Source organism: Medicago truncatula, chromosome 7 (genome assembly GCF_003473485.1).
Source record: "Medicago truncatula cultivar Jemalong A17 chromosome 7, MtrunA17r5.0-ANR, whole genome shotgun sequence".
NCBI classification, from domain to species: Eukaryota; Viridiplantae; Streptophyta; class Magnoliopsida; order Fabales; family Fabaceae; genus Medicago; species Medicago truncatula.
Genome location: NC_053048.1, coordinates 13984079 through 14056167, shown reverse-complemented (window position 1 = coordinate 14056167; position 72089 = coordinate 13984079). Strand labels below are relative to the sequence as shown.

The 72089-nt window shown below is 33.0% G+C and overlaps 7 protein-coding genes and 2 long non-coding RNA genes across 11 annotated transcripts; 5 read left to right on the top strand and 4 right to left on the bottom strand.

Moving 5' to 3' along the window:
- Positions 1-13036: 13036 nt before the first annotated feature.
- Positions 13037-15138, bottom strand: LOC112416591 (uncharacterized). The gene is made up of 3 exons (XM_024770842.1): positions 14067-15138; positions 13776-13972; positions 13037-13144 (listed from the first exon to the last, which is right to left on the bottom strand). The coding sequence occupies exons 1-3, from the start codon at positions 15136-15138 to the stop codon at positions 13037-13039; spliced, it is 1377 nt and encodes a 458-aa protein (XP_024626610.1).
- Positions 15139-31039: 15901 nt separating this feature from the next.
- Positions 31040-37823, top strand: LOC11427023 (glucose-6-phosphate 1-dehydrogenase, cytoplasmic isoform). 3 transcript variants are annotated; one of them, XM_003622375.4, is made up of 16 exons: positions 31040-31198; positions 31533-31726; positions 32531-32616; positions 32834-32900; positions 33008-33194; positions 33781-33938; positions 34025-34093; positions 34263-34321; positions 34545-34581; positions 34893-34964; positions 35257-35404; positions 35749-35844; positions 36315-36385; positions 36681-36796; positions 37290-37335; positions 37423-37823. In XM_003622375.4, exons 2-16 carry the CDS (start codon positions 31559-31561, stop codon positions 37588-37590), a joined length of 1548 nt encoding a protein of 515 aa, XP_003622423.1. In that variant the 5' UTR covers positions 31040-31198; positions 31533-31558; the 3' UTR covers positions 37591-37823. The 3 variants fall into 3 exon arrangements, with proteins under 3 accessions (XP_003622423.1, XP_039683535.1, XP_024626300.1); XM_039827601.1 differs by having other exon boundaries at positions 31041-31190; positions 31530-31726; XM_024770532.2 differs by having other exon boundaries at positions 31044-31198; positions 31530-31726.
- A 4153-nt stretch (positions 37824-41976) lies between these two features.
- On the top strand, positions 41977-45287 carry LOC11438958 (pentatricopeptide repeat-containing protein At1g11290, chloroplastic). Its single transcript, XM_003622374.3, has one exon. The coding sequence runs from the start codon at positions 41977-41979 to the stop codon at positions 44833-44835; it is 2859 nt and encodes a 952-aa protein (XP_003622422.1). The 3' UTR covers positions 44836-45287.
- Positions 44892-46827, top strand: LOC120576972 (glucose-6-phosphate 1-dehydrogenase, cytoplasmic isoform). The gene is made up of 3 exons (XM_039827852.1): positions 44892-44918; positions 45659-45798; positions 46635-46827. Exons 1-3 carry the CDS (start codon positions 44892-44894, stop codon positions 46825-46827), a joined length of 360 nt encoding a protein of 119 aa, XP_039683786.1.
- Position 46828: 1 nt separating this feature from the next.
- LOC11438957 (uncharacterized) lies at positions 46829-49869 on the top strand. The gene is made up of 3 exons (XR_003006502.2): positions 46829-47351; positions 47757-47853; positions 48697-49869. It is a non-coding gene; the product is annotated as an uncharacterized lncRNA (long non-coding RNA).
- A 3203-nt stretch (positions 49870-53072) lies between these two features.
- On the bottom strand, positions 53073-54158 carry LOC112416590 (uncharacterized). Its single transcript, XM_024770841.1, has 2 exons — positions 54111-54158; positions 53073-53783 (listed from the first exon to the last, which is right to left on the bottom strand). Exons 1-2 carry the CDS (start codon positions 54156-54158, stop codon positions 53073-53075), a joined length of 759 nt encoding a protein of 252 aa, XP_024626609.1.
- A 1337-nt stretch (positions 54159-55495) lies between these two features.
- Positions 55496-56089, top strand: LOC112416589 (uncharacterized). The gene has a single exon (XM_024770840.1). It carries the CDS (start codon positions 55496-55498, stop codon positions 56087-56089), a length of 594 nt encoding a protein of 197 aa, XP_024626608.1.
- A 578-nt stretch (positions 56090-56667) lies between these two features.
- Positions 56668-57599, bottom strand: LOC11438415 (uncharacterized). Its single transcript, XR_005643083.1, has 2 exons — positions 57452-57599; positions 56668-56960 (listed from the first exon to the last, which is right to left on the bottom strand). It is a non-coding gene; the product is annotated as an uncharacterized lncRNA (long non-coding RNA).
- A 14-nt stretch (positions 57600-57613) lies between these two features.
- LOC112416107 (uncharacterized) lies at positions 57614-58344 on the bottom strand (the record flags this gene model as incomplete). Its single annotated transcript, XM_024770839.2, has 2 exons — positions 57614-57688; positions 57979-58344. Coding segments are annotated over 2 exons (441 nt in total), but the record flags the coding sequence as incomplete, so codon positions are not given.
- Positions 58345-72089: the final 13745 nt, after the last annotated feature.

The following is a 72089-nucleotide window of genomic DNA, read 5'->3' as shown; positions in this document are numbered from 1 at the left end:
CATCAATCAATCATTATGGCAGAAGTCGCCATTTCTTCAAACCACCAGCAGAAATCGTCATCAATCAAAGCACAGACAGAAGTTGCCAACATTTAAATCATTATGGCAGAAGACGCCATTTCATCTAACCACTTGGCAGAAGTTGTCATTTGTAAATCAGTACAAAGTGATTCTTCCAAACGACCCACTTGAGCGGTGATGCCTTTGTCTTTTTCATTTCAATTTTTTGTTTTTTTTTTTTTTAGTCCCTAACTTTTGCCTGGACCGCCCTTTCGGGTTTTCAATCCACCGGGAATATATTCTTTTCTTTTTGTATGCCCCCTAATTTTTGCCTGGACCGCCCTTTCGGGTTTTCAGTCCACCAGGACGCTCATTTTTGGCTTAAGCCGCCCTTTCGGGTTTTCGACTTAGCGAGCTTTTTTTTTTTTTTTTTTTTTGTATATATATATATTTTTTGACAGAGGTCATCTCACAACTTTTGGTCATGCTTACCTTGTAGAGTTTAACTGTACTTGAGACGGATGTTGATGTATGTTTCACCTACCCATAAGTTCAAAGAAGATGTACCTGTTGTTTATGCTTTTCAGAAGACATGAAAAAAGTTTTTAAAAGATTTGGTGGCCTGCCAAAGGCGTGGCTCCACGGATTTTAAAAAGTTTGGAAAACGGTAATTTATATGGAAAAGATACATTGAACACAATAACTATTGTTTCCTCTACCAACTTTGATTCCACCGTTCTGAGTCTTTGATTTGCCGGCGCTTCAGATCGGAAGTCCTTTAACAGCTAAGATACCCCAGATGAATCATATCTGATTTAGTGCAATTACCTTGCAATGAGCCGGAGGTCTTTTGACAGCTGAAATGCCCCAAGTGAGTCATGTCCGACCAGATGCAGTTACTTTGTCGTGATCCATAACTTTTGCATAGATCGCCCTTGCGGGTTTCAATCTATCAGGATAATCATTTTTTTTTTTATAAATGTCTCTAACTTTTGCATGGATCGCCCTTTCGGGTTTTCAGTCCATCGAGACGCTCTTTTTTGCCTAAGCCGCTTTTTCAGGTTTGCGACTTATCGAGCTTTTTCATTTTAACAAAGTATTTCTTGACTGCATCGGTATTCACAGGACATACAAGTTTACCGCCATTCTTTGTAATTTGGCATCCATCTGCCCCTAGAATTTGGTAGCATATTTTTTAGTACAAAGCCACTTTCTTGACAATCACGGGGACGAGCCTTCTTTGTTGAATACTTGCTTTATCCTTTTGATATAACTGTCCACGACATACGGCAATAACACTTTTAAATTCAATCAAGTTTAGCTTTCATTGGAACTTCCGTTGACAGGACTTTGACCTCCATGTGGGGCACTGCTTTATATTGCATACTAAGGGATGGCGGGGGGGCTGCCCCTGTTATAGTGTGCATGAAGTACAATATCCCTGCAAGACAGATGATGACATCTCGTGCCAGTCTTTGTACATGAAAGTCCTCTTCAGGACAATCTTTCTTGATATTTGCAGCTTCGACGGCCAAGATGCCCTAGTAGGCGAGAAATCTCAGTGGAAGTTTCTTCATCATCCTCTTCTTAAGCCTCAGATACAAAGAACTCAAGGTCGAGAGAGAGTACATGGTTAAAGTGTTCAACGAGTTTATTAATGCATGATTTGATTATTGATATGTACATTATGATTATGCAGATATGTGGAAATGATTAAAGAAAAAGAATTTTTTTTTGGTTTTTGTATTACCATTTTTCCAGAAAAAGCACAAAATAAAAACAAGGTCGGGATCGAGACGACCTTTCATTAATGATGAAAATACATAAAGCAAAAAGCCCTAAACAAATTCACTCTCGCCTCGGGTGGGACGGAAGGATTTTTTATTTTTTTTTATTTTTTTTGAAAAACATAAAGCAACAAACAAACATATTAATTGAACAAATGAGTAGTAGAAATAAACATCAGCAAAGACCCAATTGTAGCTAAACATTCCATGTATCAACATTAGGCTTCAAGATCCAATAGCGGATTAACTTGCATGTCTGCGTTCAATCTTAGAAGTGTAAGACCTTATCTTGGATCAACTTCTGAACTTCATTCCTAAAAGCAAAACAGCGCTCAATATCATGACGAGGTGCCCCTTGATGGAAGACACAAGAGAGGTCGGGCATATACCCAGCTGACAATTTCTTAGGCATACGAGGAGGTGGTCTGGTCTGGACAAGCTTCCTCCTAAGCAAATCGGGAAGCAACACTGCATATTTCATGGGAATCAGATCAAATTGTGGTTGTCCCGAAGCTTGTTGTCAAGACTGTTGTTGATATTGCTGAAACTGGGCCTGATAACCCGGATTTCGGATAACATTCATGATGGGCATAACAGCGACAACAGAGTGGGAAGTCAGTTGTTGTTGTTGAAGTAGCACTTTTATATCTGGGTCATCGAAGGACCAGACGTTATTATCAATCAACTTCTGAACTTCTTCCTTCAAAGGATAGCACTGCTCAATGTCATGACCAGGTGCCCCTCGATGGAATACACAGTTGAGGTCAGGGCGATACCAAGGTGGCAGCGGATTCGGCACCCGAGGAGGTGGCAGGGTTTGAACAAGGTTCTTCTTAAGTAAAATGGGAAGCAAATCCGCATATTTCACAGGAATTGGGTCACACTGCGATGTTTTTCGGACCTGATTTTGAGGAATAAGCGGTTGAGAACCCTGTTGTCGAGGTCGTTCCATGCATATTGGATGACATAGTGGCTGAGGTCTTTGCTGAAGCCTTTGCCGAACAAGCGGTGGATCCTTTCTGGCCATCAATGAAGATATTAGGCTAGTTAACTTCTCTACCTCAGCCCGAAGTGTTGTTACCTCTCCACGCAGCTCATGGACCTCTTGCTCAAGCCGATCCATTTTTCCTGTTTGCACGAGTGTCTGCATATGCGAGCCGAACTTGGATGAAGACATTGAACGACTTTACTGATGGATTAACCTTTTGCTAGTAGAAACAAAATATGAAACACATACTAGAAACTATGAATGCAAAATGATGCATGATATGCTTATGCAAAAATAGTTTTGTTTTTTTTTTTTTTGAAGGACTTATCAAAGTGAATTGTAAACATTGTAGAGGAACATGGCTTCATTTTGAACATTGTAAAGACGTTGCAAACGGTTCCTTTTTCAAAAGGTAAGAACGAAATCAAGGAAAGAGTACAAAAGCTAAAGCTTAGTTAAAATTTTTGAAGTTGTATCTCTTTGTGTTCATTCTTACAAAGTCCATATCCATAATGTTTGCAAAAAACTTGTCTAAGTCCTTCAATTTTTGATGGAAAAAGTTGTTTATGAATGAATGCATGTATGCATGGTTATTATAAAGTACATAGAATACATGATGAGGTTAAGTCCACAATGTTGGAGTCAAGGATAACAACGCCACTTGGTAAAGACTATGGTTTCAAATTGTACCTGTATCACGGGTTCTACCAAGTTCCCAAAGTCCTCGACCACCTCCGAATATTTATCGGGTGACGGGAGTACTCCCATTCCAATTATATTCGTCGGAAAGTCTCGTTTGAGTGTAGTATCGCGTATCAACTAATTCAAGAGTACTCTCGATTAGCCACCGCACTACGTCCTAAAAGGCCAAGATGGGTTAAAGGTGACTAAAGGTCCTCAACTTCAAAGGTCACTTGAAAATAACATGCCAAACACGAGTACTCACGTTAACAACATATACTTCCAAGATCCCTCCGTTGAGTGAGGTTATCACATGTGTCAATACCGAAGAGTACTCTTGGCAAGGAACTATGATTATACCACCGTCCTATCTTAAGTTCACTCAAGCCCGGGTGTAGGACTTATCTCACCACTCACGTAACAAGGTATGTAAGCAAATATTTACAAAGCATAAACAAATAGTACAGCACAACATAAATAAAGTAAGGTGGGTTTAACCCGCGTAGGATCTAAGTCTCCAGTGAAGTCGCCATTTCTGTGCTCGTGATTTTCGGATATCAAACCATTAATTGATTTAAATCGTCAATCTTTGAACTCTCGATTTTTATTCGTGGGAAGGGAAAAAATGAGTAAAAACCCTTATCGAGACTTTGGATTCGGGGGTTGGTTATGCAAAGGGAAGGTGCTAGCACCCTAAGCATCTACGGTATTCCGTAGGAACCTCTTACCTAAATTATCTTGTGCTAAATTCATTGCTTATTTGAAAATTATTACCTAAAAATCTAAGTGAAAGAATGGAGGGAGAAGAAGTATGTTTTTGGTTATTTTATTTGATTTGGAAGGATAAAAATCCTATGCCTACATACCCTTTAAGAAAAGGGATCAAAACCAATGTAGTTCACCTCAAAAATTTCTTTGGTGGGTTAGGTTGATTTTAAGATTTTTGAAAATGGGTTTTAAGAAAAGAAAGAGGCCTCAAGGCATGAGAGAAAAAATAAGGTGAGGTTGTTCACATTTTAATTACAAGAAAATCAAGTCTAATATGAATATTAATTCAATTAAGCATTTGATTAAGAAAATAAAAAGGAAAGACACTTGGGTTACAAACCAAGGTTTATTAAGAAAATATTTTTGGAGTTTTGCATGTTTTTGTTGTTTTTGAATAATAAATGAAAATTCAACTAACGGAGCAATAAAAATAAAAGCGCGTGGATTTTTGTAGTGCCGTTGGATCACCACAAAATCCCTAATCTAATTTTTTTGCATTTTTTGGATATATCTAAGGCGGTAAGGAAATAAAAGGACACACATACCCACACACTTTTCTCATTTATATTTACATTGGACCTAAATACATTCTAATTGATGGAAAATAAATAACAATAATTAAAGTGCTAAATAGAAATAAAATCAAATGTAAAAATGCTAAAAAGAAATAAAAATGCAAGAAAATAAAAGAAATGGACTACCGAAAGGATAAAATTCCGAAGGGACTTTTCCAAAGGGACTTATTCCGAAGGGACTTATTCCGAAGGGACAGAAAAAAAGGGAGAAGAAAAGAATAGCTCGTTAACACAAGCTAAATAGGGAGAAGAGAGAAAAGTTCTTTGACAACTCAAGAGAACTTTTTGGTGTGTGTAATTGTGTGGTATGAGGGCTCTATTTATAGGTGAGGAGGTTGATGAAAAAAGGAAAAATGGTTTAATGGAAATGATGGACAATTATGGTGAATTTTGAAAAAGGAATGTTAAAGTTGACACTTGACTTGAAATTTTTTTTAGACCTTGTACATTTTATTTTGGACCTATTGACACTTTATTTTTTTTTGACACTAATTAATTAAAAAGAAATAAAATAAATCTAATACGAAATAAAATAAAACAAATTAAACTAAATCATGTAAAGAAAAATAAAATTAAAAGATCGAAAATAAAAATTATTAAATATAAAAAAAGTAACTAATCTTAAAATTAAAATTAATAAAAGAAAATAAAAAGAGAAAAGAGGGTCCGACTCGGAATAAAAAATGAGGTACTTCAAAGTAACCTCTTTGTCAAAATTTCGTCTGAAACGACGAAAATTCCCGACTTTAAAAATACGAATAAAATGGGTAAGAATAGAGGAAAGTGGTCAAAATTTAGGGTATGACAGTGAATAATTGAGACGTTGTTGACTTGCATTTTATATTATTATGTCATGTTGTTTTTGTATACTACCGTGTTGTTGTTGTTATTTAACTAAGCTGCATGAGTCGGTCTAAATTGATTAAGATGATGAAGTTCCAAATTATTGGATTATACAAGAGTTGTCGATTTAAGATGTTTAAGAAGTCGAGTCCATGCATTAGCATTCTTGGTTGGAGGCTTGATGCTCTGGAGTATATTAATACTTAAATAGCGATAGGGGCTTGATGCTCTGGAGTATATTAATATTCAAATAGCGATAGGGGCTTGATGCTCCGTATTGGTAACACATGCATATAAGAGGTCTAAGTTGTATAGTCAAGTTGGAGTCGCATTTGTCGAGTCAAAGATGTTTAAGTTGCCAAGTTGTTGAAGCTGTGATTCTTTATATGAACTATTAAAGATGTGATAAAAGATATATTATTGTCTATGATGAATATTATGATCATTTTAGGTTGTTAAATATAATTATTGAATTATATGCTTAATATTATTGTTTTGTGAAATCTCACCCCTTCTGCTTGGAAATGTTGCTCTTCGTATGAGTAACTTGCAGGTGATCGAGTTTAAGTTGCTATTAGATTGCTGTCGTGAGTGGATTATCTCTCATGTGTGTCTTAGGTGCTCTGATACGTAATGGGATGGGAACTTTGTTATTGCTTTTCTATTCCTTACGTATTGTTTTTGAAGATTTATGACTATGTTTTTAGATTGGATTTTTATGAGACATTTATGAAGAGGCCTTCGTGCCAAAGTATGTTTAGTTATTGAATAAATTCCGTTGCGAAGTATTAAGATTTTGTTATTGAATTTTAAAGGATAAATAGTTATTATTCAGTTTATGATTTTAAGAAAATAATATGACATTCCGTTTATGTGAATACTCTGATTATTTTTATGAAATTTTTATGTTGGGAAAACGGGGTGTTACAGTGAGTATACCTCAAAAATGTTTGAAAAGTTTTGTGAAGATAATAGTATTGTGCATGAAGTCACTGCTCCTTACACTCCACAACATAATGGTTTGGCTGAGAGAAGAAATAAAAGTCTGCTTGACATGACTAGAAGTATGCTAAAGTTGAAGAAGATGCCTAATACATTTTGGGGAGAAGCAGTAAGAACTACAACATACATCTTAAATAGATGCCCCACTAAGAAACTTAATCAAATACCTGAAGAAATTTGGTTAGGTTGCAAGCAGTCAGATAAACACGTAAGAGTTTTTGGCCATTATGCTATATGCATATCCCTGATGCAAAGAGAAGAAAGTTGGGGGACAAGAGTGAGCCTATGATACTGGTTGGTTATCATGAAACAGGTGCATACAGGTTATATCATCCTCTAAATTATTCAATAGTGATTAGTAGAGATGTTAAAATCTGTGAGAATGAAGCATGGGATTGGAATCAAAAATAGAAGAGTTCTAGTTACACAGTTCCCACAATAATTGAAGAAGATGATCAAGTTGAACAAGTTCAACTTCACACCGAAGTTCAACCTGAAGTACATGTTGAAGAGAATCAAGCCATTAGAACTTCAGCTTGACATAGATTTGCTTCCACTAGATTAGCTGGACATGAAGTTACTCCAGATAATTTAGTTAATGAAGAAGGGGAATTTGTTCACTTTGCACTATTAGCAGATGCAAAACCAATCAATTATGTAGTAGCATTGAATGAAGATGTCTGGAAGAATTCTATGATTGAAGAGTTGAATTCAATCAAGAGAAATAACACATGGGAACTGACTGAACTGCCTGCTAGCAAGAAACCAATAGATGTGAAATGGATTTTCAAGTTGAAACTGAAGCCAAATGGTGAAGTAGCCAAACACAAAGCAAGATTAGTGGCTTGGGGATTCATGCAGAAGGCTAGTATGGATTACTTTGAAGTTTATGCTCTAGTAACAAGATTAGAGGTTGTGAGATTGATAGTTGTTATAACTTGTGGAAGGAACTAACCAATGCATCATTTAGATGTAAAATCTACTTTTCTAAATGGTCCTTTAGATGAAGAAGTGTATGTGACACAGCCATCAGATTTCAAAATTGAAGGGAAGGAGAATATGGTGTATAGATCACACAAGACACTATATGGATTGAAGCAGGCACCAAGAGCTTGGAACAAAAGAATTGACAATTTTCTTGTCCAACAAGAATTTGTCAAATGCAAGTCTGAATATGGTGTATATGTGAAGAAAGGAATTGAAGGTAATCAACTACTCATCTGTTTATATGTTGATGACTTGATAGTGACTCGTAGTGATGTGAATGAGATAGAAGCATTCAAAACTCAGATGATGAATGAGTTTGAAATGTCAGATTTAGGAAACTTGACATATTTTCTAGGCATGGAATTTACTGAAGTTACAGAGGGAATGGTAATGCATCAAATGAAGTATGCATCTGACATATTGAAGAGGTTCAATATGATGAACTGCAATCCATCATCATCACCTGCAGAGACAAATGTGAAACCGGTGATAAATGAAGAGGAAGAACCTGTGGATCTTACATTGTTCAAAGAAATTGTGGGTTCACTGAGGTATCTATGAAATAGTAGGCCTGATATTGCATATGCAGTTGGTATAATCAGTAGATTAATGAGTGAACCAAGAGTATCTCATCTGCTAGTAGCCAAAAGAGTGATGAGATATATCAAAGGAACACTACATTATGGCATCTTATTTCCTAAATGTTTGAATGAAAATTCTATGGAACTAATATCATATTATGATGTTGATTGGTGTGTAGATAAGCAGGATAGGAAGAGCACACTCAGGTTACCTATTCAAGTTCCTGAATGCCCCAATTTCATGGTGTGCTAAGAAGAAACCAGTTGTGGCATTGTCAACCTGTGAGTCTGAGTATATTGCAGGGTGTATGGCAGCATGTCAGACAATATGGCTTGAAAATATACTCAAGAAGATGGAGATAGAAGTTAGTATACCTATTGCATTGTTCATAGATAACAAATCTACAATAAGCTTAGCAAGAAATCCAGTTTTGCATGGAAGAAGCAAACACATAGAGGCTAAGTTTCATTTTTTGAGGGAGCAAGTAAACAAAGGTGCATTGTAGATTGTCCATTGCTCCACTGAGCTGCAACTTGCAGACATATTCACTAAGCATTAAAGGTTGACGGGTTCATCAAGCTCAGAAGTTTGATTGGCATGAAGGAAGTGGAAACTTGAATTAAGGGAGGATGTTAGTCTAGTTGTTAATTCAAGTTTACCTTAGTGATAATCATGTTTAGTTGGTTAATCACATTTTCATTTTGTTTGTTCTGAAGTTTGTTACAAGTTTGTTAGAGTGTATCTAATAATAGTTAGGGTCTGTTACATTGCTTGTGCTTCAAGCTACCTAACTAGATAGTGTATATTGTAAGTTCAGATTGTAACCAAAGAGGGGGGTGAATTAGGTTTTTAGGAATATTGGTTAATTTTTGCAAGTTTAGCGTTCTTGATAATTTTTTCGGAAACTTAATATGAAGGTATGAATGCGGAAAAATAAAAGAGTAAGGGAAGAAGAAAAGACACAAGAGAATTATAGTGGTTCCCCTCTAAACCTCAAGGCCAGTCCACTCCCTTCACACCCACAATGGAATTCACTATGTTAGAATATTTGTTACAAGCAATCTCACCCCAAGACCTCCTAACAATCTTTCTAACATAAACACAAGAAAGAAACCATCTCTCTTGATTACAACACAAACACCAAACACTTTTGGTGGACTTTGAATCTTCCCGAATCAAAGAACCTTTTACAAGATAGCACCCCCACTATCTTAAACAATAATTCTAACCAACAATGGCAAGAAACTTTATAACAAAGTAGTTGTAGAATAACAAATGTATGGCTGTATATCTTTATCAATATCACTCTAACAAATGGACTTAGTGTTCAGAAAACTTTCTAATAAATGTTAAAGTGTAGGCAAATTTTTCCAAACAATTTGAATGAAAGTTTGAAAGCAAGTGATATTGAAAATGTCAATTGAGACAATGAAAGTTGTTGTGTATATTTGTTTTGATTCTCAATTGAATTTATAGAGGCTAAAATAATGTAAACAATACACTTTTTCCAAAAAGAGTTACCAATGAATAGACAAATATTTAAAATGATACCTATTCATAAAAATAAGTTATGAAATGCATTTTAGAAAAATAGCTATTTAACACAAATGATCAATTATTATTAGAAATTTGAAAACATGTTGATTTTAATTTGCATCATAATTAGTTTTACTAAAATAAACTATAATGCATGTGTTTGCAATTCATGCGTGCCATGATTTCAAAGACCAAATGCATGTCAAAAATATTTTATTAAATATGCTATTTTCCAAAAGCAATTATGGTTTTCATGCAAAATCACATTATATGAAAATAACTGCAAGTGTGTGATTTATTTTTAAGAAATTTTTAGACATTATTTCATATGGGGACTTAGAAAAATGTTTGTAATTATTTTTTAAGCATTCTAAGTTGTTCTATAAGTTAAGAATGATAAATCAAAGATAAGAACCATACTTCCAAAACCCAGCTAAGTCTAAGAAGGAAATCTTCTTCACAATCTCTCCCTTTTTGATGATGACAAACTTTATCCTTTTGACAATGTTTGCTGAACGAAAACTCCCCCTTTGTTTTGCAATTGGATAACCCGAAACTATTTAAGCACAAAACACAAACATACACTTATACACTTTCTCCCCCTTTTGACATCATCAAAAGAAGAAAAAGGGTAAATTCCAAAGGGTCGTAATATAAGTGAAAAAAAATCAATTTTATGTAAAAAATAACTTATCTTTTTCACAATGAGTATTCAATCTTTCACATTATTTTGTACATATGATATGAAATCAATAATGATAAATTTAATAATTTATTATAGAGAGTAACAATATCATTAAAGTATTATTAATGATATAAATGACAATTCACATACACCATATAAAATAAAACTAACACTTGATTATTGATAACACAAAATGGGTTAAACTCGTGAAACTAATGAACAACTTTTAGAAATTCAATAGAGTCTTGTTCTTAATTACCACTTTCCTTTATGAATCACATCAAAACAACATGCATATTTTTACCAAAACATATAGAAATTCAACTAGAAAATGACTAGATTTTAATCAATTCATGTTCCTGTAATTTTCTCTAGTCGATCAAGTTCAAGACTTGGTTTGGTCTTCTTATCATTAAAATATGCAAATGGACACTACCATGATTAGAAATAACATGAGATCAATCATCACAACAAAAGAGAGCAATATTTTTTTAATCAATTTCAACCCCTGTACATGTGTAGCGTGACACTACAAGGCCAATCTTCTCTCTTTAAAAAAAAAATTCTTCTTCTAATGTGCGTATGAATTCATTTATAGTTCTCTAAAATAAAATCTAGAAAATTGAAGTAACAACAATTAAGATGACAAAAATATAAGTCATTTACATGAATCATGTCACAATTTATAAATTTATAAACAGAATATCAAGTATATCATATTAAAACTGTGGCCGCATACAATAAAACAATATATATCTCTTTGTTACACACTTCAATTTCTGATGAAACACTTTCATACAGCTAAGGATCAGTTTGATCATATCAAACCATATTCTCAATATAAATTATGTAACTGAGACAAGAATTTAATAGAAAGTAGAAAGTAAGAATAGATCAATGAAACTTTAATGAAATTTTTATTAAGAAAATTTTGATAAAGAATGTTGCGGAATAATTATTCTCTCTAATACCATATTACATATTTTGATAGAACTCATAGTAGAGAGAAAAGTATAGAAAGAAGATCAAATAATATAAAGTTTAGTCAGAACATAAGTAAAATTTGTCAATAATTATTTCATTAAGGGATCAAATTTGAAAGTTTTCGATCATTTTGATCTTAAGTAAAGTTGATCAACCACCGACAATCACTTGGTTTGATATGTTTTTCTAATTTCAGTTTGAAAATATTTTTACAAATACAAAAACTATGTAAACTAACTCCAAATTGCTTGGTCTACTGATAAAATGATAGACGGGATTAGACCCATTAATACTTTGAAGGAAGATAAATGTAAATGTCTTTGCAAACGCTCTTTGAGTCTGAATATAAAAAAATTCATCTATGTTATTTGATTATGAATGATTAAAAGTCCGTTAGGTTACCTAAAAAAATGTTTGTATATGTTAATAATAAGTTAAATAAATCACATCTTTCAATAAGTAATTCACTACAAGAAATATTGGATTTTACTAGGGAAATATTCCTCGGAAAACACATTTTTTTTGTAGGAAAACACGGATTTCCGAGAAATTACCGAGGAAACAAGTTGTAGGAAATTTTAGATCTATTCCTACGAGATTTCCGAGGAACTTCTGAGGAAATACTTTTTTCGACAGAATTACCGAGGAAAGTTTGGTAGGAAAACATTTTTCAGGCTGCCACCACTGACACACGCTTTCCGACGAAAATTTCGTAGGAAACAATAATAATTAAAAATTGCAGACTGACATACGCTTTCCTACGAAACTTTCCTAGGAAACAATTATATTTAAAAAATAGAAATTAGATCCAAATTTTGATTTCGAAAAAGGCGCCAAATAATTCAAATGAGGTGCCAAAATATTTAGCGCCAAAATTTCATAAAAAATCAAATTTAAAAAAAAACGAAAATAAAAAAAGTGCGCCAAAATTTGAAAATAACCCAATTTTTTTGATAATTTGTTTCCTACAAAACATGTCATGTTGATAAATAATTACATAAAACAAAATTCATAAATGCAAGTTAAATTTTCTTTGACAGTAACCACCTAAAACACCCCAAAAGTGCCCAAAACCAGTCCCTAACCAAAAAACAGCAACTGAAACTTGCTAAAAACAACATTGAAATACACAACAAGAATATAAATTACTCGTTATGATCATCATCTCTCTCCTCGTCCTCGTCCTCATCATCATCATCATCATCATCATCATCATCATCATCATTGTCGTCGTCATGTGTTCGGTCTTCTTGAACCGACGGTGATGATTGACTCGATGGCAACGATGATTCCAATGTTTTCCTACTCTTCATGCCACCCATCCTTTTTGTAACCATCCTTTTGAGTTTTCTCATTTCCCCGGCCTGTTTGGCCAGCAATTCCCTTAACTCATTCTCCGATTCTTCTTTCTTTGCCAATGCCTCCTTTTGAGATTGCAACTCCTGGTTCATTCGTTGTATCATTGCTTGCATCTCAAGAGGCAGCTCTCTAGAACGAGATGATGACTCTGGTGGAGGAGGAACATAAAACAAATCTCCATGTACCACATTGCCAGCTAACGGCCCAAGACCGTACATTCTACCCTTCCTTCCTTTTCCTCCATCTGGTCTTCCTTTTTCTACAGCCTTTGCCCATAATTGAAGTTTAATGGGAAGGGAATTTCTGGATATGATGGAATCTCAAGATTCTCCTCCAAAAACTCTCCTGCTTCCGTGCGATAAGCTACCTATAAAGTAAACGAATATATAATAAAGTCAAAACCGAAAAAAAACAAACACACAGCAGCAACAAGCTATCAACACCAAAACAGAAAAGCCACATACAGAAAATTGATCACCTAAAAAAAACACTCCCTAACCACTGTCAGTAATAGAACAGCATGCCAAAGGCTCCAATCCAAAAAGTAAATCAAAGAAAAACATTCCAAAAATCTAAGATAATGAGACCTACATATACAATAAAGCAGCCAACCTAAGAAATCTACTAACACACGCCTCTCTATCAGCCAAAGCCTTTGAAACGAAACCGCCAAACAAACACCACCCGATAGAACATCAAGGACAAGAACAACAGGAAAAAAGCTGTGCAAAAAGTCCAACAGCACCCTGTGCCAAACAGGTTGGAGCAAACCTAACACCAAAAATGCTAGAACAGAACCAGTGATGCAGCCACCACAACCACAAAAAGAACAACAATATTTCTATCCATATATTTTCCAGCAATACAAGCTCCTACGAAAAGTCCATCTTTTTCTGTTTTTCCTTTAGTAAAAACGGACGATGACAGTCAAACCACGAATGCTTTCTTCCGTGATGCAACCATATGGCCTTTGTTTGTTCCATGCAATGTGGACAAACCAATCTTCCATGAGTTGACCATCCAGACAACATTCCATATGCAGGAAAGTCGTTAATAGTCCACATCAGAGCTGCCCTCATTCTAAAATTTTTCTTCCTTGCAATATCATATGTCAATACACCGTTCCACAATCTATTCAAATCATCAATTAAGGGTTGTAGATACACATCTATACCATCTAAGGGGCTCGTAGGTCCTGATACAATACAACTCAAACAAATAAGGCTTTGACATGCACATATCAGGAGGAAGATTATACGGGGTAAGAAGAATTGGCCAACAAGAATAACGCGTTGCTGATGCATGGATATATGGAATAAATCCATCAGAGCATAATCCAAGCCTCACATTACGTGGATCTTCTGCAAAATCACGATGTACTTGATCAAAGTGCTTCCATGCCACCCCGTCACAAGGATGTCGCACCACACCTGAATTAGTTTTATTGTAATAATGCCATGTCATTTTATTGGCAGTGTGAGTTAATGCAAACAATCTCTGCAATCTTGGTATTATTGGCAGATAAAACATTGACTTGATTGAGACTCGTTTCTTCTTCTGAGAACCGACATCATCACATACTTCATACCTCGGTGCATTGCAAAATTTACACGCCACCAACGCCCCATCATTTTTACCAAATTCGTTGTCATAAAACATGCACCCATTAACGCAACAATCAATAGTTTTAACTTCCAATCCCAACTTCTCCACCAACTTTTGACCCTCATAAAAACTCAAGGGCAAATTGTCCTTTACAGGAGTTGCGTCCCTCATGATATCTGTATAACACTCTGAGCCTTCTTCGGCTACACTCCAATCTGACGCGGCAGCTAAAAGCCTCACACTCATGGATAACTTAGAATCAGACGACCCTTCAAACAACGGCTTGTTTACTTCTTGCATCATCTTGTAAAACGTCAACGCTTTTTCATTCGGGATTGTTTCCTCTTCACCACCCTCGTTGTAAGACAGGTTCACCCCAAGAGCATCACCGACCATATCTTCCATCACGCCAAAGTTTTCACACTCCATACGCGCCTCACTGCTTGAAGCGTGCATATTAACATCAGACTCAGTATTATTTGTCGGCTCTTGTTCACCGTGATAAATCCACACATAATAATTCTCCATAAAACCAAGGTCCTTTAAATGGTTTAGAACATCTTTTGGGCTCCGAATCAACCTACACGTACATTTAACACACGGACATCTTATCCCTCCCTCCAATTGAAAGGCATCTTGCGCCATGGCGTAAGCAACAAAATCAGGAACTCCATCCACAAAAGCCGCCTTAAGTTTCCTTTTCCCCGGATATTTTCTATCGTACATCCAACTATGATGGAAAATATGTTGATCCATTTTTCGCGTCGTTGCAGTTGACTCAAATTAATTCCATTTTTTATACGTAAATATTTTTTTAATATAAATAACAATTTTTTTCTAATCACCTAAATATTTAGAAATTTGTACAAAATAAAGATGCTATCGCATAAAAATTATATAATATTTTATATTTTATGACTAAAATATATAACATTTTCTAATCTATATCACATTTTCTAAAATTTGTATGAAATAAACATTGCGTGCATATACGAATTACGAACCACAAATAAATGTTAAACGCGGACGCCATAATTGATTCCCACAAAATAATTCACATATGTCATATTAATTAAATTCATAATTTTTTTTTACTAATTTACATTATTTTTCTAACAAACTTAATTATACATATTTCTTTACTAACTTAACTTTTTTTTAAAGAACTACGGTAACATTTTTACTAACTACATTTATTTTACGTAAAACAAATTTGATCTAAATAACATATTTACTACAATTTAATTTTACTAACTATGTTTCTAATATCTAATATTTTTATCCATTGAATAAATTTTAAATAAATAAAAGATACTAACCTCAAATAACATGCCAATGAACAAGTGGATCCAAGAAAAAAAAAAGCAACAACCAGCCAGCAGCAACACCAACTTTAAAATGGATCGAAAACAAGGAAACTACAAAAAATAATGCAACATATTTTAATAACTAAATTAACAATAGATATAAATACACACATTTTTAAAAGTAAACATTTTTAACTAAACTACAAGTTTTTCTACAAGCTAACACTTTTTTTATTATACTCTCTCTAACACTAATAAGTTGAAATTTAATTCAATCCCACTAAATATTTTTTTAAAGAAGTTAATCCAACTAACATTTTTTTTTAGAAAAATCCCGCTAACGTTTTTATTAATTACAATATAATAATTTTAGTAACTATTTTTCTAATAATTAATATTTAGTACTAATATCATTGTAATAATTATTTAAAATAAGTTAGAAATGTACCAACCTCAAATAATAAGTCGACGAACTAAGCGGAGACAACAAAATCAACGGCAACAAACAACAACAACAACCTCAAAATGGATCAGAACCAACATAACTATAAAAAAAAAAATGTAACTTATTTTAATATATAACTACATTAAATATTTATAAATTCAAACACATGTAAAATTGAAATCAATTATAAGAAAATATCAATAATTACCTTTGTTAGAAACTTCAATAATGATAATAAAATGATGGAGAATAAAATTTGAGTGATATTAATAAAATTTGAATGAGAATAGAATGAAGATTGTAAAGAAGAAAATAGAGTGTTGTATATTTATACACACAGATGCTGCAACGGTAACAAACGGCTAGTTAGCTTGTGGGTCCCGTGTTTTCCGACGAAATTTTCGTAGGTAATTTCCACCGATCACAACCATACACACACCCTTTATCCAATGGCTGTGTGCATGTGGGGCCGCAGCTTTCCTAGGAAAATATTCCTCGGTAAAGTAGGCCAATCACATGCTTCAACACACCCTTTTTCTGAATGTGGGGCCGCCGCTTTCCTAGGAAATTATTCCTCGGTAAAGTCACCCATTCACAAGCTGCCACGTGCTCCACTTTTCTGTGCATAACGCTGCTTTTTACTGATAGTTGCTTTCCGACGAAAATTTCGTCGCTAATTCGTAGGAAACCGCTTTCTAGGAAATTTCGTCGGAAAGTTTTGTAGGAAAATCCAGTATTTCTTGTAGTGATTTTTTAAAGTGAATATGTAATTTTAATATTGATTATACTTTTATGATGAAAATCAATAATTTATTTAATGTTATCATTTACCTAAAGTTTTAAAAATATATCTCTTCAAAATAACCCAAACACACTCATGCTTAGTGCTAACGTTTGAGTCTTGAAGTCTGCATCAATCCTAATGAGTCTCTGAAAATTAAGTTATCTAAACTTTTGAATATTAACTTTACTGATAGATAAGTGTTTACACCCATTCTGAGTTGCTACTATCAATTTGCAATCAATCAATGCTAACATTTTCCCTAAAAAAATCAATTTGCAATCAAACTTAGCTTTTCACTAAAAAAAGGAAAATATGTTTAGGGTGTTACAAGTTAAAATTGTTTTTGCTCACAACTTAATTGGAGCTGTAATAGTTAATACTAATTCCTATTTAGTTGAATGTACCTAAAGTGTACGTCTTTGATCATGTTATTTTTAAAAAAAAAATAAAAAACTAAAGACCACAATTGGCCATATTAATAACATATTTAAAGAGTGACTTTATGGAGAGAAAGATACGACGATTTTAATGTATTTTAAGGTGTTTAATGAAAGACACAAATTAACACGACCATATTCTATTCAGGTGGGTTTTAGACATGGTCGCATTATTCTCTTGAAAATTCTCTTCGGAGACCTATTTATAGGACGCAACTAATAACTTACACAAATTTTCTCCATGTACCAAAAAAACCTCATAACTTACAAGCATGTGAATTGTCTAACGTCATTAGTGTGCCGCTAATTTCAATGATAAAGACATCCTATAAGTTGTAAAACCATTATATATATTGAAGAAGATGAACGGTTGGATTGGATATGAAGACATCCACATCCACAAAAGTATTCACAACCTTTTTTTGTTACGAAAAGTATTTGTAACATATATAATTTTTTCTTTTCAAATAGTTTAGTGATTGGAGCTCACACATTTTAAATGTGGTGAAGTAAGAGTTTAGGATTCGAACTCTGGTCTCTGCATATAATTGTCATTGCAGCTGTCAATTGAGTTTTGTGACTTCATAACATATATAGTTACACACATAAGTAGAGGTGTCCGGGTTTGAATCTTGATCATGGTGCTAACAATTTGAGTATTTTTGTTAATTAAACTAGAAATTGTGGACAAACAAGCACTAGCTTAACTAACAATTTTAACATTTTTGATAGTAGATGGATACATTGGAGTTCTTTGCTACTGTAATGTGTCCACAATGCAAATATTTTGGAGTTTTTTTAGTTGTTTCTAAGTAATATAGAGGTTCCACCTTCTGCTTGGATTGAACTTGAGCTTTGTATAATTTTTATTAAGCCTGAGAAAATTGATGCATAATGGCACTGGCCTTGGCAACAAGACCGTTTATTCATAGTTATGCATTATCTCCAGTGGCTTCTTCATCAAAAAGGTATTGTTCTATGCTATCTCTCGCCTATATATTTTTCTTCTTTCCATTCATTTTGAAATATCGGTGACAAGAAAAGATAAATTGTCTGTTTGTATTCAGTTATAGGATCCATAAGAATAATTTTTCTTTGAATCTTGGGGAAGTTTAAAATTAATATTTGTCCCTGTGATGGTTTTTTTGACATTCTTGATTTATATGCATTCTGACTTTGTATCTTATCTCCAATTGTAGACGACCGAATGCAGTGTTCATGAAGATTAACATAGTGTTGGTTTCGGATCAACCTCATGATGGGATAGGATAGACCACGGACAATTCGGTTGTAATCGTATAGGACTTTGTGTTTTATGGATAGTCTCACCAATCTGATGAGCTATTAATGTGGTTTGTGATGTTTAGTGTTGTTCTACTCAAATAAGGGCTTATGGTAATCATTAAAAACCCTTGAAGCTTAACCCTCATTTTTATTATTTAGCACATCTCATCCATTATCATACACTATAGGAAAGAGACAACGTTATATTAGTGCTAACAGAACTAACAAGTAACTTGTTTTTACCCATTATACCTTCTTCATGGGATCTCCAATCACAAAGGTTGGGTTTCCCATTGCTTGTCGTTTTCGAGTGGCAGAGTCTCATTTTCCTAAATTTCTTCCCAAGGGGTTTTCTACACGGATCCGCTAAATTCACAAATATTGACTAAGACGTCTCTAAGTCAATTAACCTCATATTTCATCAAGTTTATGAAAATAAACTCGAATTACATAATAAACTAATACAAGTCGTTGTCTATTAAGCGACAACATGTTCATCAATAAGATAAATCTACTTATAGATTTATTCTCATTGGATTCATATCTATTTGACATCTTTGTATTATTTTAATACAAAGGTTTATCCAATCAGTAAAAATATCTCATATATTATCAAACTAATTTCCATAATATATGTCATCAGGTCTACTTAGATAAATACTAAGCGACAACATCTTCATAAAGGGGGAAATATATTTATGATTAATTTTATTATACATGTCTACTTGAAAAACTTTCAGGCAACAATATCCCATGCATAAGCCAGGTATATTTTTCTATTCAAGTCTGCTTGAATTATTTTTCAAGTGACGATGCCCCCACATTCAGGAAAATAACACATAGGTAAATCAAACATCATTGTATTATATTAATACAATGGATAATCCACAATATTACACCAAATATTTTACAGTGTATCTTAATATATATCTCTTGAGTTTAGCAAGTGCCACAAAATTATATTCAGATCTACTTAGATTATTTCTAAGCGGCAATATCACACTTGTTTTACTCATACACATATAGGTATCACAGTGGATTTCTTAATAACATCTTGTTACGGAGTACACTTCCATCACTTTTTAAAATGAATGTCATAGTAAGGATCCAAATAGACCCCAGAAGATCATTTTATTTTAATAATCTTAAAAGAACAATGCTCAAAATTGCATGCCCACACAAAAAATACATCTCAAAAAATTTATCAAAACTAAAGATGACATATCATTACTATATTTTAATGTAGGTTAACAAGATATTCAACTTTAACATGTATATTACAACTCTATACATTTTGAATAAATTTTTATATCACTTTTCAACAACTCATGCTTGCTTCTATTTTTTAGGAATATAATAGTACTTCATAAAATTCAGTTTTAAACAAGGATAAATCAATGTCTCTACATCAACCAGAACAAAGAATAATACAACAAAGAAGAATTAGACATTTTCAAAAACTGGAGTTCAAAATAATCATAATCAAACAAACATGTGGTTAATTAACATTTTTGCATCACTTTTCTATATGCATATTTCATCACAGTAAGTCTTTTTCAAATCAAGCAAGACATCAATTTTCAACATCATTAAAAATATTATGCAAGCTTAAACAACCATGCCTCAAACTAAAGTCACTATTAAAATTGAACTTAACAACAAACGTATTGGCATAAATGAAAGCTACGAGAGCACAATTTTGAAAAATCATACAATAATTTTTTTTTCCCACACATTCAATACACTCTCACAACTTTAACAAATAAAATCAAGATTTTTTGAGATATCAAATTAGAATGTGTACCTGACCCATTGTGGATGATTTCAAAGGGAGACGTGTTTAAAACTTACAACAAAGTCGATCACCTTGAATTCACTGAGAAATTCAACGAACCATATGTTACACCAAAAAATTAATGATAACGTATGCACCGTTAATTCCGTGTACACCAAATAGTTCACCACGTACAATTGAAATTTAGTTTTACAAACATCTAACAACTGCAACAAAGATAGTACGTTTAATTTGTAAACTTGCTTATTAATTTATACCAACATAGACTATTACCATTTAGAGACATACTAATTACCATTTACCATATTGTTCTTAAAATAATTAAGCATGATAGGGGACAACAAAAATAATCCCAAAACAATTCTACATTATAATAATAAATCAACAACAATTTATACATAACATAGTTAACAGGAACGTCAAACACATATATAATAATTACTCAAGCATAATTGATCAATAAGATTAAGATTCTTGTCAAAAAAAAAAATTAGATTAAGAGGAGGAACAAAACACTGCTTTTAATTCTCGTCATTTCCTTTCATCACCAAATAGCTCAATTAACAAATTTACAACAAAATTAATAATTCTATGCTAATAATAAATCCTTAAGATTGTAGTAAAATTAGGCATAAATTATCTCTAGAAATAATATTCAATATATAAATAAAAAATCAATTAAATATAAGCAAAAGAGTGAGATCAATTAAACTTATCTTTCTTGAAATTGCGGTGATTTGACGTCGACGAAATCGAAGTAAAGAATCAGAAAACCATAAAAGGAGATAACCTGCCAAACAGTAATCCATTATATAACATGAGGCGTGACAAAGTCACTGTCCTTAAGGATTTATTCGCCTCATAAGCGCATATCTTCCCAGGATACAACATGTTCTTCCCTAATGTGAATCACATCAGAGGTGACAGAACAGCTTGAATCTGATAAACACAAGAGATGCAACCCAAAATTAAAATATTTGGGAGGAGAGAAAACTATATTTTAGAGAAGAGTTGTTTTGGTTGCTACTAATCAAAGGCTAGAAAAGAAAAATCTTAACTCCTCCTTTTCTTTCACGTGAAAAATCATTTTTCCAAGTAAGCAGTTTTTTTGTAATGCAAAACTAAAGCCTTAATAATAGCTACTAAATTGTCAAAGTTATGAATTAAGTGTAATTGTCTTTGACTCAGTAAAAAAGTAAATGTGTTGAAATAATAATATTTAATTGTATTAACTTTTGAAATAAAATAAAACTCTAAAATTACAACAATGTGTAGTTTCTGTTTAATTCGCCGTTTTAATCGTATACTTGAATCCCATAGTATTACGTTTCCTCAATATTATTGTATACCGTTTTATTCAGAATTGTGTGATGTCAATGTTTGAATCAACCACGTGGTGGAACATCAGATGTGACGTTACTGTCGTGTGCTCAGTTGTCGACGTTAATCTCATCCATGGATTGCATGTTTTAGTATTCTTATTTTTTATGATATTTTGGGGTTAAAATTTAAAATCTGAGGTGTACGTAATATGTCTGTATTTCTTTCGTTGCGTTAATGTCGTTAGGTTTGCATCAAACATTACTTATGCTCGTGCATCGCGCGGGCAACACATTAGTATTTAGACAAAACTCTTAGAGTGTGTTTGGATAGGGGAATGTTTTGAGGGAATTCAAATACTTTGATGTGAATTCCATTATTTGGATAATAATTTGAAGAATTTTCAAAATGATGGAAATTTATGAAGTATTTTGTTCAAGTTAAATTTAAAGAATTTCAAATGACATCTAAAAGTTAAGAATTTCAAAATTCTTCATTGTTATAAATTTTCAAATTTTTCAATTTGGTCCTCAAATTTTCCAAAATTTTCAATTTGACCCCTATAAATTTATAAAAAATTGAAAATTGACCCCTCAATTTTTCCAAAAAATTATATTTTGACACCTCAGATTTTTTAAATTTTCAAATTGACCCCTAATTTCATTTTTCAAATTTGGCCCAAAAAAAATAAAATTTATAAAAGTTGTCCAATAATGATGACAATAACTTTTTTTATTACTTCATCCAAACAATAACATTTAAGAATGAAAGCAATTGAATTGAATCATTTGAATTCCCTAGAATTCTAAATTCTTCAAAATTTCTCAATTACCCTATTCAAACACACTATTAAAGAACATGTAATTCGGAATTCCAAAATTTTGAAAATTATTACACTACTCTTAATTTAAGCCAATGGGCCTAAATAGGTATTCACTGAAAACTAAACCAACTTTTTTTTTTATTTATATTAAATGTCCACTAAGTTGTTTTCTATGTTCCTCGATGCGACTAAGAATCTAAGATAATTATGTACGGTGATTTTAAGTTATTTTATCCAAACATATTATATGACAATATGCTTCATGAATATGACTGGAATTATTTCAAAACAGAAATTTGTAAGACATGCAAGATGTAGACAACATACTTCAAATCTTTATAATTTCATCAAGGAAGGCATCTTTCAATTTATTTCATTGAGAGAAAGACGGGGATGCTATCTTCAAACATGACTGTTACTAAAACTTCTTCCGTTCACATACTACTATTTTATTTCTTTCTTTCAGTTGGGTTGCTTTATGAGCAAGGCACCATCAAGAAAAGAGTGATATTCAAATAAGTCAAATGATAAAAATGTAATAAACCATCAACTAATCGTATTTACAATGTTGTGTATTACATCATATAGAAGAAGATAACCCATCTAAGGACAAATCATTGCTTGCAGATCAAGTTACTTAGATATAGTTACTTAGCTACAATACAGTTTATATTAGCTTATTGTACTCTCTCATTGATGTATATATACCTCATGTAACAGTTCATTCATTCAATAACAATTCACTTTCTATTCATTTCTCTCTTTCCTAATATGGTATCAGAGCCTTTTCCTAAAGAGGGAAAGGTTGTTACGATCCTAACTGCTTTTCTACAGTGTGTTCTTCATGATTTTTCTTCATCTTGTTCCTTTTTTCTACTTGATTTCTTGCGTAAGATTGAATTTTCTGCATTCAATTCTTACTTCGTTCTTGCTTCTCTGTTTTCCGATTCTATTGGATTTCTTGTTTGAACCTTGAATCCTCGTTTTCTTCGTGATTTTCACGCTTTTTCTGTGATTGTTCATCTTCGTTTTTGCTCTTATTCTTCATCTTCATTATGACTCCAAGAGTTGTTCCTGCACATATTCAACAAGACCTCGATGTTGCACTCTTTGTTCATCGGAGCAAAGGACCTAATTCTTTGGTGGTTACTCCCAAGCTCAATGGCTCCAATTGTCTTGCTTGGAGTCGTTCCATGCAACGTGCATTGGGAACGAAATGCAATTTAGGTTTCATCAATGTGAAATTTTTGCACCGGTGTAAAGCTACTCGTGTTGCTAAGAATCATAGAAATGAAGATCAAATAATGCAATTTTTAACTTGATTGAATGATCAATTTTCATTGGTTAAGACTCAAATTTTACTCCTTGATCCTCTTCCTTATTTCTGATGGTTCTACTCTTCAGTTGAATGCCTTAGATGCTCGAAAATTTCAGATGCGTGGCGAGGGTTTTTCTCATGCTAATTCCACCAAACCTAGCAGGTTTTGTACTTTGCGCTATCATACAAATCACACAACGGATTTTTGATATCAAAAGCATGGATACCCCAATGTTATTAAGCAATAAGCTCGTTCTAGTGCTAATAACATTACTCAAGTTGATTCTGATGCTTCTTCTTCTGCATCCAACTTGAATGTGTCTACAAGTTCTAATACTGACTTATCTCAAGAACAATTTACTCAACTTGTGTCCTTGTTACAACAATCTAACTTGGTTGCTTCTTCATCACCACCACCTGGCCCTAGTTCCAACACTATCACTGCTTCTCCATTGCTCTCTTCCAGCATTTCAGCTACTAAAACTTCCTCAACGGGTATCTCATTCCCTTCTCATCTTACCCATTGACTTATAGATTAAGGAGAAAATGAACATGTATGCTGTGATTTACGTTGTTTCAGCTCTTTTATAAGATTAAACTTGTGCAAGTTTCTTTACCTAATGGTAACTTAGTTGTTGTTTCTTATGTTGGTACCATTTCTTTCACACCTCATTTTCATCTTAGTCATGTTTTGTACTCACCAGGTTTTTGTTTAAATCTCATATTAGTTGCCAAACTTTGTAGTTCTTTGTCTTGCAGCTTGAATTTCACTTCTGATCAATGTCTTATACAAGACAACATGTCTTTGAAGATGATTGGTTTCGCGAAGCAAGGGAATGATTATACAAATATCTTCCACCTGCATCTACTTCTTCATTAGTTTCTAGTTTTCCATTTAATAAATCTTGCAATAGTACTATACAGTCTACTTGTAATTTTAGCAATTTTATTCCTTCTGATGCTTTATGGCACTTCAGATTTGGCCACATATCTCAGTCTAGATTACAAAATATGATATCTTTGTATCCCTCTATCAATATCAATAAAAATGTTGTTTGTGATCTTTGTCACTATGCTAAACATAAACATTTACCCTTTTCATCTAGTATTTCTCATGCTTAAGCTAATTTTCAATTAATCCATTTTGATATTTGGGGTCCCATTTCCACAATATATGTTCATGGCCACAAATACTTTCCCACTATTCTTGAATCACAATAGATTTATCTGGATCATTCTTTTGAAAACCAAAGCTGAAGTTTCCACACATGTTAAGAATTTTATCACCTTAATCCAAAATCATTTTTCTCTAGAACCCTAATCTACGAAAATCCAACCTTTTTTCACCCTTTTTCTTCGTATTTTCATCTTTCGTTCACCAATACACAACACCAAACCTTCATCAAACTCACAAACAAACCACCCATCATCACCAACCACAAACAATCCATCCAAACTCACAAATTCTATCTCTTTTTCCAACCCAACTCAAAAATTCATACCAAATTTCATCAAAACCTAACCATGGCACCCAATACTCGCAACAAACAACAAGCAAAAAAGGCCAAAACAACCAACACGTGCAAACCTACAACCAAACCCCAACCCAACACTAAACCACCACCGTCCCTCAACGCCAGATTCTTGAATAACCAAGCTCACGACTGCTTCAAAGAAATCAAAACCTATAGGGTCATTCAAGAGCGAGCTTTTAATCTCCCTAAACTTCTGGCTAACCCTGAGTTCAAGCAAGCAATCATTACTCGGGATTGGGAATCTCTGAACGGGATGATTTTTTAGCAGGTAAATAAAACGCTAGCTCTGGAGTTCTATGTGAATGCACGGTTTTCCAGGAGGAGGTACCAGTCTTGTGTGAGGGGGAAGGATATTGATTATAGCTCTGAGTCTATTAACACACTGTTGGAGATCCATCCGCTTGAACAATGTGATGTTCAAAAGAATGTTCCATGCAACTACATTTTTAGAACTTACATTGTTTCTTTACTGTTGATTGATCTTTGTCATATACACACTGAGGCAAAAGTGTTTGGTCTTGTGAGCCTTTTGAAGCCTACCCTGATTTTAATTGAAATATATCCTTTTTGAAAACCAATTTGAGCTGGTAGGTTTAGATCATTTTTGTTCGGTGACAAACTACATATTATGCCTAGGACTTTTAGGAAATAACCCAAAATGTTATATTTGAGTTAGGCTATGTAGAGTGTTACTAAACAATAAGTTTGGGGTGGGGGTACAAGAGAACAAAGAACATTATCATGAACAATACACACAAAAATGGTGTATTAAAAAAAATAGAATGAAAAATCAGAGTAATTTCAAACTCGATTATCCTAACAAGTTACAAATATTCTCTAGTACCTTTACAATTGTTGTTTCAAAGGGTGAATGAGGGATTGAATTCGTGCTTTAATTTCCGTAGGAGTGCCTAACTCAAATTTTGTGTAGCCTACTTATCCAAATATTATCCCACCTTTACCTAAGACACGTTATAACCCTGAAAGACCTCAAAGTGTGTAATGACATTGATTTTGATTGACGTTTAGAGACTTTTCAAGAGTATGGTAATATGTAGACTTGTATGTCGACTGTGTGAACCCTTATCATTTTGTTGAGTGGAGTTGTGAAATGGTCGATGCAAACAAGTCAAACTAGCTCACTATTAGCTAGTCGGGAGATGAACTTTTGGGTACTATCACTTGATCAGGTAATTGTTATTTTACTGTCGATTGTAATTATTGCATGTAGATTCCTTGAGGACAAGGAATGATTCAGGTTTGGGGTTGTGATGACACCTTGTCATCATGTAATTTCTTATGTAATTTCATCACATTTTGAGTTCACAAAGCAACTTAAGCAGCAACAAAAGCAGGAAAAAACTGAAGAAAGTGAAATCGTGACACAATTGCTTAAAAACGTGTCACGATTTGAATCCTTGGAAACATGCATTCAACATTGAGCAAAACGTGTCACGATGACTATTTGGTTACACGATTTCAGGAACCCTAATTTGGGAAGTTTGTTACACAAGGTAAAAACGTGACACGATTTACTTAAATCATGACACGATTTGGTGAAATTATGTGCCTATTTATTCTAAAAACAACGGTTACGATTTGGAGAGAGCAAAGTTCAATTTTGAGACCAGAAGACTGCTGGGAGGGAGATTTCTTCAACCTTTTACCAGTTCATGTATGTTTTAATTCTTATATTGATTATGCTATTTGTAACCTCGATTGTGAGTAGTTAAATCTCTTAGAGATTAGGTCTGAGATGATTCTGTGTAACCCTAATTGAAACATGTTGATGTGAAACTCTATCTATTGTGAATGACAATTTAGTTTTTATTCAATTCAATTGTTCTTAATGCTTTTTATATTATGATCAAATATAAACATGATTTCATGAGAATGAATGACTATTGGCCATAGCTTTCAACTCAGACCTAATTGTTCAAATAAACATGGTTAGTCTAGGAATGGATAATCGTTTATTTGTGATATTAAGTTAACGTTCTTAAAACCTTCAAAGAGTATTAGGCCACATAAGGAATTAGAGGTTGTAATATGAGAAGAGGGTCCTAAGTCAAGGGATTGATCAGGGCTATTTTGTTAACCATCGTGAAACTAGAGAATCATTCGTAATAAATAGGTGCAGTATACCAATTAAGGGAATCAGAGGATTCGAAAGACTTGATCTCATCTCTCTCTATATTTTCTAATCAAAAATTTACTTTCTGTTATTTAAAATTTTATGCAATCAAACCAAATCTACTGTCTAGGGTAAACAAAATAACTTTTACCCATTCTATTTAATAACGCTACTGTTTTATTGATATTATATATCATGGTCCCTTTGGAAACGAACTTTTATTTTATTACTTCGATAGTTTTAGTACACTTGCTAAAAGTCTATCAGCGGGGCCTTCGTCAAAGGGACCCTCTCTAGCCTTTTTTATTTCTATTGGTTGCTAAAGGTTTCCATGTATTAATGAATGCGGTGGTGGAGGCTAATATGTATCACGGTTATGGTGTAGGAAGTAATGTGATGTCCGCTTAACTCACCTACAGTTTGTGGACGACACTCTCAATATTGGTGAAAAGAGCTAGTTGAATGTGCGTTCAATGAGGGTGGTGTTACTTCTGTTTTAGGAGGTGTCAGTTTTAAAAGTATGCTGATAGGTGTGAATATACCTGATTCATGCTTGATGGAGGCGGTGTCGATGATGAATTGTCGTGAGGGATTATCCCTTTTGTTTATTTGGGACTTCCCATCAGTGGGGATTCGAGGAAACTTAGTTTTTGGAAACCTGTGGTTGATCGTATAGTGGTTCGTCTGTCGCCATGGAACAATAAGTTTCTTTCTGTTGATGGTCGACTAGTTCTGCTGAAGTCTGACATGTCCTCTTTTGCGGTTTACGTTCTTTCCTTTTTCAAAGTCCCTGCAGGTATAATTTCTTCTATCGAATCTATTTTTAAAAGTTTTTTTTTTTTTTTTGGGCGGGGGTTAAGGATAATAGGAAAATAGCATGGATTAAATGGAATTCTATTTGTTTACCTAAGGAGGAGGGGTTGGGGTTAGGAGGATTAGAGCTTTTAATTTTTCCTTGTTGGGAAAGTGGTGTTGGAAGATGTTGAAGGAGAAGGAGAGGTTGTGGTACCGGTGTTGAAAGCCCGTTATGAGGAGGTAGGAGGGTGGATTAGGGAGGGGGGTAGACATGATTCGGTTTGGTGGAAGACGGTTTGTTGTGTTCGTGAAGGGGTGGGCGAAGGTGTTGGTAATTGGTTCGAGGACAATACTCGATGGGTGGTAGGTGACGGGCAAAGTACTTTATTTTGGTATGATCGGTGTGGCGCGTACTTCGTAACAGAATTCCTACGAAAGATATTTTGGCTCACCGTGGTGTTCTTCCTACAACCGACACCGACTGTGCAGTTGGGTGTGCCTCAACTGAGTCAACTATACATCTTTTTCTTCATTGCAAAATCGCATGCGAGCTTTGGTCTCAAGTATTGAATTGGTTAGATATCTCTTATGTGCATTCTGGTGAGCTTGGACATCATTTTATTCAGTTCACTAAGATGACAGGCATGCATAGATGTTATTATTCATTCTTCAGGATTATTTGGTTTGCAACTGTTTGGATGATTTGGAAGGAATTGAACAACTGGGTATTCCAAAATACACTTTCCGCTCCTTCTTCTCTCATTGAACAAGTAAAGTTAAATTCCTTTTTATGGTTGAAATCAAAACATGTGGCGTTCGCTTATAGTTATCATGATTGGTGGAAACACCTCATTCTTTGTATGGGTGTTAGTTTGTAATTTATTTTGATTTTGATTTTATTTTTTGGTTGGTGCTCGGTTTTGGCAGCACCTTGACTTTGTAAATATTTATCGGTGTTCCTCCTTTTGCACACCTTATACGGAAGGCTTTATTGTTGGGTTATTTATATCTCATTTTGATTCGTTAAAAAAAAATGTTTTCAATATTTTTTGTGCAAACACTTAGGATTTAGTTATTCTAAATGAAAGTGAAAAGCTAAGGATTGATTTCTAAACACATTCACGTGCATATATATAATACTCTAAATCATTGGGGTGAACTTATTTACTCAATAAAAAAATGTATCATCAAAATTCTCACTAGTAGAAAATTATTTATTAATGAAGATATTTTCCTTGGACGAATAATTGAGACAACAAGCAAGTTATAAATGGGCATCTGGAGGCAGGCAGCTCGTGTTTCTTTCTATCAAATTTAAATTATTTTATCTAAGGTTGAAAGGGAAATTATTATATTATATACTCCCTCCGGTTCTATTTATAAGAAACATTTGACTTTTTTGATTCATTACATAAATGATATATTTGATCTATATTCTAAAGAAGATCAATTACTCAATGAATCTAAAAAGTCAACTTTTTCTTATAAATAAGACCGGAGGGAGTAGTATTTTTTATACTCCGTATATAATTATCAAATTTTATAATAATTTTTAAGATCCAAGAAACAACATCATTAAAAAATAGGAGCAACATAGAGCATGAGCATGAGTGCAAATTAAATGACGACATTGAAAGTAATAAATTAGTAGGATGGTGTTTGGTGAGACGCCATGGGATCAGCTACTCTGACCGGTGGCTTTCATGCATTCACTCATACCATAGTTAATTGGTGACCATAATATTAGTTTAAATGATTTTTAGTTTTAAGATATTACTCCTTCCGTTTCAAAATATAAACAAATTTTACTTTTTAAGTTCATTTAATTAACGATGTATGTGATTCATATTATATTATGAAATATTTATTTTAACTAATGGAATGGATATCACATAATTGAACTGTAGTAATTTTTTACAAGAATGAAATGAATAAAGTCTATTATATGAGATAGTAGATTATCATGTAACAAAAAAAAAAGGGATTTCTACGGTACACTTCATAAATTGAGGTGTACCAGTACTCCTACTTCAAAAATTTATAATTTAACGATTATTTTATGAAATAAAGAGTTATTTATCAATATTTATATTTTAGAAAACATCATTTTTATAAGAAAAACATCATTTCATTGTTTATAAGAATTATATTAAATTTTTAACATTTTCTCATAAAAAATAATCAATATTCTTTGTTATATGTAACAAAATTTCAAAAAAAGTAAATTTAATTTCGTCACGCTTTTGGTAAATATGATTTAATTATTGTAATTGTCAATGATAGAAAACAAATATTTTTCTTCAAAAAAACAACTCGTTTAATTATTAATTTAATAATTTGGTGTATCGGTATACTCAAATTATTGGATGTACCATATAATTTGCCTTTTTTTTTTGGAAATTCTATGGTACACCCAACGATTTGAGTGTACCGGTATACCAAATTATTAAATAAATAATTAAACGAATTGTTTTTTTGAAGAAAAAGATCCGTTTTCTATCCTTAACAATTACAATAATTAAATCGTATTTACCATAATTAAAAAGAGAAATTAATAATTCTCAAAAAGAAAAACATCATAAGAGAAAGAAATACATGTATGTACTACCATTTCAATGAATGAAGAAGGTCAAAGTCAAATAAATGGGGTTTTGGAAAGAAAGAAAGGGAAATAGTACGTTAGAAAATGAGATCGCTGACAAATGACAAACAATTGACTAATAAGAAAGGAGTTGGTGAATGAAGCTGTCTGTCTGTCTCTACCCACTTTTCTCCTCATTCTTAAAACTAACTCTTCTTCACTCTCAAACTCAAACCAACACAAACCAAACCAAACCAGGTACACACACAACTACCTCTTTATTCATCACTTCATCATGATCCATTTGCATGTTTAACAATCTAATTTTTTGATCTGACATATTTTACTTTTGAAACATGATCATATGATTAAAAGGGCTGTTTTGTTTTTCTTTGTATTGTTGTTTAGATTTACCACTTCATGCCAAAAGGGTACTACTTTTTTATGGTTTTGTTTTAAGTGTTCATGTATGAATTATGATACTTTTTGTTGATTCCACCACATTTTGATGTTTAAGCACTTACTATGATCCTGTTTTTTTTTTTTTTTTTGTGAATAAAATCATTTTATGATGTTGTGATTTGATTAGCAGATATAAGTAGATCAGAGTAGAAGAAGATGGGAACAAATGAATGGCATGTTGAAAGAAGAGATAGCATTGGTACTGAATCTCCTGTAGCAAGAGAGGTACTTGAAACTGGCACACTCTCTATTGTTGTGCTTGGTGCTTCTGGTGATCTTGCTAAGAAGAAGACATTTCCTGCACTTTTCCACCTATATAAACAGGTCAAACACTATATCTTTCTTTATCATGCTCATCAATGTGTACTTGTCTCCCGTATGAACCTCGGATTACCAGGCCCCTTTTCCCTTGGAATTGAAGGGTTATGTTATAGAATTTTTGTAAAATAGATAAAGATATGTATAAAAAAGGGTAGCCCAGTGCACAAAGCTCCCGCATACGCAGGGTCCAGGAAGTGGTCCCACCATTTGGTGTATTGTACACAGCCTTACCCCTGTTTTACACCAGAGGCTATTTCCAGGACTTGAACCCGTTACCTTTCAGTCACATGACAACAACTTTACCATTGCGCCAAGGCTCCCCCTCTCCCTTATTGGTTTTTAATGTTTGATTAACTGAAGGCCCGTAACAGGATGTATCTCAGAATGTTGTGATTCTGATCAAGAATTGTTTTTTTCATGCTCATCAATGTGTAATGTAAAATTGTTGTAACCAATTCGCCGTTGGACTCAAGTGGTTAATGAACTTCGATTAAAAAGTCCAATCATTCGGGATAACTCAAGTTTGAATCCTGACTGGAACAAACCTTGGCTTGGCTTTACTTACCTCCTGGATGAACTTTGGATTACCAGGACCCTTTCGCTTTGAACCAGAGAATATATCTCAGAATGTTGTGATTCTGATAAAGAATTAGCTGATTATTTTTTAACTCTATTCGTATATAATTGTTGTTGAAGAGTATTGTTTTTTATAATTAGGTGTGTTTTCTTGATTCATTTTGTTTGTTGAAGATGCTACTTGTTGTTTGTTTCCCTTAATGAACTAACATTAAGCGTTTTGATTTGCAGGAATTGTTGCCACCCGATGAAGTTCACATTTTTGGCTATGCAAGGTCAAAGATCTCTGATGATGAATTGAGAAACAAATTGCGTAGGTGAGAATATCATGATTTTTTGACTATGCATCATAGTACATGGATCTTGATCTTTCTAACAGAGAAACAAGTTTGCTTTGTGAACATATCATGATTTTTTTGCTCACTGGTTCTTTCACAAAAGTGTTCGATAATATGCTTTATGCTAATCTTATCAGTTCATGTGAATACATGTTTGAACTGTTCTTGATTTTAATACTTATGGTTTGATATGCAGCTATCTTGTTCCAGAGAAAGGTGCTTCCCCTAAACAGCTAGATGATGTATCAAAGTTTTTACAATTGGTTAGCTCCAGCTGTCTATCACCATTTATCGATGTTTTATTTCTGTGATGTCTTGTAAATTCTGATTGGGCCAAAATAATCATTCTGTCTCTCTCTCTTGCTTATAGGTGAAATATGTAAGTGGCCCTTATGATTCTGAAGATGGTTTTCGCTTGTTGGATAAAGAGATTTCAGAGCATGAATATTTGAAAAATAGTAAAGAGGGTTCATCTCGGAGGCTTTTCTATCTAGCACTTCCTCCTTCAGTGTATCCGTCCGTTTGCAAGATGATCAAGACTTGTTGCATGAATAAATGTAAGATGTTAGAATTTGTGTTTTTATATTTATTTTTATGGCTGCATATGCTTTAAAAGGCCTAGTAGTATTGCTGGAGGGAGGGCTCAGGAAAATCGGAAACTGTGTGATGTAGCTTAACAACTGTAGTTGGTAACTATGTATGTAGCATCAACATATTCACATGGAAGGCGTGTTCGGTGTCTATCACCGACACTATAAATACACTCAATTATTTCATTTTCTCAAATTATTACCTGTGTCGACATGTCGCATCCGTTGTCTGTATCTATGTTAGTCATATGTAAGCTGGTAATGCTTTGCTCGACATTAGTCTAGGCTGTGGTTTTGATCTTCAGAATACACGTAAAGCTCTTTTTTTCCTTTCATTACCTAATCGTAGGTTACTAATTTCCTTTCTGCAAGAAATAGACATGAATTAAATCAGATGTTATTTCATCAAGTTTCTCAGCTTTTCATTTCTAACAACACATACTGCACCTTTTTGTGACAAGAAATACCGTAGCATTGGCCAATTTATTTTACTTTTCATGGTTTCTGTTTATTATTATTCAGAAATCTAACATTGATTGTTTCCTCCTATTAGCTGATCTTGGTGGATGGACACGCGTTGTTGTTGAGAAACCCTTTGGTAGGGATCTAGAATCTGCAGAAGAACTCAGTACTCAGATTGGAGAGTTATTTGAAGAACCACAAATTTATCGTATTGATCACTATTTGGGAAAGGAACTAGTGCAAAACATGGTACTAAATTTATATATAAGGGGCTTACTTCTTTTTCTTCTTCAAGAATTCCACTCAGTCCTTCTTAATACGACTTATATTCGCAGTTAGTACTTCGTTTTGCAAATCGGTTCTTCTTGCCTCTTTGGAACCACAACCACATTGACAATGTGCAGGTGCGAATATTTTTAATTCTAAATTTTGTGAACTCAGATTAATATTATTTAGACTTGTGAGATTCGGTAATCTGTAGTTCATTCCATTATATCTGTCAGCATCTTTTGTTTCTTTGAAGTTGATATGCCACAAATTTAAACTTGGGTTTTGGTGTTGATTTTTTGGCAGATAGTATTTAGAGAGGATTTTGGAACTGATGGTCGTGGTGGATATTTTGACCAATATGGGTATGTGTTAAGTTTTTTTTTAAACAACGTTCTCAAGTCACTAGTAATTCTAAATGTACATAAAATAAAAGTTTTTGTATACTAATTTTACTGTTTCTGCTTAAATTGTAAAGTAGACTAGCTGATCGTGCTTTTAATAATTCATTTTTAAAAAAGTAGTAATGATCTATTATTATGATATATGAATCGTAAATCATTCGATGTATTTCTTTTTATTTGACAGAATTATCCGAGATATCATTCAAAACCATCTGTTGCAGGTAAGGCTGTGATTTTATAATGAAATAGATTTGGTTTTGATATTATAATTATTATTTGTGTAATGTCAAGTACATACATATGTTTCCCTAAAAAAAGTACATAAATATGTTAACGAGACCATTTTGTTGAGATCATAAGGCACTTGGTAACCTCCAGTCTCCTGAATATTTTAAAACTTTATCTCTTAAATTTCATTTTACCACTAAACAAAGATCAAATAAATAAACCTATCAATGCAGATGGTTTATAGTTCATCCGACGCTTATCAAACTAATATGTCAAATTTGTTGCATATTTTCCACCAACTCAGGTTCTTTGCTTGATTGCTATGGAAAAACCCGTTTCTCTCAAGCCTGAGCACATTCGAGATGAGAAAGTGAAGGTGAGTCTTTTTCATTTCAATTTTCTTGAAGTTATTACTCTCTTATGTCATTGTGTGCTGCATCTCGTATATCGACACAAAGAAATCAATATCAGTTCCTACTTCTTGATCTCCTTTTATATTTGACTAAGATCGATACTTTATCAATATCAGTTCCTACTTCTTGATCGCTTTCCCATCTTTCATTGTGTATCCTACTTCATGTTATGCCTTTATTTTTACTTAGCTTTGAGACAGGTCTTGATTTTCATCTTTAAATTATAACGCTTTCGGGCTGCGTTGAAATGTGCAGGTTCTTGAATCAGTACTCCCTATTAGAGATGATGAAGTTGTTCTTGGACAATATGAAGGCTACAGAGATGACCCAACTGTACCGGACGATTCAAACACCCCGACTTTTGCAACTACTATTCTGCGGATACACAATGAAAGATGGGAAGGTATGATAATATCCCCAGCATTTCCTTCTTGATGAAATGGTTCTTCAACTTCTTTTTTTGCTTAACAATTTTGAAAGTGAAGCAGTTCATATTCATTCTATTCTAGCTATGAAGCACTGACACTGACACCAACATGTTGACACTGATAATAGTTTGAAATATAGAAGAAACTGAATGGAACTACACCTGGCAGTGTCGTTTCGGTGTCTGACAGTGATACGTGTCAGACACTGAACACGCCTTTAATCTGAACTGTCGGTGTTACATAATATTCTAGTGCCTTTTTTCTCATCATTTTCTGCTATACATTATTTTACATTTGACCAATTACTTTTTTGCATCAGGTGTTCCTTTCATTGTGAAAGCAGGGAAGGCCCTAAATTCTAGAAAGGCAGAGATTCGGGTTCAATTCAAGGATGTTCCTGGTGATATTTTCAGGAGTACGAACTCTATGCTATACCTTATGCAATACTCTCTATATCATGCTTTTGTTATGCATATTTTGTTGTCTGTTCTCTATATCAATCTTGGAAGTGTAAATGGTGTCAGATATTTACTTGTTTTCGCTTTGGAAGATAAGTGATGTCAAATATACTTGTTCGGAGATTAACGATAGAATATTATGATCGTTTGATCTATATCAACGAATTTTTCCAGTGGAAAAAGGCTTTTGCTGTTATTTTATTGAAGACTTCTGTGATATCACAACCTTGGGATGATATGCTGCATTTTGGTGAATTGTCTATTGTCCTGATTGCAAAACTTATTTACCGTTTCTACAATTTGAAGAACTTAGCAATGATAGAAACATTTGCTATTAATGAGTACTGCAAGAATGCCCCAAAACATAACATAAATATTTGCTACCTTTGTTGTCGTCAAAATATTAACTTAATGTTAACAATTTTAGGTAAAAAGCAAGGGAGAAATGAGTTTGTTATCCGCCTACAACCTTCAGAAGCTATTTACATGAAGCTTACGGTATGCCAATCATTTTGATAACCCATAATGTGAACAACCATGCCACTTGTTTTACCCGATTTCCTCTTAGAGTGTTGTATATATGTTGTATGGATTTTTTAATGATCTGAAGTAGCAATATGAAATTACTGTGCTGTATAAGATGTTTGATTTTCATATACTGGATATTTATATCCAATACACTGTTTGGAATCATTTTATTGTATTTTTTGAAAAATAAATAGAAAAATTGTTAGTTATTAGGTGATTATTAACTGAAAACCTTATATATATCTTATGCTTGTCTTGCATGCAGGTCAAGCAACCTGGACTGGAAATGTCTGCAGTTCAAAGTGAACTAGACTTGTCATATGGGCAACGATATCAAGGGATAACCATTCCAGAGGCTTACGAGCGTCTAATTCTTGACACGTATATTCTTTTTCCTTATTTATATTTATGGCTTATAGTGCTAAAAAGACTTATATGGTCCATCATAAACTCAAGTTCATAGAAAAACATGAGTTTATGTGCAGAAGTTCACCAATGAGTTTATGGAATAATTGAGTGAATCACCAATTTTAGTCTTAAAAACTGTAAGCGCTGGACAATTTAGTTTGTGAAATCATTAAATTTCAAAATTGATCACTTAGAAATAAAAATTATCGATCTTGTTACTCAATCTAGAAGTCTAGTCTCTAAAATTGTCACGAGGAACAAATGTGATCGATAATTTTTTAATTTTCAGAAATCATTTTTTAATTTTTCTAATTTTAGAACCAAATTATGTAACCCTAATTAAATTGATAATTTGCTTGAAATAATTAGATCTGCATGCATTACTTAGAAATAAGTTTATATATCTGAATGAAATATATTAACATTAATCATTATGTAACAATGAGAATTGGATTATGTTCTACAGAATTCGAGGTGATCAACAACATTTTGTTCGCAGAGACGAATTAAAGGTAAGCTTATAACATCTTTTCATAGACTATTACCACGTCTTGATTCGTGAACATTTTAAATGACCATATTCTTTTGATTCTTGTTAGGCATCATGGCAAATATTCACACCGCTTTTACACAAAATTGATAGAGGGGAGTTGAAGCCGGTTCCTTACAAGCCGGGAAGTAGAGGTCCTGCAGAAGCAGATGAGTTATTAGAAAAAGCTGGATATGTTCAAACACACGGTTATATATGGATTCCTCCTACCTTATAGAGTGACCAAATTTAATTATAACACAAGGATTAGGATTATCAGGAGCTTTATAATAAGTATGCAATAAGCTTGTGAAATTTCCGTTATAATCTCTCTCATTTTGGGGTGTATATCAAGCATTTAAGCGTGTGTTTGACGCAATTTGTGTAATAGATTTGGCTCTGAATGAAAATAAATGGGAATTGTTTATCTTTTTGTTTAATGAATGGAAAAGGGGATAGAGTTTTGGTTAACCACAATTTTTCTTAATCTGTTTGTAGTTAGTTATTTTTGCTTATAATTGAGTGTGGTTGGAGTTTTGGTTCAGCTATATTATCTGATAAGAATTTGGGTATTGTGGGATGTTCAAGTCTTGACATCAAATAGTATGGAATGTTTGGTGTCCAAGTCAGACCCTCTACAGACAGATTTTCAGCATATCACCCTTTGGAAAATTTGGAAAACCAATTGCTATTGCTGTAACAACCAACCTTAAGAGTTTATTTTTCTCACCGAGCCATTCTTTCTGCTAAGTATAAGGGTTGGGACATGACAAATCCAGTTCTAAAAAAATTCTCTAAAACTCAAAACTACAACATAAAAATGCAAACATCTAAACATTTAAGCAACACAAGTCATTTACATGTAAACATTATATGATTTCTTGCCAAAAACACCAAAATTTAAACAAACACTAAATCAAAAAAAAAAAAAAAAATCTAATTTAAGAGAAAAAATCTAACATATAAACATAAAAAATTAATGGTGTTTGATTATGAAAGCTTACTTGTTATTATAGTGTTGTTTGATTTGAATTTGAAGGAATTTTGGATTTGGATGATTTGAGAGAGATTTTTGAGATTTTTTAAGATTTTAGATGAGAAATGAGAAAATGAGGTGTTTTGCCTTGTTTAAACAGCACGTAGCGTGAGTTAAGATGCGTAGAGATTAACACTTGCGTTACTTAACTAGCGCAGAGACATTTTGGGAATGGCTGCAGGGCGCGAGTGTTTTGTGCTGGGGGAAGAGCAGAAATCAAAACTATTCTAGGGACTGGGCAAACCAAGAGGTAAAGGATAAGATAAAACCTGAAATTTTTGTCCTTCACTAAACACAAGATGACTTTCTCCCCAAGTACAAGTCTAAAATATTAAAATAGTATTTCATCCAATAAATATTGTAGAAGACAAAGAATTGTTCTATTATGTACTTACCAAGATCAAACAAATCTTCAATTAAAGTTAAAATAATTAATGGCTATGTTATGAACAACACCACCTCTCATTAGAATTTAAGTAACATTTTTAGGGTCTAATGAACTTCTAATTTTTTTTGTTGGGGTCCAAATTTCGTACTTATTTTTTGGGGTTCAGGACGGCACCCCCTACTCGCATTATATCAGATACGACCCTGATTATGAATATTATTGATATAATTAATGTCTATATTATGGCTACTTTTACATAGACGATAATGACATCACATAATTTAGAGCTATTTTAGACAAAGATAAAAGATGTTGTAATATATTTTTTCTCAAACTTTCATGTTGAGTTTAATCGAAGATAAACCAATGAGGTAGTTCACAAGATGTTGTAATATATTTTTCCTCAAATATATGATGGCTACAAACTTATAATTTCCTAAGATGTTTTAGCAACAAATGTGTTTATTACTTACCCTTTTAGAAAGTCTTGTCCTTAAATATAAATCTCTATATAAATTAATGAGTGCATTTTTTTCTTCTTTCAAAACTAACCCTAATTAATACTATTAACTTATATTGAAATATGAAAAATAAAATTAAATACATCATTCAATTACTATTATATGCAAAAATCAACATTTTAGATTCATTTATTAAATGGTTAATAGGTCTTTACCCCCTGTAATATAGGTCATTTCCGATTTTCTCCCCTGTAAAATAATTTTTTTGATTTACCCCCTAATAGGCCAAACAAAAACGAAAAGTTCTTGAAAAAAAAAATTGGTTTTTGTTTGGCCTATTAGGGGGTAAATCAAAACAATTTTTTTTACAGGGGGATAAATAAAAAAAAAATTACAAGGGGGAAAACCGGAAATGACTTATATTACAGGGGGGTAAAGACCTATTAACCCTGTATTAAATGATGTATATGGTTTATAATAAAGCTCATATACATAGCCGATCACTACAGGGGGATAAAGACCTATTATTTTAGAGGGTCTAAAATATAATTTTTTGCTTATCAAACAACCTTTTCACTAAGGAGATTGATTTATATGAACTTGATGATCTAGATAGCCGGTCCTAGTTTTCTAGTGAGAGAAACTTCAACTTCTCTTTAAATTTTCTTTCTCGTTCGTTCATCGAGGATGGATGGTTTTAGGTCATTTTTTAACCTAGAATCACCCCTCTACATCTTTTTCCCCTTTTCTTTCAATTTAAATAAGTGATTTTAACATCTATCAAGTTTTTCCTTTTGTGTTTTTTATGATTTCGTCGTCTAAGTGCGGCGTTGTGTTGTTCGTTGTGATCTTGTGCGACGTTTGATTTCGTGTCTTGTCTCGGTGTTCGTTTAGTTCATATTGAAAGATCGACATCAGTCAATAACAAAGTCAACCAATGATTTGACCGTCAACGTTGCAGATCCGGAAGCATGAGTATTTAGGTGACTTAAGTTTTATCATATTATTTGTAGGCATTTTGTCGTTGTATGCTATTAACTTGGATGTTGTGAGTTTGTTCGCAATTTTTTTTTTTTGCTTAAAACAGTGATCGAAGGGTGTACATATATAAACGATTAACTCTTTAAAAAAAATATATATAAACGATTAACGAAGGGCAATTTTAATAACATTCGCACATTTCCCTCGGAGAAAAAAAAACATTTGCACATTAATTGCACTAGCGTCCAGACAGGCACTCTCGTGCACGTCTGTCCGCTCTTTCTATTGCGCTAACGTATGTAACTCATAAACAACGTGTTTTTTAACATCAATGTTGCTTTAGTTTTTTCTTGATATATCTTAACAAAATTATTAGAATTAAAAGAAAAATCATACATTCTATGAAAGATGAATCTGCATGAAACATGAGTGAAATTTATTGGGGTGAGTTTCACGAAGACATTAAATCTTTCCCACCCCTACACAATTGACAAAAACCTTTATTGACTACCATTTAATGCTTTTTGCATTTGTCTAATCTTTACCCAATCAAAACCAATTAAAAGAAAGCTCCCTCTTTACCCAATTTCCCTCACTCTTATTCCATAATATAATGACAAACACTTTGATTCAATCATTTAAACTAAAAAAAACGTAGTTATCAGTTAAAGGGAGCACAGGGCATGACATTGTATTTGATTTCTATACTTAAAAAAAGGCACAACAACCCCAATGCTTTTAGTTTGAAAAAGGTGATAAAATTTGGTCTTGTATAATGACTACCATTACTTTTCTTTCAAAGTAAACCTGCTAGTCACATAGAAGCCAATTTTGCTCCTTTGACATTAACTTAAAAGTTAAACATGTCATTCCTCTCTCACTCCCAAATCCAAAAGCACAAATAGAAATCCTCCACAAATGTGCTATTGATTCTACATCAGTTAATGAGACAGCTTACAAAGACACAATATAGACTTAGATATACACTGATAACAACAAAAACTTCAAACCAAATTCTCATTAAAATGCACAGAATTTGCATCTTTAAAAATGAAGCAATTATCAATAAGATAAGTAAGAAACTTACATAAATTTCTAGTGTGATCTCACTATAGCATACAATTCATGATTTAAGGCAACAAAGGCCACAAATCACAGATTTACTCATTATGTGATCACTACTAAAATGGTTTTTATAAGTTGGATATTGCTTAGAGATTACATGGATGGCTATAGCGTAAATGGAGAATAAGCAAAGAAACGCCAAACTTGAAATAAATATGATTTAAATTAAATTATTTTAAAAATAGAAGAAGAAATCTGAGACAACAAACCTACAAAAGGGTTTTTACATTTCCTCTAGATCATCTTTTGAAGTGGTAGTGTGAGACCGATTTATTTACCGTCCATTCTAATCTTCAATTGGCATAATGGATTGTATTCTACCAATTCAACTTGCAATGTCTTTCCTGTGATATTTTTTCCAAAGGTTAATTTGTTTGTTTGCATCAAAACGTCATTTCGTATTAACCCATAATGGAAAATATAGGATATTCCTAAACCAATTCTGCAAACATAACAACAGGGTTGAAAAAGAGTTGACACTTCATATTCCCTTTTTCTTCCATAAGAGAAGGCATGATAAAAACCAAATGTAAAAGGAAAGCAAAAACAACTTAAGTTCTTGAAACCAGCATTGTAACCGTAAGTCACAACCTTTACTTTAAAACCAAATCATATAGCCTATAAAACCCGAAAATGGAAACATCCATAAAAAATAAAAAAAAATCCCCTAGTTTCGGTATTCCTCATGGTCTTCCAAATGAGGCCATTAAGATCTATACTTCATCGCGGGCACGTGGGATCAAACCCGACAAACCTGTGTTCATGGCCGTTGCCAAGGCTTGTGCTGCTTCTCGCGATGCCTTGAAAGTCAAACAATTTCACGATGATGCAACGCGGTGTGGGGTGATGTCTGATGTTTCCATTGGCAATGCATTCATTCATGCCTATGGTAAATGTAAATGTGTTGAGGGTGCGAGACGTGTTTTTGATGATTTGGTTGCTAGAGATGTGGTTACTTGGAATTCATTGTCCGCCTGCTATGTTAATTGTGGATTTCCTCAGCAAGGTCTTAATGTTTTTCGCAAAATGGGATTGAATAAGGTGAAAGCGAATCCGTTGACTGTGTCTAGTATTTTGCCAGGGTGCTCAGATTTACAAGATTTGAAATCAGGTAAAGAAATTCATGGATTTGTGGTGAGGCATGGTATGGTAGAAGATGTGTTTGTTTCTAGTGCCTTTGTGAACTTCTATGCAAAATGTCTATGTGTAAGAGAAGCTCAAACAGTATTTGATTTAATGCCTCATAGAGATGTGGTTACTTGGAACTCGTTGTCCTCGTGCTATGTCAATTGTGGATTTCCTCAGAAGGGTCTGAATGTTTTTCGCGAAATGGTATTGGATGGGGTGAAGCCGGATCCGGTGACTGTGTCTTGCATTTTGTCTGCGTGCTCAGATTTGCAGGATTTGAAATCAGGTAAAGCAATTCATGGATTTGCATTGAAACATGGAATGGTAGAAAATGTGTTTGTTTCTAATGCCCTTGTGAACTTGTATGAAAGCTGTCTATGTGTAAGAGAAGCTCAAGCAGTATTTGATTTAATGCCTCATAGAAACGTCATAACTTGGAACTCGTTGGCCTCATGCTATGTCAATTGTGGATTTCCTCAGAAGGGTCTAAATGTTTTTCGTGAAATGGGACTGAATGGGGTGAAACCGGATCCTATGGCTATGTCCAGCATCTTGCCCGCGTGCTCACAATTGAAAGATTTGAAATCAGGTAAAACAATTCATGGATTTGCAGTGAAACATGGAATGGTAGAAGATGTGTTTGTTTGCACTGCCCTTGTGAACTTGTATGCAAACTGTCTATGTGTAAGAGAAGCTCAAACAGTATTTGATTTGATGCCTCATAGAAATGTGGTAACCTGGAACTCGTTGTCCTCGTGCTATGTCAATTGTGGATTTCCTCAGAAGGGTCTGAATGTTTTTCGCGAAATGGTATTGAATGGGGTTAAACCGGATCTGGTGACTATGCTTAGTATTTTGCATGCATGCTCAGATTTGCAAGATTTGAAATCAGGTAAAGTAATTCATGGATTTGCGGTGAGACATGGGATGGTAGAAGATGTGTTTGTTTGCAACGCCCTGTTGAGCTTGTATGCAAAATGTGTTTGTGTACGAGAAGCTCAAGTAGTATTTGATTTGATCCCCCATCGAGAAGTTGCGTCTTGGAATGGAATTTTAACGGCATACTTTACAAACAAAGAATATGAGAAGGGTCTTTACATGTTTTCTCAGATGAACAGAGATGAAGTCAAAGCAGATGAAATTACTTGGAGTGTTGTTATTGGTGGCTGCGTTAAAAACAGCCGAATAGAAGAGGCGATGGAGATATTTAGGAAGATGCAAACGATGGGATTTAAACCTGATGAAACAACAATTTATAGTATCTTACGAGCATGTTCTCTTTCAGAATGTTTAAGAATGGGCAAGGAGATACATTGCTATGTCTTCAGGCATTGGAAAGATTGGGACTTGGCAAGGACAAACGCTCTAGTAGATATGTATGCCAAATGCGGTGGTTTGAGTCTTTCAAGGAATGTCTTCGATATGATGCCTATAAAGGATGTTTTTTCATGGAACACAATGATCTTTGCAAATGGGATGCATGGGAATGGAAAAGAAGCACTTTCACTCTTCGAGAAGATGCTACTATCAATGGTCAAACCCGATTCTGCTACTTTTACTTGTGTTCTATCTGCTTGTAGCCATTCAATGCTAGTAGAAGAAGGAGTCCAGATATTCAATTCAATGAGTAGGGATCATCTTGTTGAACCTGAAGCTGAGCACTATACATGTGTGGTCGATATCTATAGCCGTGCTGGTTGCCTCGAAGAAGCATATGGGTTTATACAGAGAATGCCTATGGAACCAACTGCTATTGCTTGGAAAGCATTCCTTGCTGGTTGTAGGGTTTATAAGAATGTGGAGTTGGCAAAAATTTCAGCTAAGAAACTATTTGAGATTGACCCAAACGGATCTGCAAATTATGTTACTTTATTCAACATTCTTGTTACAGCTAAATTGTGGAGTGAAGCTTCAAAAATCAGAAAGTTGATGAAAGAGAGAGGAATTACAAAAACTCCAGGTTGTAGTTGGTTTCATGTGGGAAATAGAGTTCACACTTTTGTTGCTGGAGACAAAAGTAATATGGAGAGTGATAAAATCTATAACTTTTTGGATGAGTTGTTTGCAAAAATAAAAGCGGCTGGATATAAGCCTGACACTGATTATGTTCTGCATGATATTGATCAAGAGGAAAAAGCTGAGAGTCTTTGTAACCATAGTGAGAAGCTTGCTGTTGCATTTGGGATACTTAATTTGAATGGACAGTCGACGATACGGGTTTTTAAGAATTTGAGAATATGTGGTGATTGTCATAATGCCATTAAGTATATGTCCAATGTTGTTGGTGTGACGATTGTCGTCAGAGACTCCTTGAGGTTTCATCACTTCAAAAATGGAAATTGTTCTTGTAAAGATTTTTGGTGATTATTTGACTCAGCCTCGTGTAAAAAACTTGGTAAGACTGCATACAATACACCCAAATGGCGGGACCCCTTCTCGAACCCTGCGTATGCTGGAGCTTTTGTGCACCGAGCTGCCCTTTTTATTTGACTCGGATTATTGGGAATAAGTCGTCACAATGATCCTATCTGAGTGTGTTTTACTATGTGTACAACAGGAAAATACAATTCCTATTATTTTAGAGAGTTGGATACATTATCAAACAACATACAAAACTAGACATACAATTTCTTCTTTGATTCTCAACTCCCGCTATCTCTCTTTGTCGTAAAACGAAGGTGGTTATAGTTACAGCTTTATTTTGATTCATTTGACGATGAAATCAGCAAAAGCGAAACAAAACGACGGGTCATGAGTTCGCATATCCTTACCCTCCATTGCCGTCTTCTCCATGCCTTAAACTTTTGTACCAGGTCACGTCTCTCTCTCTCTCTCGCCCGCCCCCCCCCCCCCCCCCCCCCAATTCATTAATTATTTATTTCCTTTCTTTTCGATTATGCCATTTTCTTCGGATCACTTCTTTTATCCTGTGGGTTGTTCCTGTATTTATTTGTTTGTAAATTTTGATAGACATTTTGATGAGAAGACAAATAGATAGAAGTGGTAGTGCGTCAACATTGAAGTGCATAAAAATGTACTGTGATCAATTACTACTTTTCTTAATTATATATTTGGAAATGCACTGTACATCAAACCACAGTAAAGTCACATTTTTCGCTTTTTTGTTTCTTTTGGATTAAACAAGAGTGTTGCATAGAACCTAAATTATGAGGTATATATATTGCAGAGTAACTCTGCTGCTAGAGGATTGGAACAAATGAATCTCCTTTCGAAAGAAACCGCTACACTTTCCATTGCTGTGCTTGGTGCTTCTGGTGATCTTGCTAAGAAGTCATATTCTGCTCTTTTCCACTTATATATAAACAGGTAAAAATAATATCTTTGTTTATCATGTTGATCAATGTCTAATATACAACTGTTGCAACCAAATGGTTGGGATTAAGTGGTTATTAAACTTTAGTTAAGGTCAAATCGTTAGGGAGAGCCCCAGTTCAAATCCCGGCTGGAACAATCCTTAGCTAAGCTTTATTTGCCTCCTGGTCGTGCTTCAGATTACCAAGGCCCCCTTCCTTCCCATGTGAACCTGAGCATTAAGACCAAAAAAATATAGAATTGTTGGATTAACTGAAGGTCCGCAGCATAAATGTATATCAGAATGCTGTGATTCTCTGATCATGAATTAGTTGACTTTTTTTAAAAATTATATTAATCTGTTCTACCTGATAATGTGTTGTTATTAGGTGTCTTTTTGTTAACTCATCTTTTTGTTGATGAGTATTTTCTAATAGTTGTTTGTTTCCCTTAATGAACTAACATTAGGCGTCTTGATTTGCAAGAATTGTTGCCACCCAATGAAGTCCATTTTATTGGCTATGCAAGGTCAAAGATCTCTGATGATGAATTAAGAAACAAACTGCGTAGGTGAGAATATTTTTGTAAAAAATAAAACAAACCTATTTTCTTTTCCCAAAGATTTCTGAAATAAGTAATAAAAAAATCTAATGATGTCAATGGTAACCTGAGACTCTAGAACTGTTGGTGTTATTCATATTTAAATAATGTGCTTACATATCATGATTTTTGCTCACTGCCTGCTTCTTTCACAAATTTGTTCCATAATATGCTTTGTGCTAATCTTATCAGTTCATATAAATGCATGTTTGAACTGTTTGTGATCCTGACACTTATGTTTTGATAAGCAGCTATCTTGTTCCAGAGAAAGGTGCTTCCTCTAAACAGTTAGATGATGTATCGAATTGGTTAGCTCCAGCTGTCTATCACCTTTTCTCTCCCTCAGATTCTGAAGATGGCTTTTTCTTGTTGGATAAAGAGATTTCAGAGCAAGAATATTTGAAAAATAGTAAACAGCGTTCATCTCGGTTTATATGGTTTTAATATATAATTTTTTGGCTTCTTTATGGCTGCATATGCTTTAAAAGACCTAGTAGAGTTGTTGGACAGAGAAAATACTAAGGCTTAAACGAGAATATCGAAGCATTTGCTAATTTCTTTTACTTTTCATGGGTCTTGTTTATTATTCATAAATCTAATATTGGTTTCTTTCCTCCTATTAGCTGATCATGGTGGATGGACACGTGTTGTTGCTGAGAAACCCTTTGGTAGGGATCTAGAATCTGCTGAAGAACTCAACACTCAGATTGGAGAGTTGTTTGAAGAACAACAAATTTATCGTATCGATCACTTCTAGTGAAGAACATGGTAATAAATGAACATATAATGACTCACTTCTTGGACACCCATTCGGCTACTGAATCAGATTCAATCTGCTATTCCAAGAAGTGATGAGGTTGTTCTTGGACAATATGAAGGCTTTAGAGATGACTCAACTGTACCTGACGAATCAAACACTCCGACTTTTGCAACTGCTATTATTCGGATACACAAAGAAAGTTGGGAAGGTATGATTATATTTCCAGCATTTCGTTCTTGAAGAAATGAGCCTTCAACTTCTTTTTGCTCTCAACAATTTTGAAAGTGAAGTAGTTCATATCCATTCTATTCTAGCTATGAAGCACCGACACAAAGACATTGTTAGGAGTCCCACATCGGGTAACTAAAAGTGCTTGATGTGGTACTTAAGCCATGGGGCTCTCCCACCTATTGGACTAGTTTTTTAGGTTGGGCTCTCCTCTTGGGCTTAAGTCCTAACAGACATACACTGATATGATAAATGGAAGAAATTGAATGTAACTTCATCGGCGAGTCTGAAATGTCGGTGCTACATAGTATTCTAGTTCCTTTTCTCTCTCATAATTCTCTACAATACATTATTGTACATTTGGCAATTTACTTTTTTGCATTAGGTGTTTCATTCATTATGAAAAGCAGGGAAGGCCCTAGAATCTAGAAAGGCAGAAATTGAGGTTCAATTCAAGGATGTTCCTGGTAACATTTTCAGAAGTATGCACTATCCTTATGACGTATTGGTTTTCTCTCTTTACCATGCTTTCATTATGCATATTTTGTTGTCTGTTCTCTATACCGATCCTGAAAGTGAAATTGGTGTCAGTTATATAACTGTTTTTACTTTGGAAGATAAGATTATACATACCTCTGTACCCGCTTTTCTTAGAGTTGATATATCTCTAACAGTACAGGGAAGAATTTCCAGAGATTTAAGATACAATATTATAATATATGTTGGAATATTTATTAGAATATTTCTAGTCTTTTTTTCTATTGCTATTATTGTCCTTGATTTAAGGAGATAATTAAGTTGTAATCTCACTATTTAAACCAGCTCATGCTGAGGAATAAATCAGAATAACATTTATCTATTTCTTTCAACATGGTATTAGAGCCTATCCAAGATCTACCGTTGCGATTCCGCATTGCGACGCTTCATGCCCATTGGGTCTGAGCGTGAGGGTGTGTGTTGGAAATCCCGCCCCGAGCATGAGGTGTCTTGTCTATTGTCCTGGGATTGCTAATATTATTTCTTTGATAATTTTAAAGCTACATTATGCAACCCTGGCTAAATTGACAATTTGAATTAATTAGAACTGCATGCATTACTTAGAAATAAGTTCAGTTATCTGAAAGAAATATATTTACGTTAATCATTATATAACCATAAGAATTGAAATATGTTCTACAGAATTAGAGGTGATCGATAACATTTTGTTTGCTAAGATTAATGAAAGTTGAGATTATAACATCTTTTCATAATATCTTTCCATATACTATTGCAACAATGTCTTGATTCATATACATTCAAATAACCATATTTTTGTTTCTTATTAGGCATCATGGCAAATATTTACACCACTTTTACACAATTGATAGACGGGATTTGAAGCCAGTTCCTTACTAGCCCGGAGAGGTTCTGCAGAAGTTCGTAGAAAAGGCTGGATATGTTCAAACACGGTTTTTTCCCTACCAGATTTGTCTCTCATCCATGCTACGATCAATTCAATAGGTATTCCGTAGCATTTCACTAGCTAAATCCGTTTGCTAGCAATTTGCTACAAATTAGCAACAAGAAAATCACATATTTTCTTGTAGTGGATTTCTCCTACCTTATAGTGTGACCAAATTTAATAATAACACAAAGATTAGGATTATCAAGAGCTTATATATACGTATGGACTAAGCTTGGGAAATTTCCATTATAGTTTCCTTATTCACAACAAGCTCTCTGAAACTTCACACCAAAAGGAAAGTCACTCAAAACAAAACGAGTATTCCTATTTTCATCAAGAAAAATCCCAATATCCTTACACACAACCTCACATTCCCTACAAACTGTAGGACAAAACACTAACTTATAACCACTCTCAAATCTCTCAATCTTAAACCAATTATCAACGGTTTCACGACCAGGATTCCCTTGAACACCACCAGTAGTAACAAACCTTTGACTTGTTGCAACATCAACTTTGTCAACCTTCCACACAGTCACAGAAGAAGTTGAACAGTTTGTTGGGAAACTATGAATCACGTTGAGATCAGTTGAAACTCTAATAACACCTTTTTTGAAGTTAAAAGGGACAAAGCTAAACTGCATTGCTTCTTCTTCCTCGACGACATCAAGAGGACATGTTTTGTTTGTGTTGAGAAGTGCCATTTCGCATCTTGTGCCACATTGGATGGAAGACGGAAGGATGAAGTAGTTTATGCTGTTTCGTACCAGGTTGCCTGATGTGTCGCGAACTTCTTCGGGTTGTTCTGCACCTTGAAGTGGTTTTGTGGTGAATAATGTAAGTAGAAGAAATAAGAGTGGAAAATGCAGTTTCATATTTGATTCTAGTTGTGACTTTTGAGGCTTTGGTTTTACTTCTCAATGTAGTAGATTATTTTCAATTTATAGTTTTTTTTTCTTCCTGTTTTTAAATTGTGGTAGCAGTAACAATAGCACATGGTTTGAGAATTTTGATATTGCAATAATGCAGTCAAATGCAGCCTCATTTGCGGTTGTGTGCAGAAACTTTAAAATTGTGCTAAACTCAACTGAATGATGTCTCAAACAATATGCCTTTAACAAGTCGTGCACATGGACTTGTAATAATTTAATTTTTTTAGTTTTTTTTCTTGTTAATATGATAAAGAATAAGAAACTACACCAATAATTGAATGGTGCAAGTGATAAGAGATTTGGACTCTTTGAGCAAGTAGTCAGAAATTTGAGCTTAAACTCTTCCCTAATCTTGGGCAAATGGAACAGTCGATATGAAACCGGGCATCTTACATCTTTTTCAATGGACGAAAGATTTTTCTGAAGAAAGATAAGACTTTTGACAACATTGAGGAAGATAATTTCAGCTCTCACACCCAGCGACAAACGCATGTACAACTGTGGATTTGACTCCTGGAGCTGCCACATAAATATTGAATGGAGATGACTTTATTTGAAATTGCATGTGCAAATGGTACACCGCGGGACATTGATAGCTCGACTAGAAACCATGCTTTTGGTCACTATGCTTGTGTACTAGTTGACATGGACCTTTGACGGGAAGAATTCACTTTTAATGTGGAAGTTAGTTATGAATGATTGGTGGATTATTGTTCTCATTGTCAAATTATAGGCCTTCATGCTTCAACCTCTGTTACATGTACACAATCACTTTATGCAAACTCATAAACTCAAAGCTAAACTTTGAACACTTTTCCCTCTCTTGAACAAACATTGGCCTATATATTCTCAAATAAAAGAAGTCATTCTCACTAGATATGTCCTATATATATATATATATATATATATATATATATATATATATATATATATATATATATATATATATACTAGACTTTCCACCCGTGCTGCCGCACGGGTCATATACATTGTAGATGTAGTAGACAAAAACAAATCTCAATGCATATCAAAGAGAATAAAACATGTGGTCCCAAATATATGCAGATGTTGGAATTCGAACCTCAGACACCACACTTATTCACCTTAAAAATATTAATTTTTATCAATCGCGTCTTACTTCATTTTTTTGTTAAAATTATATGTCAATGTTATATTATTGGTATGTTACTTCATCTTTTTTTTTTTTTTGACAAAATGTTACTTCCTTATTTTGTAAAAATTATATGTTAATGTTATACTATGTACCTAAAAATAGCTCATTCTTAACCTCAACATATAAAATGTTTTATTTAAATAATTTTCCTTTTATCGAATATTTGACATTTAGCGTAAATGATACACTTTAACTGTTTGTTGAAATGTTTCTTCCACATGTTTGTAATATTAACAAAAAAAAATGTTGCTATAATCTTTCAAAACCCTTTTATTTCAATATGACGATTTGTTTTGTTGAAGAAATAGGGCGATTTGTTTTGAAGAAATAGGGGAAATAAAGCGATGCCGATTTGCTTTGTTCATGAAAATAGGAGATTAGGTGTGAGCATTAAGGTTAAAACAGTAAAATTATGCAATAGGGTTTAGGTTAAAATTAGGGCTTACGGGTTAACTTTAATATATAAGAAGATATATATATATATATATATATATATATATATATATATATATATATATATATATATGAGACAGGATCCGTTGACACCAGGTGTCAACGGATTCGTTGACACCAAATCTTAAGCGTTAATTTCTCTTAATCTAAAGGTCAATAATTATTCATAAAAATTTTAACGTGGGCATTCAGTATTTTATATCTCATTTTTAAGACTATTTATTATATTCTCTCTCATCAATCTCATTCACCTTCTTCCCTATAGCCTCGTCTCTCCATTAAGCAAACTAGTTATGCGGATTATTGATCCTTCTTCTCTAATCTCAATAACAAAATTACTTCTATATATCTCCAACAAAGATAATTCTTGATTTTTTATTTTATGCAATTGGAAGCACCTCAAATTAAAGGTTTTGGCTATACATCTGTCAGCATCTCAATTTAAAGGTTTTTCATTTTCCCAAAATCATAAAACAATAAAACGTAATAAGAGTATTTTAATTAACTATTGTTTTCACGGATAATTAACTAATTTTTCAATTACCTAAGTTACTGATTTAATTGCTTTGGAAATTGAGAAATTAATCTGAATGAATTGGTTGTTGTGAAGAAGATAATGAATGTTTTTTTATAATCATATGGATACAAATACATCTCTTTGATTCAATAAAAGATACTCATTAAATAGAGATGTGAATTAAATATGAACCTTTTGATTAAATGAGATAAACGGTTGAGATTTGGTGTCAACGAATTCCTCGTTGACACCTGGTGAATAAGAGGAGTTTTATTGTGAGAGATGAGAGGATTAAACCATAACCTTTGGATCAATTTTAACGGTTCAAATTTTTAAGTGGTATCTCCTTTCTCAGTACATGCAATTATTCTTTCTCTTTCTTCTCCCCGTTCCAAGTTCTGATTTTTCATTCACATCTCAACAATTTGATTATTAAAAACATATAGTTACAGATTCAATTCAACACAATATATAAAAGTTTTGTTGAATTTTATTTTGGATTTAAAGTGAGAACCAATTCCAGTTCATTCGCCCCTCCATCTCTTTTCCTATTCTCTATTGTTACACTTCTCCCTTTCTTCTTCTTCACATTACAACTCAAAACAGAGTCTGTTTCTCCATAAAAGTAAAAGTTAGGAAATAATTCTTGACATAATTTCATGGAAGGAAAAATCCAACTACCCTTCTTTTTCAATTATTTCAATTGATTTGGAATCTGAGCAAAAAGGAACAATTGGAATAGGCAGGAAAAAAAAACCATCGATTGAATTAGAGGATGAAAAGGGAAGAAGGAATGATTCAATTGATTGAAGAGAGACCAATTTAACTATTCATCCAAAATTACTTCACCACCACAAAGGGAGAGATCCAAATACATTTTTTCTTTTAAATCTTCAATGTTTCTCATTTAATTTCAATTGTTTCATGATTCACGTTTCATGATTTGAGGCGTTGAAGGATGATTTACTGAGTTTGGATTGTTATGCTTCTCGCAGACATTCAAGGGAAGAGAAGAAGCACAAACTGAAGAAGCGCTGAGAGAAAGATCAGAAGGGACGTAACACTTTAAAACTGAATTTAATCCTACCCATAGATTTAATCTAATGGTCATTATGTACTCCTCTCATCCTCTCATTTTAACTACTCCTCTCATTTTTATTTTTATTTTGAGAGAAAGAAACTTAAATCATTTCATAAAAGATTAATTCAGTAATACATGTTGGGATTTCATCAAAGATACGGAAGCTAGAACTAGATGTGGCTGCCTTAGCTAGAGTATGTGCAACCTCATTCGCTTGCCTCCTAGTAAACTCGACATGAGATTTTGTTAAAAATGACCGACAAAAATGGATGCTACTGTCCATTATGGAACCAAATTCGGTGACATCTCCACGGCCTTTGTTGAAATAATCCGCTACTCGTTTCGAGTCAACTTCAAAATCAACATTTTTGAGTTGAAGTTCATGGATCCACCGAATTGCATGATACAGTCCCAGCGCCTCTCCAACATCAACAGAGCACAACGGAGAGAAACACATAATTTTGGATCGGACATGGAATCCTGTTGAATCTCTAATACACATGCCCAAACCAATCTTGTTGTTGACGTCTGAAAAGGAGGCATCAACGTTACACTTGAGTCTGCCACTTCTAGGTTTCCTCCATCTGATGTTTGAATCTCCATCTACTACCTGGTTATTGTGATTGCGAGGAAGAGTGGTATCAATGTGACTTTGATTAGACGGATTTTGCTTACGATTAGCACTTCTCCAACCTTCTAAAAGATGGATAGCTCTTACCATCATTGTTGTGGGTGAATCTGTCACTTGTTGCCACAACTTAAGGTTTCTAGCTTTCCAGATACTCCATATAATAGTGACAATATTCTCTATCTGGGTTGTAGACAATATTCTCAACAAATGGAATATAATATCTGATGCATTATCAAACAGGTCCAAAGATGGAGATATCAGGTGCCAAACATTAGCCGCATTCCAAACATCGACAGCCGCCTTACAGTGAAACAACTACTCCTCTCATTTGAAACATCCCCATATATATATATATATATATATATATATATATATATATATATATATATAGGGGATGTATCAAATGAGAGGAGTGTTTAATGTGAGAGTGAGAGGAGAAAATAATGACCTTTGGATTGAAATAAACATTGAGATCTTAAATCTGCCTTTCATGTATTTTTCCCTTACCACACGCGCGTGAGGTTCTCTCATCACTGTCATATCATCAGTTCCCATCGCCTTTCTCTCTCTTCATTTTACTTTTAGATTTTCTTCCTCTTCAATCTCACACACACCTCTTTCTCCTTATTCATTCTTTTCTTTCTTTAACCTGCCAAACTTTCAAGTGATGAGAGACATATGATGTTGCACAATTTTTTGTAAGCCTCTTTGAAACAATTGATAAAAAAATAAAAATTGTTGCACAATCAAAACCATTGTTATTTCTAGTACCCTTTTTTTTTTTTTTTTTTTTCAGCCACCAAAAACGTAAAGCTAAACAAACTAACCTAGAAATAACCAATATTGATTAAAGTCCACTGTTTGTTTCAAATTGATTAAAACATTCATGCCTTTCAAGTAATTAAGCTATATTAGTGAATACCAATATTGATGTTATTGATTGTAAGCCTCAAATTTAACTTTTTTGAAGAAGTGATTATCTGAATCAGATCTCATAAGCTGAATCATTATTGATGTTGTGTGCAAATTAGTCAGAAGTTATTAATGATTCAAAAATCCTAAGCAGGAGAGATAAAAAACTTGAAATCAGATTTGGGTCGTTTGTGTGTGCAAATTATTTCAGAGAAAGATCGGATGAATTGGGAATTGTGGGTGTTGATATCATATGCTCGCTGAGTTAGGAGGAAGAAGAGAACAGAAATGATGCGCGTGGAAGAGAAAGTAGAAGAGTCACATGATGTTTAAATGGTCAAAACAATCCTAACCGTCAGTTTTAATCTCACGGTTCACATTAAATCCTCTCACCTCTCATTATAAGAATCCCTCTCATTTGAAACATCCCCTATATATATATATATATATATATATATATATATATATATATATATATATATAAGTATGTCTTGTGTTCTTTCTATACTTATCAATGATGAATATTTATCTAGTCCATTTTTACATGTATTTTTAACAAATATTTTTCTTATATGTTTTATATATTTATAGGTTGCAAATATTAATCAATGACAAAACTTTGTTCCATATTTTAAATTTTTTATCAATAGTACCGTGTGTTAAGAGCTAGGTATGGAGAGGTGGGAGGTCACATCCAGGAAGGGGGGCGCGACACATCTACTTGGTGGAGGATGATTTGTCTCGTGAGGGAGGGAGTTGGGTCGGGGTTTGGAAATTGGTTTGATGACAATACTAGGCGGGTGGTAGGTAATGGTCAAACCACATTCTTTTGGACTGATAACTGGCTGGGTGAAGCTCCTTTAAAGCTTCAATTCAGTCGTCTGTATGAGTTATCAGTGCATGAGGAGTGTTCGGTGGAGGACATAGAGAGATTGGGGTAGGGGAAAGGAGGTAATGCCTGGTGTTGGAGGAGGCGTCTGATGGCGTGGGAGGAGGATAGCGTGAGGGAGTGTTCTGCTTTGTTGAATAACGTTATTTTGCAGAAAAATATTCAAGACTACTGGAGGTGGTTACTAGATCCTATTCAAGGTTACTCGGTTCGCGAGACATATCGATTCCTAACTTTTGCTGCTGAACCGACGATTGCTAGTGACTGTAACGATGTATGGAATAAGCTAGTTCCTGCTAAAGTTTCCATATTTGCTTGGCGTCTTTTTCAAGATAGAATTTCCACAAGAGCTAATTTGGTGAGACAACATGTTCTTCAACCGACTGATAATTTATGTGTTGGAGGGTGCGGTAGCATTGAGACAGCAAATCATCTTTTCCTTGGATGCAATTTATTTGGGACTGTTTGGTACTTAGTATGTCAGTGGCTTGGAATCTCATTTGTCTTTCCAGGGCATATTAGAGATCATTACTTTCAATTTACTCATTTGGCAGGCTTATCACGAACTTCTTATTCCTACTTAAAGGTTATTTGGCTTGCTTCTGTTTGGGCAATCTGGAAGATAGAAACAACAGTGGTATTTTTGACAAGGTGTAGCGAATTTCCTTTTCATGGATATCTTTGAATTTTGTTCCAATAACTTTGGTTTCCATGACTGGTGGTGATATCCACTACTTTGTATTGGTGTCATGTAATTGTTTTTTGTTTTGTCCGGTGGTGGCACTTTCTCTTAGGTGTCTGGTCTTTGTAACAAACCACTACAACATTTTTGGTCTAAAACTACGGCTGAAAATTGTAGCCATAGTTGATAAAACCGTTGTTTTACCTTTCGACAATGCTTTTCTTTCCGTTGTAGTCTAAGGCGTTGTCTTTTCATTTGACAACGGATTTGTTGCATACAGGAAAATGCAACAGATAAAAATCGTTGTCTATAATTACTTTAAAAATGAGTTTACAGCAACAAAAACCGTTGTCACTGATTTTAGAGAAAAAAAAACATAATTTTTCATTATTATATCTCAAAACCTACTTATTCACTGATCAACCATTTAAGTTTTAAAATGTGAATAGTGCACATATCAACTTTTTATGAGCTTAAATGGTGACATCAAGCATTAAATTCTAGAGAACTTGATTATAGATGATAATCTAGTATGAATCAAAATAAATGTCTAATCAAAGTTGATCATTTTGTAATGGATATCAACAATTTAGCCTTCAATGTGAGATTTATTACATTAAAATAAATGTCTAACCAAAGTTAATCAATTTTGTCATGAATATCGACAATTTAGCCTTCAATGTGAAATTTATTACATCAAATAATGAAAATAAACAAGAATTAATGAGTCAAATTATTCTTCATCCTCATCTTCGTCCAAGTCATCAAAGAATTTTTCTTCATCCTCTTCGTCTGATTCATCAAAGAAGTGTTCTTCATCCTCTTCTTCGTAGTTATCAACAAAACATTCACCACCCATAGATCTATTATTTACCTACAAGATAAAAATAAAAATTAATTCATTATTATACTCACAATGTTGCAATGTGGCAGATAGTTCATTCAAAAAAGATTAATCCCCTTATCCGCAAAACCACATCATCCATACCAACTATCTTATTTTTACTACTGCAAAGAATCATTATACAACACCGGACCGGAACAAGACCAAAAGAAAATCAGTCCAAAACAGATAAAACAGGAACAACAAATACTAGCTTAAGGGGAAAAACAGAAACCATCACACAACCGAGGACAAATCAGGACTAGAGCTAAACAATTGACAGCATACCAAAAAAAGGGCCTCATATTATATTAATCTAAATGCTTATGTTTCATATTCAGATTTGTCTCTGTTTGTTCGTCCTCCTACTATTCGAGGTGAGATCATGTATCACATGAGAACTATTATGATAGTTTCTACCCATGAAGGTTCCATCATCCCTGACATATTATATTCTAACTTGAAACATTTGAGATCCATACCTTACTGAGCATGACAACAAGAAAGCCATCTTCAGAGACTTCATTATCAGCTAAAGTAGTTTCATCTTTCAAAACTTTTCCATTGTGAATTAGCAATTGTTGTCTGCATGGGTAATTATCTTTTTCTTGAATGTCTTCAATATTCGTTTTTACATCCATTATCTAACAAAATTGAATGAATATTGAGAATTCGAAATGGCTTCCTTTCAGAGTCTTCACTGTGAGCTTCATGACTGACTGATCCAGAATCAAAGAAATCGAAGCATCCAGTGGTTAGTGAAAAAAGAGAAATAAAGCTTAAAACAATCAACTTTTTCTACTTCTATTTTTCACTTTGGAGTTCAGTTATTTTATCAAGTGATTGACACCCAACTTCAAGAACTTAATAATAAAATGATAATCTGAAGTGGCCTACCTCATTTAGTCTACATATAATATGAAAATTATAATTTATAGATTGATTACTCCAAATGATGTTTATCTCTATTGCAACAATTAGCCGACACTTCAATATACGGAAAACATACCTCATGATTAGATGTAGATGAATGTCGAACATTATTGTCATCATTTCGGGTTGATAAAAAAGCTCCTAAATCCCCCATATCTATGCCTGTGTTGCTTTGGTTCAGCATGACTCTTAGAAGAACTTGCAATTTTTCTTCCATTGCAGCCATATCCTTTCTATGTATAGTCTCCATCTCTTGGACCTTGTCAGTTAAACTTTTCACCTCAGCAGCATGCTTTTTTTCCATATTTGCCGCTTTATTTCTTTTCAACATAGAATATGTTGTAACTCTTCCATAGCAGCGCAATCTCCCTGGTTTTTCTTTTCCAAAGACAGTTTGAAAAGCTTCAACCGAAGAATGACCAGAATTATGCAGAGAAGTGATTCAGTGAAGTGCTTATGAGAGAGAGGTAAGCGTTTGTGTTGAAGTGATTTTGAGAAGTGATTTTGAGAAGTGCTTATGAGAGGCAAGCAAAAGAGAGAGGGATGAGAAAGAGAGAGATGAGAGAGAGTGGGAGAGAAACGTGAAGAAGCGCTTATTAGAGAGAGTGAAAAGAAAATTTGGATTCTTCTCTCTGAAATGTAAAAATAAAAGAAATTAAAAAAATTAAAGTAAAATAATTAAATATTATTAAAATTAAAACTGTTGTGTTATTATTGTTTATTTTTTTTTTTTGAAAATTTGTGTTATTGTTGTTTAGATTAAATAAGACTACCATTTAAAATTGTGTTGTTTTAGTTAAATTACACAACAGTTTTATTTGACTCCTTTAAAAGTGGCGTTGCATTATAGCCTAAATGTTGCAGTGGACATTGGATGATTCACCATTTTTAGCACACCTTATGCGGGATGAATACTTCATCCTTTGAGCAATATATTTCATTTTTGATTTGTTAAATTTTTTTTTATCAATAGCACGTATTTGTTCCCTTTTATGTTATGTAGTTAGACTTTGTTAGTGGCAAATATTTGTTTTGTATGGTATGCGTTTTTCGATATTATTTATTTACAAAACTTTGTCCCGTGTTTTTTATTGTATATATTCATCGGTGGGAAATATTTGTCTCGTATTTTTGTACTATCTATCAATGATAATGAATTGTCATGTGTTTTTTTTATATTCTTTCAAAAAAAAAATTGTTTTTTGTTTATAATTTATCAGTGACAAAAAAAAAAAAAATATGTCCCGTATTTTTTATTATATTTTTGAAGTAACAAAGTAATGTGTTTTTGCCATTAAAAAAAATTATTAATGTGTTTTTTAGTATTCAGGTCCTTATTATAAGAAGAAAAATAAAATAAAAATTATTAAAATCAGAACCATCAATAGTTATTATAATATTTAAATGTTTTTATAAATATACGTTCATAAAAATTTGTGAAGTATTAAATATACTTACTAATACTTAAAAAGACAAATATTAAATGAGAAAAAAAAAATCTTTTAAACAATATATACCTCAAAATTTACGAGATTTTCTTATAAAATTAGGATAAAAATATTTTTTTTTATAACTTTTCTTATAAGATTATAACAAGTATTGGAAGGAGTACCATTCTTTTATTTTGAACGTTTAGCATATTTGTCCTCTTGAACTTAGCTCAGTTTGTATGAACAATGCATATGTGCTAAGTTCGGGGTTCAAATCTCGGCCACCATCAAATAAAAAACGCTTAGCATAACAAAGAAATTTATTTTCATCTTTCAAATCTATATTGATTTTGTAACCAAAATAATCTATATTGATTTGATCTCTCATAATATTGAGTATATATTTTTTTGAAATAATTCCTCTTCATAAAATTAAAACAAAAAAATATTTCTGACGTATCAATGTTACTCTTTATAAAGAAAAAAGAAATTTATTTTTTTGTAATTTTGACCCCAATCCAAAAGGAGAAAGAATATAAAAAATATATGAAAATTACTTTCTTTTTTGATCAAGTGAAAATCATTTTTTTTTTATCAAGTGAAAATCACTTATTTAACTAAAGGAAAATGGAAAATAAGTTGGAGGTTTGATTTTGGGTTAAAACGGACCATAAATCACCCCTATTTGATAAATCAAGAAGAAAAAAGTGGTGACAGCTAAAGTTTGTGAAAGAGAAAGGCACGGCACCCCGGCAAACACATATTTGCTTAAAAATAATAATTGACCCTAAACCTGATTAAAAACTAAAATAGAAAATAGGTTTAAAAAAAAGAAAAGAAAGGGATTAATGGTAATATCAATCAGCTTTTTCTAGTAATAAAATATATATTTAATTTTGGGGCATTCCGAGAATTAATGGAAGTATCAATTAGCTTAATTAGTGATTGATTTCGTATATATTTTTACCATCCATCCATATTCACGTGTGTATTAACAAAATAGGCACTAAAAGAGGCTACAATTTTATTAGAGTGAGCAAAATTCTATAATAAAAAAAAATCTGAACAATGAATATCTATAAATACCTCCTACGTTAATGACTCTTCATTAGAAATTCCCCATCGAAAGAAAAGAAAAGGAGGAATAGAGCTTCCATAGAGGTAAAAAAAATAAATTTGATTTCTATATTGTTGATCATGTCATGAATCTTCACTGCATTATTTCTATATGGCTGCTCTTGTATTAATTATATTTCAAATATGATGCAAAACAATTAATCCATGAACTGAAAATTAGTTAATCCTTATAAAGCTTTTTTTTTTTTTTAGTTCTCTTCTCAGATCTCACTATCTCGGGGACAATTTATGTCTCCTTTAGTCCCTTAATAATTTCAAAGTTCGGTCGAGTGGTAGGAATAAAAAGGATCTTTGATCTCGAAGATCTACTTCGAGGCCTCACATAAAAAATAAAAAAAAAACCTATGTAAAATCAAAACATGGGTGTGTTTGTGTTAATTGGTATTTATTTATTTTTATTTTTTTGAGAGCTGGTATATATTTATTTGTTTATTATTAATTTTATATATAGAAAAGATTTAGGGTTTGGGGATAGTGCCTTAAGAGAGGGAGGACTTTAGATATATATATATATTTTTGTTTTTTGTTTTGAAGAAGCCAAAATGGAATTATATAAACACAAACAGAGCAATTTCGAAAGAACAAGGTGTGCCTTTGAAACTACCGTAAAGAACCAAGTTTTACATAGCACACAAACACAACAAAAACAACATTAGCCACTTACCAAACAAGTTGCGTGCCAAAAACAAAATTATCTTATTTAGCTTTCGACCACCCTAAATACAACATCTTAACCTTGTCTAATAAGCGGGGAATGGGAGTAACCACATCTTAAAGGGAACTTACAAAATATTAACTTTTACACCCCTTTAAGAAGGCTCGAATCCAGGATTTCTCGAATTAAGATTTGCCTTTTTGCAATTAGACCAAACATTATTCACTACAATATTTTTATAAGATTTGTTTATTTTATTTATATATATTTGCTTTTATTTTGGTACGTCATTAAAAAAATGTTGTAACATTGCGTAATGCTTCATTTTTCATACATATATTTTTTACAATCGATCCTTCAAATTATTTATTTATAATTCTGATAAATAATTTTAATAATATGATTATCCTTCAGAAATGACAACATGGAGAGTAACTCGTTCCGCAAAAAGAGTAACTCGTTCAGCTGCAAGTCCACATTCTAGGTTTGAAAAGTTACATGACACTAAGAAATCAGCTTTCAAGAAGAAGAAAGGGAGAAAAGTTTATGCAGGTGAGACATCTGAAGAGGAAATTGTGAAGGACACCGCTCAAAAAGATGTTGTGATGGTAGCTGAGATATCTGGAGAGGAAATTGTGAAGAACGCCGATCAAAAAGATGTTGTGATGGTAGCTGAGATATATGGAGAGGAAATTGTGAAGAACGCCGATCAAAAAGATGTTGTGATCGAAGCTGAGAGATATGAAGAGGAAATTGTGAAGAATGCCAATCAAAAAGATGTTGCGATCGTAGCTGGGATATCTGAAGAGGAAATTGTGAAGAACGTCGATAAAAAAGATGTTGTAATGGTAGATGAGATATCTGGAGAGGAAATTGTGAAGAACGCCGATCAAAAAGATGTTGTGATCGAAGCTGAGAGATATAAAGAGGAAATTGTGAAGAATGCCGATCAAAAAGATGCTGTGATCGTAGCTGGGACATCTGAAGAGGAAATTGTGAAGAACGCCGATAAAAAAGATGTTGTGATGGTAGATGAGATATCTGGAGAGGAAATTGTGAAGAACGCCGATCAAAAAGATGTTGTGATCGTAGCTGAGAGATATGAAGAGGAAATTGTGAAGAATACCGATCAAAAAGATGTTGTGATCGTAGCTGAGATATCTGAAGAGGAAACTGTGAAGAACGTCGATCAAAAAGAAGATTATGCTGATGTGGTTAAGAAAGTCTCGTGTCTTTTTTATATTTATGAATAACAAATATTAGTCATTTTTTATATTTATTAATAACAAATATTAGTCATGTGGTTTTTTATTGTGTTTATCAGTCACAAATACTTCTCTCAAAAACATTATTATTTTTATCAACGACAAGATATAGTCTAGTGTTTCTTGTATATTTATTTGTGATAAAAGTATGGCCCGTGTTCTTTTTATACTTTTCAACGACATATATTTATGTAGTTTTTTTTTTTAATGGGGACAAGTACTTATACAAATTTATTTTCTATTCAAAAATCGAATTCGACTATCCTAAACAATTTACCTTTGGTGAAGTTCATTAATTATTTGTGCTAAATTGTTTCGTTGCCCTCATTTCTATCAAAAAATATTGTTTTATTGCTAATTTATTTACGAATTTATCATATAGTGGTGTGAGTGAATATGACCTTAGTATATGAAATGAAGAAAAAATAATTTTGAGAATAGATGTATACAATAGCAATAAGAGATTATAATATTAAAATATTTGTGTTAGTTCTCAAGGATCATACATGGATTCTAGCTTTTCTTTGATATTATCACGTATCCCTCGACAACATCATTCGTGTCCAAACAATATTGTGAAATCAATTGTATCATTCAATCGTCGATGTCTCAAACTATTGAATGATTCAAGAGTCGGTCTTATCTCAAACTATTAAATTCCCTTGATATTACTCTTTCAACAACAATTCTACATTCATTCATCATAATTTTTCAGTGGAACTCTTCCTCATAACAACAATCATAACTTAAGAATTAATTAACCTCAACAACGTCCTCATCACCATCATAACAACACTCATACTATAACCCCTTTACAACCCTACAACAAAATAATAAACCCTAGAGATGAAGAGATTCTATCCCTTACCTCGATTTCTTCTGAAATTTTCAGCTTGGCTTGATCCGGTCGCAACTAGGGTTTCTTCTCTTATGCTCCTTTTTTTTTTTCTTCACGTTCAACAAAAGTGATTCTTCTAACTTCTAATGTTTCCATTTATACTTGGGTCAATCACATGTTATAACTTTCTTCTCCTTTATTCACTATACTTTTACTCCTCCCCTCCCCCATTTATTTAAAACTTATATTCTACACCTCCGACTTGTATTATATTTTCTTAATTCTTCTCTTCATCCTATTATCCCTTATAATACATCACTGATCCACATTATAATCATAATAAACACGACTCCACCTATTTAACCTCACAAAATTAATTAAATAGAAATTTGGGGTGTTACAGTTGTTGTGAGTGGATTTTCCTCACATGAGTCTTCGGAGCTCTGATACGTTACGGGATAGGGATAATTTGTCGTTGTATTCATCATTCCTTATGTATCATTATGAACCTGTTGGTGTTTGATTAAATCTTTAAAGATATTTATGTTTAGGCCATGTGCCAGAATTTATTGGAAGTTGTTTTAATGTTGAAAATATTCCGTTGCGATGAATTATTATGTTTTACCGAAGACTATTATTTAATAAATAATATTTTATTCTATTTATGGATTTTTGAAAAGCAGTGTGACATTCCGTTTGTTGATTACTCTGATTATTTAAATGAAATTTTTATGTTGGGAAAACGGGGTGTTACAATAACCAAAAGGAAAGCAAACATTCTTAGCTTTCAGCCAGTTAAGAAATATGATTTTAACCTTTTTCAAAAGCTGCATAATAGATTTAAGGGTTAATAGAGCTTTACCCCCTTGTAATATAGGACACTTTTAGTTTTCCCCCTTGTAAATTTTTGGCTTAATTGCACTTTTCCCCCCTATCATTTGCTAATTGTGCGATTTTGCACCCCCTCTTTTTTTTTTGAGCGATTTTGCACCCTTTCTAATTTTTCACCCCATCTTTGTGTTCAATTACACTTTTGCCCCTTATCTTTTTGCTAATTGTGCGATTTTGCACCTTCTCTTCTTTTTTTTTGAGCGATTTTGCACCCTATCTTTAGCCCCTTTTCCTCTATTTTAATGATGATTTTGAACAAAACACAATTGACAAAAGATGGGGTGCAAAATCACACAATTAGCAAAAGATAGGGAGGAAAAGTGCAATTAAGCCTAATTTTTTTTTTAGATTCCATCCTTGTAAAATAAAGATTCTTCAAGATTACCCCCTGAGCTCTGTGACTTCAGCAGAATCAATGATGTGACATTTTTTTTTATTTTTCAATTCTTTTTGGATGCCACGTGTAAAAAAGAATTTACATGTCATTTATAATTAAAAAAAATTAAAAAATATATTTTTTTAAAAACCTAAAAATCTTTTTTTAATTATTTTTTAAAAAGCTAAAATTATTTTAAAAATCAGAAAAAAATACTATTTTTTTTTTCAAAAATTTGAAGAATAAAAAAAAATCAAATTTTTATTTTGAAAATGAAGTTCCAGATTTTTTTTTTTTTTTTAAATCCTTGCTAATTTCAGGAAAAAAAAATGAATTTAAAAAAAGAATTCGTAAAAATTCAGGAATAAATTTTTTGAATTCTTTTCTAAATTCTAACTTAATATATTTCCCATCAATGACTGGAAAACCCATATGATAATACCATTTCCATTCTCGAATTTAATATATTTTCAAATTATGAAAAAATTTCTAAAAAAATTCGAATTAAATTAAAATTATAAAATTCGAATAAAAAAAATATTATCTAATTTTTTTTGAATTTGTAAAAAATATTTGAATTTTTTTCTAATTATTTAATTTATAAAAATTCTGAAATAAAGATTTTGAAATATAAAATAATTTTTTTTTTATTTTGAAAATTAAATTTAAAAAATCTGAATGTTTTTTCTGATTTTTAAAAAAAAATCTGGAACTTAATTTTTTAAGAAAATCTGAATTTTTTTTCTGATTTTTTAAATTTTTTTAAAAAAATTTGACTTTTTTTCGATTTTAAAATTTTTTATTTTTTTCCTGAATTTTAACTTTTTTATTATAAATGACATGAAAAATGTATTTTACACGTGGCATCCAAAAAAAATGGCACGTCAGTGACACATCAAAGATTCTGCTGAGTCATAGTGCATATGGGGCAATCTTGAAGAATCTTTATTTTATAAGAACGAAATCTAAAAAAAAAAATTCAGGGATTAAAACCAAAAGTGTCCTATATTACAGATATTACAGGGAGTAAAGCCCTATTAACCCTAGATTTAACTTTATTTAAGAATAGCCGATGGTTCCGTTCATTGCAAAGGACCCAAATGCAACATAGTCAAATGGAATGAGCCTAAACAATTCTTCTTCTTATTGCAGTTATGCATTAACACTTTCTGCTTCTAGTAGCCGAGGAATTGCATCGTTCAAATGAAAGAAAATGCATCATTTCGTTTGGTTTCAGGAGTGGAAAATAAATTCAATAAAATTGGATAGAGAATTGTGGTGATATGGATTTTGATGTTGATATCAAATTGTGTAATACAAATTGCAAGGAAATGATGATTATATAGTAGGGTTGGGATTGTGTTGTTATTAAAAGTTGTTCGTTGCGGCTCCTCCGCATAATTGTTAAGGGTGTGTTTAGATTGAGGGTTTAGGAGGGGAAGGGAGGTGAGAGTTTACTTTTCGTTTTTAAATTACGGACTATATAACATGTTTTTTTAAAATAAATTAAGTGTGATTCGAGTGTTATATCATTGTTTATCATGTTAATATGTTAACTTTTTATAATATTTTATAGTGTCCGTAATTTAAAAATAATAAGTAAATCCTCCCCTCCCTTCCCCTCCTAAATCCTCAATCCAAACACACCCTAAATAACTTGATTTACACTCCCTGATGAGCAGCGCTTTGAAAATAGTACACGTGGCATGATTTAGACCTAAATCATGGATGTGCATTATTGTATAGAAAATGTTTGATTCGTTTATATTGTAGATTATGCCTAAATCAAGCACGGACACTCTTCGGATTAGGCGTGTTCCGGTGTCGGACACGTGTTGTGTCCGACACGACAACGACACTTGTAATTACACTGAATTATGTAATTTTTTTAAATTATTAGCTGTGTCGGCGTATCAGTGTCCGTGTCGTGTCCGATGTCCGAGTCCATATCCGTGTTTCATAGTGTGAAGTGTTAATGCTTTTGCATGTCTATAAGAGATTCGTGATATCTCATCTAAACGTTTTTAGCTAATGTTGGATTCGAACTCAAAATCAGAAAAGAGAGAAAAGTAAAACACACCAATGACATAGTATTTTCATCTTATAGTCTGACGGCTAGATCAATAACATTTCTCAGTTAAATGTAATACAAAAGAAACTAAAATAAATAAAAACACTCTTTTTAATATCAATCAAATCTTCAACCATCCAAGTTTTCCTCTTTTGAGTTTGGCAGTGGCACCAATCCCTGCCACCATCAAAACACATTATGCAATTTTAAATATTGATTTGATAGAATGCATATACAATACAAGCCTTTTGAGGTTGAGTATACTGGTTCTAACATGACAACATTCTAAAATTAAAAGTAAAAGAAAAACTATTAAAGAAAATTTATGTTACCTTTAAGAATATTTTTAAAGCTTCTTCTTTGGAGTGGGTGTTCATGATTTTGAGAGCCTCCTCCTGCAACAAGAGTTTTCAGTCATAATGATATATAATATGTAAATATATAAGGCTAAAATATGGTTTTAGTCCCTGCAAATATGCCCCGTTTTGGTTTTAGTTCCTGTAAAAAAAAATTTGTTTTTGGTCATTGTAAATTTTTTGCAAGGACCTTTTTAAAAAGCAAAATATTTTGCAGGGACCAAAAACTACAAAATAGGTTCAGTCATCATGTGCCACGTATGCAAATCATCACAAAAATAGGGTCAGGACTATTTTAAAAAACAAAAAATTTTGCAAGGACCAAAAACAATTTTTTTTTACAAGGACTAAAACCAAAACGAGACATATTTGCAGGGACTAAAACCATATTTTAGCCAATTAGTGAGAAATGTAACAAATAAAAAAGTCCTAGCTCAATTGGCAAAATGCCGAAATTGTTGGGCCGGACTCCATGACCGGGATTCGAACCCCGGTACCTCCACTTGTGTGTGATTTTATAATGGCTTTGTCATTTCGTTTATCTACCAAAAAAAAAATTATTAGGAAAAGAAGAGAAAAAACCGAACCCGGGCTGCGTTTAGTTGATCTTGACGTAACGTTTTGGGTTCATCAAGAAAAAGGTTCCTTCCAATCTTAAAAGGAATTGACATTGTTGTTTTGTCGTTCTTCTTCTCTACAACGTGATTATTCATCATTTTTATCTCCGAATTTTACTTTGGTGTACCTCTCACTAAAACTCACCTTCTATTTCTTTCTTTTCTTTTCAGTAGGATATATTTATGTAGAAGTGGTATTGGAAGGCAAAGCAAGAAAAAGAAATAAAATTGATAATAAAATCAATTAATATAACCATTAAACAAATTGATATGATTTTACAGATAAAATAAATTAATTCCTTTTTGGTATTTTTTTCTATTTTTTTTAAGAAATCAAAATGGAATTGAAACACCAAGAGTGATGGATGCACCTCGCACAAGGTGTGCAAAAGAGAATCTCTCAATCAAGTTACAAGTTAATGTCTGGTGCCAAAAGCAAGCAAAAGAAAAAAATTTCATACACAAAAAAGAAGAAAGCTATTACGTAACACATACATAGCAAAGGGTGCCGCCACCAGTAAGTATAACGGAAGACAAAGGCAAACATTTTTGCTTTCAACCAAACAAAAGACATAAACTTAACGCTATCCAATAAGTGCGCCAATGTGTATATTTTGTGTTCCGTTTTTGTTCTTTTGAAACTAGATCATTTAATGGTTCGATTGTGTTAAAAAAATTCAGAAAAATTATATTTTTTATTAAATAAATCACTTATGTTGTAACCAAAAAATAAATAAATCACTTATGTCATTTTTAACTGTGTTATTTAGGAGTTTTATAAAAAATAAAAATAAAAAAAAAACAACATTTTTTACTCTAAAATATATATATATTTTTTTATAACAAAGAAGGCATCGCAATGTCTAATTAAAAAAAAAAAGTAACTTTTATAGGCAGTAAAAAAAAAAAAAAATTAGCTTCAATTTTTTTAAAGTTGAAACCAACGTGACATGACTTTTGCCTAAATTATCTCTAGTGTATACTTTTAATACCAAGTTAAAGGATAATGTTTTCATGAACACCCTTTTTTCTATACACATATTGTATCACTTCCATATGAGAGTGTTTGAGAGACATGAAAGATGAATTTCTCGTGTAGGAACCATATGGACACATATCACAATTATATGTAGGTGTGCAAGTGGTATATGTCATCTAAGGTGGTTTATGTATCATTACCCCGCATACATAATTGTAGTTTTTTTCTTTATTAAATTATTATATTATTTTAATAGTATAAAAATAAAATAAATAATACTTACATGCAAATGTTAAATTTAATCGATCAACTATGAATTTTCAATAAAAGACTATTTTTTACTACATCAAATAATTTATTCATCTTAATGTTAAAAAAGAAATCAAGCGTATGTAATTTATTATAATTTTTTTTTTCAAGTTTTAGTTTTTTTTAATTATTAATAAAATTAAAAAATTGTTCCCTTTTTTTTTTATAGTTTATAATGAAATTAATTAATTCAATATTCCAAAATTATATAATTATGAATGAATAGATAAATTCAATAGATGAATAGATTAAATAATTTAATATTTTAAAACAAGGGGATCCGCTTGCACCTTTTCTTTTTCTCTTGGTGGCAGAGGGTTTCGGTGGTTTAATGAGGAACGCAGTGCGGCTAAACATTTTTTAGGGCTTCAAGGTTAAGGAAGTGGGGAAGATCTATTCTCATCTTTAATATGTCCATGATACTCTTTGTGTGGGGAAAACAACAGTGGAGAATTTGTGGACTTTGAAAGCTTTGCTTAGGGGTTTTGAGATGACATCCGGGTTGAAAGTCAATTTTTTCAAGAGTTGTTTGATGGGTATTAATGTTGAGCCGGAATTTATGGGAATGACATGTAATTTCTTAATTTTCCGTCAAGGCAAAATAAATTACACGTGAACACCCATACAAAGAAGCGGATGTTTCCACCTATCATTGGTAACTATAACTACAGGACACCTTGTAACACCCTAAACCCTTAAAGCGATAATAACGCAGATAATATAAATTATACAAGGATCTAGATGTCACTTCTTCGAATGGATCAACATGCATAAACAATTTTCACAAACATCGTAGCGGAATAATAATAACATCTCTCCATCAAATAAAAATAATCATCACAACAGTCAACAATAATAAAATAAGTCACCAAGTAGCCATGTCATCATACAACTCATATCACTACATAGTCTCAAAAATCTCCAACAGATATATAATAATAAAACATCTAGGATTGACCCCTAATTAGAGCCCTAGGAACTACGACATCAAAGCGGTAAACGAGGTAGCTCCGATCAAAGCTATCCTACAAGCATATTCACCAAGAGAAAGCAACTAATCATGCACACCGTCTACCCATCCACACGAATAAGGTTGACGGTCAACCAAACGACCACTAGGGGTTACTCCACAATACTAAAATATAATCATATGAAAGTAAACAAGCATGATTTAAATCCACATGATTAATAACTACAACACCATCATAAATAACAAGTATAACAATTCGCAATTACATTTTCACACCTACACATATTCACCAAATTTCACCAACGCAATTATTCATCAACGTGTCACCGATATAATTATTCACCGAGCACATAAGCAATTATGACACTTGTTAAGTTATGCAATACATTTAGACACGACTCTACATGCATGTGGTACCGATCATCGTCAAGGTCGTAACCTCAAAACATCGCCTCTTGATACGAAATTGTATCATAAACATCGCCTATGAACACTTACGAATACATGAACATATGACACAACAATGTATACGTTCATACACTAAATCACCAACATAAACACCGACACCTTTTGTACATGCAAACGCCACCAATACCATCACCCAATTGCATGTAAGAATTCAACATTTTATCACATATCATCAACAACAAAATCATCATCAACAACATTCATCTCAAAGATACAACAAGGTTCCAAAATTCGCATTTCACATAAAGACATAAAGACGGATGTTTAGCCACATCTTGACATCTATCAATTTAAACACCCAATCTTTAACCATTCATTCACATTCAATCATACTAACATGAATTAAAAGTCTCCTACGAGTTATCCGGCCATAAAGTATTAATTTGACAAAGTTCGTCTAAGTTCGTAAAAACTAGCCTTTTGCGACAAATTCTCCAAAATCAAAGTAAACAAATTTAAACGCCTCAACCGATTATATACACAATTCACATATAAGCGAAGTAGCATACACATATACATTTCATAGGCCAATTCCGTTAAAAACCAAAATTCGCCTAAGTTCGTATCGTTTTATCATTTTCTAATGTGTGTAGTAGCATATGTGTGCAGTAGCGTATACAAGCCAAACAAGTTTGAATGCCTCAATTAAGTATACACACAAGTCACATATGTGTGTAGTAGGCCAATTCACATCAATCCAAAAATTTCACAAAGTTCGTATCATTTCGCTATTTTTCAAAGAATTCAAGTTTTCAAGGCAAAACCAAGTTAAAGTTCATGATCCCCATTCAAAATAGTTTTATAAATCATAACAAGAGTAAACAGCCCTAGTCCTACCCTTTTACCTCGAGAAAACAAGTTTTTGGAAAATGTGATGTTCGTGAGTCATTTTTAAAAGTTTATGATAGGATTCTCAAAACCAAGTTCAATCTAACTCAATTGATGTTTTCAAAATTTAGAAAGCTCAAATGCATTTAATTACATCAAAAGAATCAGTTTGGACGGTCCGGATCGATCCCCCAAGGCCTGGAACACCCAAAACATGGGTGTATGTTCATGTGCAACTCGCCCCAGCGAGTTCCAACTCGCCTAGCGAGTTACACTTGAACAGGTCACCCTGTTCGGGTTGTTCCCTGTCGGGAACTCCCAATTTTTCATCCAAAATCTCCAATTTTTATCCCTTTGACCCCAAATTCGGCCCCCAAAACTTATACACTTGATTTCAAACATAAAAATGCATTTAAATCAACAACAAACATGGGATTGTAATACCAATTCATCTCAAAATCATCATCTAGCTCATTTTCACCAAAAATTACCATTTTTCTTATTTTTCATTCAAACTTCAAAACAACCACACCAATTCAAATTCCATCAACAAGCATTAATGAAATAAATTCAAACATGTTTCAACAACAATCACACTCCAATTCATGATTTCCACCCAAACTAGACTTTCCACCCGTGTTGCCGCACAGGTCATGTACACTGTAAATGTAACAGACAAAAAGAAAATATTAATAGCACAATTTAAACTTATAATTTTAATGTCTTAATTTCGACTACAAATTTAATGGAAGTTTCTCATGTCCACAAATTTCGAAATACTTCTTTAAACACTACATTCGAAGTATTATCGATATAGCAGCAGCCCGTACACACGACCACAATCCTCATGCAGTTCATACAAATGAATATTTTCTTTTACTATTAAAACATATGAAAAACTAAAGGCATGCGCAACAGCCAAACATGATAAAAAAATTAAAATCATCATCCAAAATTGAATGCAAACCTTAAAATTTATTCATTTATCTTCTTATTA

Bases quoted from the DNA above. Each gene is read 5' to 3' on its own strand.
- LOC112416591 (XM_024770842.1), bottom strand. From the start codon at position 15,138: ATGGATCAACATATTTTCCATCATAGTTGGATGTACGATAGAAAATAT. The intron at 13,973-14,066 runs GTTATTCTTGTT...GTATTGTATCAG, and splicing joins TATCCATGCATCAGCAACGC to GACCTACGAGCCCCTTAGAT. The intron at 13,145-13,775 runs GTTTGTCCACAT...TTTACTTTATAG, and splicing joins GGTCAACTCATGGAAGATTG to GTAGCTTATCGCACGGAAGC.
- LOC11427023 (XM_003622375.4), top strand. From the start codon at position 31,559: ATGGGAACAAATGAATGGCATGTTGAAAGAAGAGATAGCATTGGTACT. The intron at 33,939-34,024 runs GTACTAAATTTA...TTATATTCGCAG, and splicing joins AGGAACTAGTGCAAAACATG to TTAGTACTTCGTTTTGCAAA. The intron at 34,322-34,544 runs GTATGTGTTAAG...TTTATTTGACAG, and splicing joins GGATATTTTGACCAATATGG to AATTATCCGAGATATCATTC.
- LOC11438958 (XM_003622374.3), top strand. From the start codon at position 41,977: ATGGAAACATCCATAAAAAATAAAAAAAAATCCCCTAGTTTCGGTATT.
- LOC120576972 (XM_039827852.1), top strand. From the start codon at position 44,892: ATGGCGGGACCCCTTCTCGAACCCTGC. The intron at 44,919-45,658 runs GTATGCTGGAGC...TATATATTGCAG, and splicing joins GACCCCTTCTCGAACCCTGC to AGTAACTCTGCTGCTAGAGG. The intron at 45,799-46,634 runs GTAAAAATAATA...TTTGATAAGCAG, and splicing joins TTCCACTTATATATAAACAG to CTATCTTGTTCCAGAGAAAG.
- LOC112416590 (XM_024770841.1), bottom strand. From the start codon at position 54,158: ATGGGAACTGATGATATGACAGTGATGAGAGAACCTCACGCGCGTGTG. The intron at 53,784-54,110 runs GTAAGGGAAAAA...TCTACAACCCAG, and splicing joins GAGAACCTCACGCGCGTGTG to ATAGAGAATATTGTCACTAT.
- LOC112416589 (XM_024770840.1), top strand. From the start codon at position 55,496: ATGGCGTGGGAGGAGGATAGCGTGAGGGAGTGTTCTGCTTTGTTGAAT.